At 38.8% G+C, this 72,089-nt stretch overlaps 1 long non-coding RNA gene across 1 annotated transcript; it reads right to left on the bottom strand.

The window, feature by feature from the left end:
* Positions 1 to 39,487: 39,487 nt before the first annotated feature.
* LOC114465499 (uncharacterized) lies at positions 39,488 to 60,677 on the bottom strand. The gene is made up of 3 exons (XR_003674311.1): positions 59,462 to 60,677; positions 55,184 to 55,260; positions 39,488 to 40,350 (listed from the first exon to the last, which is right to left on the bottom strand). It is a non-coding gene; the product is annotated as an uncharacterized LOC114465499 (long non-coding RNA).
* Positions 60,678 to 72,089: the final 11,412 nt, after the last annotated feature.

The raw sequence follows: 72,089 nt of genomic DNA, 5'->3' as shown, positions 1-72,089 counted from the left end.
TGCACCCGTTTTCTTTGCCTTCTGGAAAAGGTTCGTGATGGAAGGGTGAATAAATTTAAAACAAATAAGAAAAAGAGGATGGAATAAAATAAGTTAAGTATTATTTTACAAATTGAAGTATTACAACTATAAATAATTAACAACACTAACATGTTAACTTTGTCGGGCAAGAGCCGAGCCCGCTTCACATCCACACTAACTGTGAGCATTTTAAAATCACTAACAGCTTTTTTAAATGAAAAGAAAATAACATAAATACAGCCATCGTTCCTGTGTTCTACAATAGCTGTGATGTAGCAATGATTAACTAGTTAACCCATTTTTTCAGCCCACTAATGAACTAGTGTGTGTTTTTGACATTCTTGATATTAAGGGTGCAAAATAAATACTCAGTTAGCAGTCCATACGTACACAAGAATGCACGAGGCTGCTGACATTGCCTTCTCTTCCACTGCCTCATAGTCACAAGGATGCGTTTGGGTATCAAAACATGGTACTGTGAAATGTAATTTTGCTGCTCTGTAACATGTACATTGACTACCTAAAGCTAATTTTTATTCTGATTCTTATTTTAACAACAATATATTGGGTTTATTCATTTTAATTGTATTGCAGAGAGTAGGGTCATCAGTTGTAGATCACAACACAATATGTACATTAGCCATTAATTTAGGCCTAGTAATCAATGAATAAAATAAATATAAATCTACTTACTTGCAGTAAATCTCAGAGTGGTACTTAGAACAGCTTCGTACAGAGGATTCCATCATGTTCATCTGCACATTCTGCTGAGTTCACAGACAACATTCTGAAAATGAAGGATTCCTGAAGATAATCTCCGCTTTCAATTCAATCCAAAGGCACTTTTTCTTTCTTTAAAGAAGCAGCTACCAGTGCAGTTATGTTAAGTCTGCCAATAAAAACATTTATCTGAAGAGGAATTGAATTTGTTTTTCATTTAACCGACTTATTAATTTGTATTACTTTTAAAATAAGTGAAAATAATTTATTGAAAAAAAAAATTATTTGTCCGATTACTCGATTAATTGATACAGGGTATATGCAGGAATCCTGAAGTTAATTTCAATACCTTTTTAAGACTTATTTAAAAACCTTTAAAAAAAAAAAAATTAAGACCTCATCCTCACTTTAAGCTGTTGTTAACAACACATCCCTAACAGTTGTAGTTTGCTATTTAACAAAAATGATGTAAGCTGAGAAGGAATAAAACTTGAAAGAATAAATTAAACTAAAGGCAGGTTTATAGATGTTACCCTCAGGTCAAAACAAGCAACAACAGATATTCAAGGTCAACTGGCAGAAAACAAGAATTTAATACAACATGAAAAAAATGTAGGACATGTGCCTGAGATTGAGTGATTTGCTTTCCATCAGCTTCTCTGTGTCCATCAGCTCTTTGACAAATTTGGCAAATTAACTTTGGGACCATTCATACTGACAAAGACAAGCTGCCTCACATTCAGTTTTGCAACACACTCCTGAGTTGACACGGCAGTCTGTTCATTTATGACATTATGCCTTGAAATTCTTTTTGTTCTTGAAATACACAGGCATTCAAATCAAATGTATCTATGTAGCAGGTTTCAAACATAAAATTACACCATAAATGCTAGTTAAATTTTAAAACCAACTCTCCCTCGCACTCACACACACTCTCTCTCCCTCGCCCTCACACACACAGAGAAGGCGAAGCAGCAGTGTTACCTGTGTGTACTTAGCTCCTAGCTCCTTTAGCGTTAGCTCCTTTAGCGTTAGCTCCTTCAGCGTTAGCTCCTTCAGCGTTAGCTCCTTCAGCGTTAGCTCCTTCAGCGTTAGCTCCTTCAGCGTTAGCTCCTTCAGCGTTAGCATGTCCCGTGTCCTAGGGGCTGGAGGTCTTCCATGTTTCCCCGCTAACGGAGCCTCCATCCTGCGTTGCTGGTGGTTCCTGCTTAAAGTACGGTGCTAACCCGAATATCATGACGAATCCAGTTTTGTCCTTGCCACAGGTGAACGTCAGCAATGCCCAAATCCGGAACGGAAACATTGACTTAAAAATATCAGAAATGCCTTTGTTTGAGTTCAATGAGACCAGATAACCAGATAACCTCAGCATTGGCGTTGGCGTGCCGCCCATAGCCACCCTTATGTCAGCCGATGAAGAAGCAGAGGTCGCGGTCGTAGCTGTGTTGACAAGCTCACTTGTCACATTACCAGGTGGTCGTAATGCTGATGGACCACAGAAACATGCTATCGACAGCTGCTGTCTGCGGCCAACAGCAGCCTTCCTCCCATTTTTGTTTTCTGTTTTAGCGCCAGATAGGGATGTAACGATTAATCGTAAAAGGCAGTTAAAAATCGATTCATAGGTCTCACGGTTCACATCGATACTGTGAAAATTGAATCGCAGTACTTTTTTTGAACAGAAGAGGGCGCTATATATCCTCTTGTCCAGTAGTGTTGGCGGTGGGACGGAATCTGCTACTACTTTCTTTCTAGCCGCCTTCTACTCTTTAACATGTTTATTAATGATTCCTTACCCCTTTAGCACCGAAAGAATATCTGTAATATTACGTGAATATCTGTAAGAGTCACGTCTTTCTATTAGCTCTGTCTGCTAGCGCATAGCATCTCTTCTTCACTGCAAGAATTTCTTCATACCAACCGACCACTGGGTTACCAGCGCCCTCTGCTGGTCCAAACAAATATCTGATGTAAATGAAATTATATTTTTTTTAAAAGTCCAATTGTCCTGAGATGACTTTTGAAGTACAGCATTGGCTTCCATGTTGTCTGTAGTAATGGGATTGCCAAGTGGGGCTAAAAACTCAGACAAACTACCCGAGCATGAGCAGTTTTCTTTAGCACTTGAGTGGCCGTTGGTTTGAATACCACATTAAGACAAGTAACTTAGTTAATAAAACAACTTAATATTCATCTTCTCAGGAAGCCAACATTACCGGAAGTCTGTCCTGAAGTAACTTTTACGTTTATGAAAATTTGACACCAGGTTTCACGTTGTATAAGCCAAATCAGCATTATCAGTACGCATGCGCGATTCCCGGGTCAATATATCCGGGTCAGAGTTCACGACTGCCCAGCGTGTCAACAAAGCCCCTGTCTAGCGGAACAACCGGCTACTTATACGGACTTTTAGGCATTTACTTTGCTTAAGGTCGTTTTAAGGCAATATTGCCAGGGTCCCATTGTTCAGTGCGTGGCTGTTCCAACGGTACACATGGGCTTAATTTTATTTAGCATAAAATGCTAAATATTGGTCGATCCGTTTTAGCCGATCAGATCGGTGTAAAGCCTACTGCAGACTACTATGGGAAGCTTTGTTATGAAACTTCCAACATGTCCAATTCAACAGACAACTGAGTTTACAGAGAACATATTGAACATGATCGTCACACATGCTCCCACTGCTCATGGTAGAAGATGAAAGCATCCAGAGAATCTCCATCTATAATTCCAAATTACGGGCTTCCTTCTAAAAACCCTATGATAAAACTGATGGAGCAGAAATACAGGGAGATAAAAGGATAAAGTTGACAAATGCCCCAAAAGAAGCTGGTCAATTTCAGCCTCTTTATTCATCCCACTGTGAACGTAGTGGCAGGTAACCCTAAACTAGGCTTCATCAGCTACACGTGTCCATATATCAGCAGTGACAGACAGTTTTGCTGTTGGTTTTAATTTCAGTCTTCATTTCCTTGAAAGTCTCTAAATATTTTCTCTCCATGAGCTTTGTAAAATGTGTCGTTGAGGGCAGAGTGTGACCTCGGTTAAAGGTGTGGATCATTGGAGTAAAGTGTCAAGTACCTTAAAAAAACTAATTTGAGTAGATAAGTGAGAAGTTACTTTAACCCCTGTCTAAATGCAAGTAATCCAGCCTCACTCCATTACACTCCTCATTCACACTTTAGGTCAAAACATTAAAACTTGAGGCTTTGTCTTTAAAATATTCCCACTATTATTTACAAGTTAAGTTTATACATAAAGCTAATTTATAAGCTGTTTAAGATGATTTCACTGAAAACACACACAAACACTCATGGACATCACAAATACTGTACATCGGTGACCCAGATGTATTGTTTAGAATGTGTTAGCACGTGCTAATTTACAACACTTGTCCACAGGAGGCTTTTAAAACACAGGCACTTGTGTGGGCACACACACAAATGCTGCATTCACATTGAATGCGTCTTCTGCGGCACCGGACGCATCTGCCGCACGAAACGTACCACAGGATCAAAAAATGTCTCCATTTGCATCATATACGCGCCTGAAGCACCATCCACCAGCGACACATCCAACTCGGTAAGTTTCACTGCCTGCTGAAGCGAGGAGCTGCACTCCTTTTTCTCCTCTCACAAACATAAACCACCAGTGAAAAAAGCTCGTCTGATTAGCGGCTAATGCTATCCTAGCTCAGTGCCAACTTTCAAAGATGAAAACTACAGAAATAACTTTTACCTGCTACTACCACCTCCTCGCTAATTCTCCTCCTCGCCAAATCCTTCCTAGTCCAGTCCTGGTTATAAAGGCAGTGTCATACAGCTCCAGGTGGTCACACACAGCTTCTACTCCATGGTTGAATGGGTGAACAGAGCGGTGTCTGTGTTGACGGCCTGACTTCATTGTCAACAAAGACTCTGATTGACTTTCGTCATGTGAAACGGTCGCAGGAGTTCAATATTTTCAACTCTTGCAAATGTGCGGATATGCGTAGAATCGGGAGCGCGCTCGCACGGCCAACGCACTTGACGTGCAGGTCAGACCGCACCACCGCACAGGAAAGATTTTGCATCCAGGACGCATCTATTCATTGACTTTGTATGTAAACTGGACGTACGGACATTTCGTGATGCATCCGGTGTGAACGCAGCAAAACACTCGTGCGTACACAAACAAACACTCATGGACATCACAATTACATTGGTAACCTTGATCCATTGTTTTGAGAGTGTCAGCACATGTGCTAAATTACAACACCTGTCCACAGGAGGCTTTTAAAATACAGACACTCGTGCCCGCACACAAACATTCGTCAGCACACACAAACACTCGTGCGCACACACACAGCTCTGCAGGTGAAGCAGACTTTGCGTCACGGCCAGTGACATAAAATCGCACGACACAACGAATCAATAATGAAATTCGTTGCCAAAGCTTTTAATAGTCGATTTTTATCGATTCGTTGTTGCAGCCTTAGTTCTCATTATTAAGACCAAGAGTATGAAGGTAGCTTGTAAAATGTGATGTGAGCGCTTGTAGAATGTGAGTTGAGCTTGTGTATAAAAAAATCTACACACGTGAAATAAATGTAATGTCAAATTGTTGGGAAAAAATTTATAGACTGATATTTACACATAAAATTACAGCTGCAAACTTGTAATCCAACATTTATTCACGTTTTTTATTTACTTGCATAAATGATCGTTTACAACCACAACTCTCTGGTTACAACTTCTCCAATCTGCCGCTACAGATGCACAAACTACTTTTCTCGTGTGAATCTGCACTGCTTGAGTTTTGCAACACATTTAGCGAGACGTCTGTATAAGCGGATTCTGCATCTCGCTGCGCGCAAAGCATGCTGGTCCGGGTCAAAGGTCAGGACTACCCAGCTCCCGCCTAGCTCGTATCATAAAACGTAAACATGGCCGAGTCTGACAAAGATATTGAATATTTTGAGCGTTGTAAAGTGGATGTTTTAAAAGAATATTGTAAGAGACGTGGACACGTTGTTACTGGGAAGAGGAAGAAAGAACTGGTGGCCCTCGCTTGGGCATTGTCATTTCAAAAAGCGCCTATAGTTTTGACAAAACAGCAGAAACGAGAGGCTGTCAACCTTGATTATAAATCTCTGCTCGAGATCGATGTTGACAGTTGATCCTGGGGGGATCGGGCATATTGTGGCGAGAAAGAAAAAAACGCCAACAAACCCCCGAAACCTGCTGGGTGAGAGACACCTCTCTAACATGTACACCACAATATAATATTTATATACTAGTTTACTAGTTAGCTTTAATGTAGTACAGTATATGTCAAACTTACTGATTTAATCCATTCGGCACGACATTCTGGATCTTTTCTTTCAGTAGGAAATGGGATGAGTACGTATGGCGGGTCGCATATACATCGTGAGGTTCCTTTATTGCACTCGTGAACGGGGCAAAACTCTTTCATTCACGTATTAAGCCCACGTGTACCGTTGGAACAGCCACGCACTGAACAATGGGACCCTGGCATATTGCCTTAAAACGACCTTAAGCAAAGTAAATGCCTAAAAGTCCGTATAAGTAGCCGGTTGTTCCGCTAGACAGGGGCTTTGTTGACACGCTGGGCAGTCGTGAACTCTGACCCGGATATATTGACCCGGGAATCGCGCATGCGTACTGATAATGCTGATTTGGCTTATTAAAACTGATTCATGCTCGTAGAAATGGCTCCTCCCCTCCCCGCTCCCCCATGTGTGGTATTGACCAATCAGAAGAGAGGGTTTGGAGACAGTGGGCTGTGTCTTTCTAGAGCAGCAGCCAGTGATGTGACCGAAACAAAGTCATTTATGAACAAAAACAGTCATGGAGAGTGATTCTCCTTAAAACGCTCTGTGGAGATGACAATAAAGAGCTGACAGCTGATGCAGTGGCCATGCTGTTAATGTATTCTACAAAATCTGTATAATGTGACAATGAACATGTATGTGAACTGTCTCATAAAAAGGAAGATTTTGTAAAATTCCTCATCATTTGTGACATTAAAATTATTTCACGTGTGTGGATTTTTTATACACAAGCTCACATCACATTTTACAACTTCACATCGCATTCTACAAGTTCTCACATTTTGCAACATATCTACCTTCATACAAGAGAGTTGAGAGAAGCCTTGTAAGCTGTATAAGTCTATCTCTAGCATACGATCAAACAGTATGGATATCGAATGGATCAAAGATTTTCAGCCTGAAAGTTCGACCCCAAGGTGGAAAAAAAGACTGTACGGGAGGTAGTGGTAAGCAATGCTAGCTCACAGATACAAGGTGATGTGTTTGGACTCGGATTTTGTTTGCACATTTGAGAATGCAATTTTTACCCCGTTTTGTGGTAGTTTTAAGAGAAAAATTGGTGTGAGTCCCAAAAATGAAAAAAAAACAAAACAAAAAACAAAACTCAAACTGTTCAGGCCAGTGGAGTCCAACATGCTGGATGGACACTTCACATGCTGAAGGTAAAAATGAGGGTACAATGTAAAACCAAATCCAAAGCATATTTGGTAAACAGGCAAAAATTGACTGCACAGAAAAACACATTAGTTGGTATTTTTGCTGAATTTGTTGAAAATATGTCAGCAGTGTTTCCAAGGTAACCCTTTGGACTAGATGCCCAAACAAACATGTCAGTAAAACTTTGCAATGAGGACCAAAAACTAAATGCAGTTTCAACCAAAAAGTCTAGATACTTCCACACCCTGAGTTTTTTTTCCTCCAAATGCTGAAGGCCAGAGTCCAGACCTATAGGATGCATACAATGTACCATTATATATATCACAGACAATCACTCCACAAACACCCAGAAGAACCAGAAAAACGGTAGGCTTTGTGCAAACTGCATGACCAGCTTACAGCACTGGGACATTCTGCTCACTGACGTGTGCGCGGGCATGTATTCACACACACACGCACGCACACAAACAGAGACACACACACAGCCGTGGACGGACACCATAACCAGGGAAACTCACATATGTCCCCTAATCGTGAACGTGTAGCAGGGGTTCTTGCAGCCATCTCCGTACACGGAGCACATTCCCACACGTACCTTAACGAAGACTCTGCAGGACGACATCACGTCACTGCGTGTGCGTGCGCTAGGACGCTGGTACAGGGCAGCAGCAGAGATAGTCCAGCTTGTTTGTCTGTCAAAAATTTGCCTGCACGTCCATACAATGCTGCAGATCCACGGTGCTGTTCACACCCACCGGACGTGACGTCATAACTGACAGCTCGCGAGGTCTCTCCACCCCCTTCAGACACACCTTTGTTTCCAACCAATAGCGAGTGAGTTCAGCGAACTACCAATCCCCCCGACCGTGTAGCGTGCACGTGCACAGCTGTGTGTGTGTGTGGATAAATGACGGCTCAGTGCGTAAAGACGCACGGTTTGATCTCAGTACGCGCACACACCGAGTTGGAGACGTGAGTGAGGACAAGTCATTAACTGTGTGTGTGTGTGTGTGTGTGTGTGTGTGTGTGTGTGTGTGTGTGTGTGTGTGTGTTAAACACAAATATCCAGCACACGCACACACACAATACTATTTAAATCGCAATAAATTGTTAAAAAAAATGTATGAAATACAATTAATTTCATTATTTTAAAACTTGCAAACTTGTAATTTAAGTACAGATATCAAAAACAAGTGGTGAGTTTATCAAACTGTCAAATACATTTTTGCTTCAAAATCAAATTCTGATTCCATAAGTTTTTTTTTTATTTTTTTTTTTTAACACAATATAAAAGTGCCCAGTATGTTTAATGCAATCCACTTCCAACATTGATTAGTGAGGTAGTTTAACAACTCTGATGTGGTTCACTGACACCTAATGACCAGGCGTTTATGTGCTGTACATTATAGAGGGTTTTCACAGCGCATCATCAACCAGGAAGTCGCCATTTTGGAGATAAGCAGCCGGTTTACAAACAGCACACAAATGAGCAAATCCCGAATTTTGAGAGGAAATAGTGAATTAATTGAATCGGTCAGAATGTGAAATACATGTGGAGTTTTATAGACTGCCAAAAGTTACAACAGGGAAGAACAATGTCTGCATTTTATAGTCAGTAGTTCTACATCAGGAGAGCAGTGACATGAGACTAGCTCATCGTTGTTGCACCTGTTGTTATTGATGTTTATGCAAAAACCGCCACCCTCATCTCCCGTCTTGCATTTAAATCCAGCTTCAGGTACTCCAGTTTGTTCTCCATTATGGTTTGAAGCTCTGCTGCTCCACAGGTCGCTGGATGTAGCTGGTGTAGAAGTCTGAGGCTCGAGGTGCAGAGATGTCGCATCTAAGATTGCCTGGTGGTTGTTTACTATTTTACGGTAACTACGCTGCAGGTTTACTGTGAAATTATTAGAACTGACTGAGTTATCTGCTGATAAATATCCGTTGCTAACGTGAGCTTCTGCAGCCGCAGCCGACCTCCAAACTTCTATAAGATTTAAGGTGTTCCGCTGTGTATGGGCTTGGTGAAATCCAGGTAGTTGATGATATCAGGATACATAATAGTCCAGATTTTTGCCTCGTAGATCCTGGTTTAGCTTTGCTAGCCACAAGCTGCTCCTTTCCTCTGATAACTTGTGAGATCGTTCTCCCTGATTTATGATGATTTTTGGCAATCTATAAAATTCCAAATGTGTCTCACTGTTTGATTGATTGGTACAGACAAAAGCATGGCAATTGTTCACCATTCTGTCTCGAAATTTGGGATTTTCTTGTCTGCAGCTTTATCTCCAAAATGGCGACTTCCGGGTTGATGATGCGGTTGATGACACACCGTGAAAACCCTCTATATGTTCGGAGCACAATTAATTAGATTTTTTCATTTAAAAAACATGATTAAAAAAATTGATTTAGACATTTTTCTGAACGATAAGATAATTGCAAACATCTTGATATATCGCAGAATCCAATTTTTCTTACACCCTCATGCCCTATGCCTGCTAGGACAGGCTCCAGGATCCCTTGTGATCCTAGAGCCAAAAGCAGGTAGGTCTACAGATAGATAGACAAACCAGCAAGGTTCTCCTAATTTGTGCAGAGTATGAGCAGAATATACAACATCCAACTCTGAGATACCAAATCAGCTACTAAAACCTTTAGTCATCTAGCTTTTGGTAAAAGCAGAGAACTAATTGCTGAACCAGAGAAAAAAAACAATGAGAAGGAGAGCAATGATGATAGCATTGATTAGGGGTGCCGGACTCCAGTCCTCGAGGGCCGAATTCCTGAGACTTTTAGATGTGTCCCTCCTCCAACACACCTTGTTGAAACCAAGGTGTTGTCATCAAACTCTGCAGAAGCATGATAACAAGCCATTCAGTTGATTCAATGACTTAGGATGATGATGTGGATGGTGAAAAGAATGCTCAGTGCTTTAAATATGTAGTTTGGATATTATGAAAATTGTGGATTTAAAAAAACAGTGAGCACCAGTGACGTGCCGACAGGGTAAGCAAGGTAGGCAGTGCCTACCCAAGGGTGAATTGACATTTTGATTATTTAATTATAATTTTTTTTTAATTATAAATTATTTATATTCCCATTTCCAATAGCCTACAGTACCTATAAGTTTGAAAGTGTCCGCATTTTGTGCGTTTCATAGCCCAAATTACTAAACAGGGCTATTTCCTGAAACAGCTGCACAGTCTTTTTTTTTTTTTTTTCGCTCCGCTGTTAGGCAGAGGGAGGCCACGCCCCCTCCCAAAGGTACGTCGCTCTTCTGCCTCCGTTCCCATTGCGTAATTTTACTTGTTTGCGCATGCGCAGTCAGGTCCCCAATATGACATCCTTTTACGCGTAAAGGCAGCGTAGAGAGCTGCCTTTGCACGGAACTGCGCTATGCTAAATGCTATACGTAAGTTCACAGCACATTAGTGAATTGATATCACGTGACCGCTGCTGCTACGTTCTCTAGCTAGTGGGCGGGATAACACTACAGTCAGGATGACAGCGCTAGAGATGATGGAGAAACTTTTTTTTGAGGAAAAACGACAGCTTTTAAAAGATGGAGACCAACACCTGAGTTACCAGAGCTTCAGCAAAGGTAAGGTCAGAAAATGTTTCATAATTTTCACAGTGAATGGAACAAAAGGAAGGATTGGCTTTGTGGATGCTACTCACTGAGGCTGTTCTGAGTTGTCATTTTCTCCATGTTTCTGCGTTTCCAACACAAACAATGGATGTGCTGTCGTGTCATGAGATATATGTTGTTGGGAGAGTATGGAGGCTATATTAAATAATTGTTTATGTTTCTTTAATGGTGTTTATGATGTTGATTTTGTTAGATGGCTAAATGCTTGTTCATGTGGATCTTATTGGGTTTTTTTTTTCTTATTATGAATTTTATATTTTGATAAGCGCATTGAGATGACTTGGTTGGAAATTGCTTTATACAAATAAAATTGATTTGAATTGAATTAACACTTGACAGCAGAAACATATGAAATTGTCATTGGTGGTCTCGATTTGCCAACGTGCCTACCCAGCCCTAGTGGTCACGACACGTCACTGGTGAGCACCATGCAACAACAATAAGTGCTCCTCTGAACACCAGATTAAAAATGTTATGTATACCCCACAGGCCCACATATCAGTGATGTTTGTGATTGTGCATGGCATATGTATACAGTCTGTATCGCTAAGTAAAGTTGTTTATTCCTCCTGAAAAGTTGTTTGGAGTAACACTTCACTGAGTATAATATTATCTTGGAACATGACTGAAACTTGCAATGAGTGCCTTGAGTTGAGTGCTGTATAACTAACAGGTTGAACTCATGTTAACTTGCCCTTTGAGCAAAACTGTGTTGAGGGCCTAATTGGATGTTTTATTGAGCTAAATTTGGCCCGCTTGGTTTTACATTTGGCTGATTTTTTATTTAACATGAAATTGTTGTTCATTGTTGTCATAGTTTTACCTATCCTGTCTTTATTTGCCTTTAGTCTAAATAAAAATGTGTAATTAAATAAAACTATAAAGGATGTTTTTAGTTGATCACAAATAAAGGAAGTGACATTGTGTTTAAAATGAAGAAGGTGGTTTTCTCCACATTCAGAGTATAAGAAAAATGTTTTCATAAACACTGGAAACAGTTTAGTAATGGTGAGAGAAGTCACAAACAGAAGTGTAACAAAGGATTATGGGGGCAGGAAACAGTGGTTAACCAAAGATGATAAAACAATAGGCTGTTTAGAGCGTACTTGGCCTGCCTAAATCAATGGTACAAAACTCATTGACAAATCTCTGAAATTAGATAACAATAGAACATCAAAAGTTCACATTTGTATTTTACTTTATATTATTATTTTTACTGATAATTTACAGTTGTGGTTTAGTAGAGTTATCTGGAAAAAGCCAAGCCTTAAAATTCTAGCCTCATTTGATTTTTCTGGCTTTTTTGGGCAGCTCCTTATGTTGTGAGTGCGTTTTGGCATTTGTGGGTGAAATCTGTGCCCCATTGAATGGTTTACTGTGGAGGTTCAGCAGCAGGAATGTCTCTGCTGCTCCCTACTGGTGACACAATAACATAGACAAGACGTTGTTGGTCCCTTAATCTGGATCCAGTTTTTAGACACACAACTCAAGTTTTCGATCAAGTTAATAGGTAACATGAAAAAAAAAACAAAAAAAAAAAAACACAAAAACAATGTTTTAATATATGCACTTTATTTAAAAGCAATTTTTCATCTAAATAACGTGACAATTCTTCACTAACATTTTGAGGAATTGCAAAATCCCCCATGACCCTGAAATAGAAGCAAGTGGGTCTGAAAATGGATGGATAGATGGAATTGCAAAGTCAGTACAGTAAAAAGGAATGATTTTTGATTCATAAAAAATAAATCAATTTCAAATATTTTAGGTGTTACTTCAAATGTGGGCTGAGGTCAAGTGAGTTGTAATATCTATTTAATCAGGTGAATATTTAATCATTGAACATCATGATTATGAAGAGAAAAGTATGACAAATGTAGTGATTTATATAGACGCACTGTTTTGTGCCCTACTTAATGTAGTGTTTATCAATTTCAATTTCTTTCAAGTTCAATTTATTTGCCATTTGCTGTAAAAAAAAAAAAAAAAAAAAAAAAAAAAAAACATATTGGGATGTTATATATGCAAAAATACACCAGTATGGACCAAAGACAGCAACAACAAACACCAAAATAGACAAATAAATTAACACAGTAAAAGTTCAAAGGGAAACATTTCACACTATGAAGCAAGGTGATAAAAACACACATATAGCCTTTTAAAACAATACAACAATAAAGCAATACAACAATAAAAGTGAAAGAACAGCCTTCAAAGTGCTTTGTTCAGCCGAATAACAGCTTGTGGGAAGAAACTGTTAACGTGGCGAGATGTCCTGCATCTCAATGAACGATATCTTCTCCCGGAGGGAAGGAGCTGGAACATGACTTATCCAGGGTGGCCAGTACCAGAAGAGTCATTGATGATTCTCAGAGCTCGATTTAAGAGTCTGCAAACATAAAGAGCCTCCAGAACAGGCAGTTCACCGCTCACAGCCCTTTTTGCAGAGCGAACCACCTTGTTCAGAGCTCTCCTTTCTTTGGCTATGATGTTACCAAACCACACAGTCATAAGTTTCCGCAGAAAAAAGAGACGCTAACGAGCTTTCTTGACAATGCAGTTCGTGTCTCAAGTCATTAGACAAAGTTAAACCCAGAAACTTGCACTCCTCAACAATTTGTACTTGGGAGTTATCAATGACAACAAGCGTGTGAGAGTTACCACGATTAAAATCAAAAACAAGTTCACATTTTTTAGACGTGTTCAGCAGGAGGTTGTTTTCTTTACACCACTGAACAACATTTTAAATTTCTGCTCTGTAAGATGAATCATCATTCTCAGTGATGAGACCAATAATGGTGCTTTCGTCAGCATATTTAATGATCCAATTGGAGTGAGAAGAAGCCACACAATCACGAGTGTACAGAGTAAAAAGCATGGGACTCAAATTGCACCCCTGAGGAGATCCAGTACTCACACTTAGTCATAAAGACAGTCTTAGATTTTTACTCTGTTATCTACCAGTTAGAAAGCTAAAAATCCACTTACACATAGCATCACTCAGACCAAGAGACGTGAGTTTTCCACCGGTTTACCTGGGACAAGAGAAATAAATGCAGAGCTGTAATCAATGAACAACATTCTAGCGAGATATTTAGCATTGTCCAAATGCTAATTCTTTTTGGGCCCTTTGAAGTCAAACAGTGCCGGTGCAAAATTAAAAGGTATGGCGTCTTTATGGCATAAAAGCACATAAAACTGTCATCGTGCACAGTTAGACCACTTTCTGCACACGTGCAGTGCCTTTCACTTCTACTTTGAATTGTATTTGATTTGTTTGAAAAGTGCAATATAAATTAAAGTTTGATTAATTTATGTCATGTTTGATTAAACCAATGTAGTTGATTGCAGCCTTTGTGTATTTTAAATGACACAACTGATTAGCTGTCCTAACATGGAAAACCACAGGTAACTGGTCCATTTAAATATTTTGATATTAAATAGACAAGTTGTCAAAAAATTGTGTCACCTGAAATAGTTTGTTTGTTATGTCACACCTTTCCTCCATAGCTACAGTGAGGACACATAGCAGCCACCAAAGTAGCTGAAGTAACAGAGAGCGCACAGACCGAGACAGCGAGCGTGCAGGAAGGCACCGCGCTAGTGCAGAAAGTGGTCTAACTGTGCACGATAACAGTTTCTATGGGCTTGGGTTTTTGGGACTAAATTGCCACCATAAAGATGCCATTCTCTTGCAGACTGAATAAAGTTTCCCCCAGGATTTTAGGGTGTACTCACACTGGCAACCAGGGCCGTTCCTAACCAGCTCTGTACATGTGTGAAACCATGGGGGGCCATTGTCTGGCCTGCGTAGGTGTGAACTGCACTGCAGGGGGGTTAATGACCTGATGGTCCTGCTGGAAGAGGTTGTCCAAACACCGTGCCAGACTGGCCGCGCATGCACACGCACAACTCGACTCGACCCGCGCGCAAAATGTGATGACGTTGGTACCGCGCGACGCTTTACGGCACATAAACATCCGCATTCCGCAATGATAGCGGTGTCAGAAGTGCTCGTTAGCCGATGAAAAGTTCAGAGTTGGCGTTATCTGATATATATATGAACAACACCACAGAGAACTCATGGAGGAAGAGGACAACATGACCGTCTGGACTTCTCTTTGTTCAGCCGACAGCGGGACAGTAACGGAGTGTAGCAGCTCATCATCAGGTCCGGGTATTTCCGAGGGTATAAATATACATATAAACACATATTACTGGTATATTAACCCATATAAACCAGAAAATATGGAAATGGAACATTTTACTGCTGCAAATGTGTAACATGTTACTGGTATTTTGTGGACAGGACCCTCAGAAAATCAGCTGGTCACATTGTTTAGACCTGTAATTATCTGTGATCACCTTTTAAAAAATCTGTGGATCCAAATAACAAAGTCTCAATGGGAATGATTCTTTCATTGTCAATTAACTAGTGATTTATGGTTTTGTCAGCAGCCATTTTCCTGCTGTTTTGCTCGAGGGAACGAGGCTCCGCCCCCCCTCCTATGTTGTCTTCCTTAGTTCAGCCTAGAGCCGTAAATAGAGAGAGTTGCGACAACTCCGTTCACTCCAATTATTCAGTTTTTTTACAGCAATGGCGGCTCATGGAGCCTCACAATAGTTCCTGGAAGTGATCAGCTTACTATTGTTGCCAATGGAGCTAGAGCGGATTAGACGGTTTGTGATGCCCTTTTGAACGATAAAACGTCATTATTAGTATTATCAGCGTATCTAAACCCATTAACGTGTGCATTATGGCATGTTAGTGGATTATCCCCCGCTAAACTAGTACATTTGTATTTTTATTTTCACTTTTTGTATTTTTTCAAAAGAAAAATGAAAAAATTCTAAGTTCTTCTTAGAAAATTATCAGATCATTAGCAGATACACAACGTTTTCTTCACCCACTTTTATCTACCCACATAGGCTACATATCTTCTTTTTTTAATTTTTTTTTTTTTTTATCAAACTGTGTTATTTATGGAAAAAGTGCAAATGAAGTGTTTTCAATTCAATTCAATTCAACTTTATTTGCATAGCGCAATTTACAACAAAGTCATCTCAATGAGCTTATCAAAATATAAAATTCATATTAAGAAAGAAAAAACCCAACAAGATCCACATGAACAAACATTTAGCGACAGTAGGAAGAAACAACTCTCTTTTAACAGGAAGAAATCTCCAGCAGAACCAGGTTCAGAGGTGGCAGCCATCTGCTTCGACTGGTTGGGGTTAGTGGACAGAAGGACTATCAGAACAGGATAGAGAGATAGAACATCAGAGTGTCCCAGACTAGTTGAGCCGTGAACCACAGATCAGGAACTGCCATCATCAGCTTCACAACACCTGAAACAGAGCAGAGAGAGAAGGTCAGGGAGAAGGCACTGACTGCAGAAAAACATGATACAGTATTATCAATCAATCAATCAATCAATCAATCAATCAATCAATCAATCAATCAATCTTTATTTGTATAGCGCCAAATCATAACCAATGGTATCTCAAGGCACTTTACAGTAGAGCAGTCTTAAGGACGGACTCTTCATTTTATGGATACACACATATGCATATATACGTATATACCCATACATATGTATCCCACACCCAACATGAATTCATCATGGCGGCAAGGAAAACCTTCTGTTAAGCAGCAGGAACCTTGTGTGGATCCCATTCCTATGATGAACAGCCATCCACGTTATGCTGTGTTGGGTGTGTGCAGAGGAGAGGGTGGAGACAGAGCCGCTGAGACTCTGTAACTCCACACTAAGGATCCCACGGACCTGCAAGACAAAAGCCAGAAGGAGTACAGGAGCAAACACACAAGGGAAGAAGCAGACATAGAGGGAGTGTTTGAGAGAGGAATGGGACCCTCTCCGGTCCCTCTCTAGCCTAAATGACCTCTCTCTTAACGCCCTCTCCAACCTCTCTCCAACCGAGCATGCCAGACCCCCCCCCCCGGCAGTCTATGCCTATTGCATCTTAATTATGAGCTATGAGCTGGTTCCTAATTAAAAGCTTTACCAAAGAGGAATGTTTTGAGCCTAACCTTAAAGGTAGAGAGGGTGTCTGCCCCCCGAACCGTGGTTGGTAGATGGTTCCAGAGAAGTGGGGCCTGATAACTGAAAGCTCTTCCTCCTATACTACTTTTAGAGACAAATGGAACAACGAGTAGTCCAGCATTTTGAGAGCGTAGTGTTCTGGGGGGATTGTATGGCACTACAAGCTCCTTGAGATAGACTGGTGCCTGTCCATTTAGGGCTTTATAAGTGAGAAGAAGAATCTTGAATTCTATTCTATATTTTATGGGAAGCCAATGCAGAGAGGCTAATACAGGAGTAATGTGATCTCTTCTCCTAGTTTTAGTCAGTACACGTGCTGCAGCATTTTGAACCAGCTGAAGTGTCTTAAGCGACTTGCTTGGGCAGCCTGCTAAAAGAGAATTACAATAATCCAGTCTAGAGGTAACAAAAGCATGGACTAGTTTTTCGGCGTCGCCCTGAGACAGGATAGATCTGATTTTAGCAATGTTACGGAGATGAAAGAAGGCAGTTCTTGAAGTTTGTTTTATGTGAGAGTTGAAGGATAAATCCTGATCAAATAGAACCCCAAGGTTTCTAACAGTTGTGCTTCGTGCCAGAGTAATGCCATCTAGGGCAGTTAGGCTAGCATAGGTTTCTCTAAGGTGTCGTGGGCCCAGTACAATGACCTCAGTCTTGTCTGAGTTGAGAAGAAGAAAATTTTGGTCCATCCAGGCCCTAATGTCCTTTAGACAGGCCTCAAGTTTAGATAGCTGATTTGTCTCACCTGGCTTCATTGATACATACAGTTGGGTATCGTCAGCATAGCAGTGAAAGTTAACAGAGTATTTTCTCATAACATTACCAAGGGGGAGCATATAGATACAGAAGAGGATTGGACCTAGCACAGAGCCCTGAGGAACCCCGTAGCTTACTTTAGTGTACACAGAAGACCTATTATTCACGTGTACAAACTGGTACCTATCAGATAGGTAGGACTTAAACCAGTTTAGGGCAGTCCCTGTGATTCCAAGTAATTTCTCTAATCTCTCTAGTAGAATATAGTGATCTATAGTGTCAAAAGCTGCACTAAGATCTAATAAAACCAGCACTGAGAGTCGTCCTTCATCTGAAGCCCAGAGTAGATCATTAGTTACTTTAACTAAAGCAGTCTCTGTGCTGTGTTGAGCTCTAAAACCTGACTGGAAGTCCTCGAACAGGCTGTTGTTTTGAAGAAATTCACAGAGCTGAGCTGCCACAACTTTCTCAAGAATCTTTGAAATAAAAGGAAGATTAGATATAGGCCTGTAGTTTGCTAAAGTGCTGGAATCAAGAGTAGGTTTTTTGAGAAGGGGTTTGATTACAGCTACTTTAAAGGACTGTGGCACGTCAGTCTGTATTGGCCTTGGGCCTCACTGTCAGTGGTCTAGTCAATACTTATTATAAAGGTGACAAATCTCTTCCCATTTATTGGTAAGCTAACAGTGACTCCAAGGTCTGTAAATGCGACCATTCTTACTCCTCTCTGGTTTGGTTGGGAAGCCATACATTTTCACTCCTTTTTCGGAACAAGTGGAGCATCCCCATACAGCACAGCAAACTGAATGACAAGTTATTAATGTTTCTGAATTTGTTGGACATTTATTTAATGAATTTATCTTGGTAAATAAGTGCATAGCAAAAATTGTAATGTCTATTTTCATATATGCATGAACATAATAAATATGATTTCAATGTGTCCTGTCTGGATGAGGTGTTTTTTAATGACCCCCCCCCTTTTTTTTTTTTTTTTAAAAAAAAAAACAAACTTAAGAAAATTCTAAGTAATACATCCTGTAGACAATACGTATTAATAAATGTTTTAACCAAATTAATGTTGGCTTTAACTATGTCAAAAAAAAAAAGCAGGTAAGCTGTTTACACATTATTAATACAAATTTTCATTAGGAAAAAAAATATTTATGGAACTAAATAAACATATATTGCATATATACATACATATGATTGTGTACTGTCTACATATTGTCAATCAATGCAGTTATTGATGACAAATTACCGAAAATCCCAGTTATGTCACAAGGAATCAATAGATTCGAAGGGCCCATAACTTCCGAGAGCAAATTTATCTTACATGAATCACGTGACGGTCAAGCATTTTGGTCTTCTGTTGTCGCAACTCTCTCTCTAAAGGGCTTTGGTTCAGCCCACAGCACCCGCCTCTGCAGAAATAGCTTTTAATGTACTTATTTTAAATACTTTTACAAGAAACCCCTGACTTATGTTGTCTGTACTAATTTATGTACAGACTAATAATAATAAAAATAAGAAAATGTCTAGAGATACGTTAAACGAAGTCATAGTCCTACCGATGACATTGCCGGACCTTTTCCGGACCTTTACCATGTAAATGTAATGTGCCTGTGATCTCACCGTGCCAGGATGACCGAGTGGTCTAAGGCACCTGACTCAAGGATTCTTCCTTCCGCTGCCATGGGTTTGAAACCAACTTTTGCCATATATATTTTTTCATTTTAACATATTTGGCAAGGCAAATTCCACCTTTAAAAATAAATATACAACAAAAATAAACAATTTAGGGTATTTCCTGGGTTAGGGTTAGCGTTCGGGTTAGGGCAAGGGCTGAAATAAAAGGGTTAGTGGGTTAGCTAATAATAAATATGAGCTAAAGTACAAGTGACAGAACTTTAACTCACGTGGTGCACTTATCACGTGACCTAAACTGGCCAATGAGGGACGCTGCTTATGCATAGACCCTGATTAAGAAATATGCCTTGAATATCAGTTTTAGTTCTTCAATTTGAACATGAAAATCAAATAACCAATTGTTTCTTGTCTTTCAATTTCCTTTTCTAAACAGAAAATTAATTGACCAAAACATACACTGACCGGTGTCACGGTCTGAGTTTACCTCCATACTGAGATTCTCTTACAATCTCAGTATGTGGCCGCTACGTACTGAGATGTACCCGTGCTGGATTAGCCATGCACGGAGATTGCTGTACCGATGTTAAAAAAAGGCTGAAAACATCACATCAGTCGACCATCGATAAAAAATTTACCAATGATAAAAAAAAAAATGATTGTCATGATCAGATTTTACAGATTTTTTGTACAAACACATTACAAGTAATAATAAAAAAAACTGCATCTATTTTTATTATAATTTCAGGAAGGTCTGTGTGTGTTGTGTTGTGTGTGTGTGTGTGTGTGTGCGTGTGTGTGGAGCGAATATCTCCCCGACACGGTGCGAGTTCGACCTGAAACTTTGTCAATGGGTTCCAAATACCTCGAGTGTGTGGATCTGTTATTTTGGAGTATTTTGGTCATTTCAAAATGTTTATTTTAATTTTATTTCACTTCTGGATGGCCCCGAAATGAAACCCATTCAGCTATTCATTGTATTATTAGCATTGCTATATTATCATTTTTTTCATCATTGTATTATTGCATTGCTATAGTATCATCATATTTATTCTCATTGTATTATTAGCATTGCTATATTGTCATCATATCACCATATCATTATTTAATATTGTTTATTATTGTTTTTTATCGTATTATTTTTATGAGATTCTTATATTACTTTGTTATTGCTATTATTACTATTATTATTATTATTATTATTATTATTATTATTATTATTATTATTATAATCATTACTATTATTACTATTTTCACTAATATTATATCCATAGCATTACCTTTGTTATTATCAGGGCTCCACACAGTGGTGGCACTGGTGTGACCAACTTTCTCTGTTAGTCGAGGGAGCGTACAGCATAGACATGCATGCTGATGAATAGTTGACTGGTGTGCTGTAGTTTTGTATGAAGTAAAGATTGACAGTGACTCGAGATATATTTGTAAAATGTTTTAGTGTCAATGTTAAGTTTTTCTGTAACAAGCAGTGGCTGCAGTAATTGTAATAATGCATATATAATTTTAAAAGACATAACAAAGACTTTTTATTAACAGCAAAGCATAACAACAGGCCTATTTTTAGGTCTCATAACATTGGTTCTGTCCGGCCTGTCACTGTTGTTTTCATTATAGCTATAACAACCTTCTTATCCCTTACATGTCCATGCACACCTGCCTCCACCAGCACCATTGCAAGATGGCTGCGCTGTGCGTCCCTCCACAGTATGCGTCTACGTATGTTATGTTTATAGTTAAGAAAGCTATGCTAAAGCTAATCCAACCTTCAAACACATACTCATTTGATCATAATTGACAACTCTACTTAAGCTCCTTCCACTATATGAATACATACTTCCGACGGGCATTGTACTAGTGGAATAAATTAAAAAAAAACATTGTTTTTTATACAAACACAATACATGTAATAATAATAATAAAAAAGCTCTATAGAACAAATTCTAAAACATATTCTTTTTATACAAACACATTGCTTTGAAATTTAATTTTCAAGCTCAGCATGGCGGATGTAGCAAAACTCACAAATTAATTTTCCGGTAGTGGGCATGCTCATAATCGATCTCAGTACGAGGTAAGACCGTGATACCGGCATGGCTAATAGCTACATGGCATCTATGTTGTGTATACTTTTGAGGCGCACATGTTTGTACAACATAATTGTTTGGGTCAATGATGGCCAATGTTATATTTTCCTATTCCATGTTGCACAGGTATTGGAATGTACCGCCGAGGGACTCAGATCAAGGCAGTGACTAATTTACAAACCATCAGGGTATATATATATATATTTTAAAGCAAAATTTTAAATAGCTAAAAATAGGTATTTATAGTAAGCTCTTTTATTCTCATTTTAAGTTGTAGACTGAGTTGTTGTTTGGATTTTTGGCAAAATTGTTCAACTGTTTATCATCTTTTCCATCCACCTACCAGCTTGTAGGCATGGACCTCATAGGCAAATTAGTAGAAACTATTCAAGAAAACCAGTATATCTGCATAATCATAGATTACTGCACAAGATGGGTGCAAGCCTATACCATAAAAAGTAAAAGTGCAAGTGAGGTGACAACATGCATTCTCATCTCAAATTCATCTACCAGTTCATGGTTCCACAAAGGATACTCACTGACCAGGGAAGGGAGTTTGTGAACAATGCAAGTCTTTTCATGTCATTCATTTATTGTAACAGTTACCGTATGCATACAGTAGAATATGAAAAGTGCATATACAGTAAATGCTAATATTTACAATGGCTTTTAAAAGTGCGCTTGACAAAGAAACACCTGTACCTCTACTTTTTTCACATATCAACCATGAAGTGTGCAACATTTTGGGCATGAAACAGCCTCTGTGCCCCATATCACCCTGGATTGGTTGAGCGGCTCAATGCAACTATTCAGAGGTAATTAAAAAAGTATTTGAAGAGCATTAATTAATTTTGTCTTTTTATTTGTTTTCTTTTGTAATATTTTTCTTACGCTTTTTTTTATCTTGTGTTTATTTGTAATTAATTCATACTGATTTACAAATCTTCAATAATTAATTGTTAAAATCTTTTTACAGAACATTGTCAAAAATAGTCCAACAAACGACTAATAAATGGGATGAGTATCTTGATGCTGTTATGTTCGGCCTCAGAATAAAGAAACAAATAACAAGGTTCTCTCCATTTCACTCGCTGTTTGGAATGGAAGTCCGCTATCCATTCGAAGTTCAGGAAAACTTCCAGATTTATTGGGCCCAAGCACCATGAGCCTTCGAAGGGCCTCTTGCTTTTGTAGTGGCCACACTACGAGGGAAGGGGTGGAGCCTATGAGAACAACACGTGCTCGTCAGTGACCAGGGACCCATGTCATGTTGAAGGCATGCCCCTGCGCTTTCCGAAAATGTATATTTCATGGTACTCAAAAAGAGGGAAACATTGTAATTGGGTTGTTCTTTCATTCTTTCTTATAATCAGTTGGTCTGTAGCTGTCTTTACTGGACCTGTGTTCATTTAAACTGATAATCAATAATTGGTGATAGAAGCTGTAAAGGTCCCAGAATAGATTAAATATGAGACGTGATGTGATGTGATGTATAGGTACAAAGCTGCTTTGTAATCAATCTGACACTGCCTTCATGTGTTCAACTGCTTTATATTTGTGTGTGTTTGGTACAAAATGTAAATTTTAATTTTTTAAGTGTAGAGATGCATATTATTAAGAAAAGCTGTATTTTCCAAAGGTGTTATTACTGTCACATTGGATTTGTGTTAGAAAATAACAAACAAATCTATATTGTTCAGTGTTTAAGATGCTTTTCAAAAGAGAATGTTGTTGGAAACACTTCCTCACCTTGACCAGTGGAAAAAAACATTCAAAAAATCTGCTCCAACACTTGTTTGTCATCATCAATATATAAAAAATAGTTCCCTTTAATGATCCATACCCACACAGATATTTACACAATTCACGACCCTGTCATATGTCATTATTAAGTCCTGAAGGTGGTTGAACACAGACATGAACATTGAAGAACAGTCATGTGGAGAGAGGGTCATCTATAAGGGGGAATAAAAGGGAAAGCTTTTTGGGGTCCATCCATAAAGTAAAAATAAGCAAAAATTGGCTCAAACTGTATCTGGCGAGTCCCTCTCAGTGTCTCACGACCCCAAATGGGCTCCTGACCACAAAATTGAGAACCCCTATTCAAAAACAGAGAAGCCCAACATGTATTTACAACAAGCTAAATATATATATATATATATGAGAGCTTTAACAGAATGAAAACAAAGATCACAAATTACAAAAACAAAAAACAGTAGAGATCAATTCAATTTAACCTTTTTATGATAAAATAATTGTACAACATACAGCAAAGTTACAAAATATCAACAATTTTTTTCATGTGGGAGCACCCGGAGATCACTCACTCACATGTAAAAATGATAGAGAAGAAAGAAAGAAAAAAGTGATAGAGAAAGGAAGGAAGTGAAGTGAGTAGAAACAGAGATAGATTAAAGTGAAGACAGTAATAGAATGAAGTGTCTATTGACCAATCGAAAGTAAACCTAAAGCTGACGACTTATTCTACGCTTTTGTCTGCGCTTTCCTGTCTTTGGTTCTTCCTGGACTTCATTCTCCTTCTGTTCTGAGGAGATATTATCCATATGCTTCTTGTCTTTGACAGAGGATGTATCGTCCTGGTCCTCCGTTTCACTCACTTCTACTACTTTCCTCCAATCTTTCTGTCTTATCTGACATATCTTTCTTTCTCCCTTTGAGACCAGCAAACTGCCCTTGGTCCTGGTCTTGGTCCTGGTCCATATTCTGACCCAGTTCCTTGGAGAGTTCTTGGTCCTGGTCCATCTCCTCTGAAGAAGGTTGGGAGCATTCAGAGACTGGGTACTGGAAGTCTGGGTTCACGGTGCGGAACTGTCCATCTGGGGTGGACTCGTAGTGGTAAACAACACCAGTATTGGGGTCTGGGTACATTGGGTAAAGGGGCTGACCATAGTGACCATATGGGCCCACTACCAGTATGGGCCCACTACCATACTGGTGGCAAACTGGTATTAGCTGTTGATCACACACATTGTTGTCCACACCTGGTAACATGTTCTCCTGGTCATTGGGCTCCATGTGGTTTGAGAAAGACAGACTAGGTTGGTTCTTATAGAACTCCAGTTGTGCAGACAGCATGGTGGACTGGTTCTTGCTCTCCATAAGCTTTGAGGAGAGGGTTCTGCACTGGTTGTGAGAAAGCTGCAGTTCATCAGAGAGCCAGCTGCACTTTTCCTGAGCCTCGTTGAATTTACCTTCATAGTTTTCCTGCATTTCCTGGATCTTCACTCTGTTTAGACTCAGTTGGACTTCTTGCTCTTTGATCTTGGCCTTTAAAGAACTTTCTTTAGTCTCTGATTCCTTCAGTATTTCAGATCGTTGCTTGATTACATACTTCTTCAGATCGTCTATTTCATCCATCAGACGCTGAAAGAAATCCAGGTGTTGTTTGGATAAGGATGTGGGAGGAGCCTGACTTTCAAATTATGAATAAAAAAATGTTCCATAATCATCCAGAACAGTTGAATTAGTTGACATTGTAAAATAAGTGCAGTATATTGTCTTCAGTTGTTTTGCAAAAATCCTCAAATATTACTTATGTCAACAAACTTTTAAATGTTGAAATTAGTGGGATAGATTTTAATTATCTAATCTAATTCATATAATTGACTTTCTAATTGTAATTACCAAGAAAATTCTAAATATAATTTATTGCTAAACTGGTAAACCATGTCACAGATCTATGTACAGTTCTACACATATGTAGTTAACAATTATTAAAATATGTTTCACATCAAGCTTTGCCACATTTTACCATTTAAAAAAAGAATAAATCTAGGTGTATACTGACACAAAAAATGCTCAGACGCCCACACCATAAATATTAAAACCTATATTTTCAAGGTAACCAATAGATAATAAAGAAATTAAATGATAGATATTAGTTTTTAGTGTATTTTACAGCTGATTTAGAAACTCGTTAGCATTATAAATGCTAAAAGAAACTAACACAAGAGGAAGGTAAACTTTTATTTGGTTATTGATTTCAGGCTCAGTAATTGTGATTAATTGTAATTGAATTTTAGTAATTGAGAACGTAATTCTAATTTACCTTCAAGAAGATAAAAAATAATAATAATTTAATTGTAATTGGAGAAAATGCTGGGTACTGTAATCATAATTGAATTGTAATTTAACACGGATATGTAAAGATGTAATTGTAATTGAAAAATGTAATTGAGCCCAACCCTAATCCAAAGGGGGATAACAGTGTCTGACAACCTCTGGTTGATGTCAAACTCAGGGTTGGGAGTAGTGCAGTGAAGGCTGCACGGCAAAGGTGGCACAGATTGCCAAAGACGGTGCAAATGGGTGAAGGCAGCGTAGCAAAGGCAGCGCGGCAAAGGCGGCACAACAAAGGCGAGGGCTGTTTATCGCCGCTTGCAGCTATATTCTTTCTTTCTTTCTTCTTTGCTTCCCAGTGTTGGAACCAACTCACCTACTTTTCACCCACTAAACCATTATGTAGAGTCTCAAAAATTCAAACAAAATTCAATCGTGCACTTCTCTAATTTCTGCATTTTTGGCGTACTTGGGGATGCCAAAAAAGCATTACGAGATTAATTCATTGTAGAATTATGAAAATTGACACAAAAGTAGACCATGACAAGACAAGTAAAAAATATTATTCAGACCCCGCCAAAAAACACAGGAAGTCCAGAATCTTGAATTGAAAATTGTAAAATTGCTATTTTCGCTCATGTTGTATTTTAACACATTTCTCCGAGGGCGTTTCACTGACGAGGTTCAAAATCACTGGAAATCATTTAGAGAAGTGGAACACCGAAAGTTATCCATGGATTTTGATAACTTTTTTGGTGTTTGCAGGGCGGAGCCGTGAATTTCGGGCAAAAATGACAAGATATGAAATTTTTGGAAAATGCTCCTATTTGCACATACAAACTCCAATTTGCTTCAACTGTGAATCAGTTGTTAAACCCCCGGCCCTAAACCAGCTCAATGTGCACCCTACAGAGTGAAGATAATTTAATATGAGACAAATGTCCTATTTTAGCACACTTTTCCTCGGGGCGTTTCACCGATAGGGCTCAAAGTTGCTGGAGATCATCTAGAGAAGTGGGACACCAATAGTTAGCCATGGATTTTTTTATCACTATTACGCTGTTTGCAGGGCGAAGCCGTGAATCTTGGCCTATTTTTTTTTCCTTTTTTTTTAAAATGGTCCTATATGCACACACAAAGTTGGATTTGCGTCAAATGTGACTCAGTTGTTAAACACCCGGCCCTAAACCAGCTCAATGTGGAAAAACGGACATTGGCGTGTTAGCGCCCTCTACAGAGTGAAGACAATTTAATATGGGGAACAAAAAAAGTAAAAAATGTTTGGAATTTTTCACAAACTTCTGTTTTGCCTCTTGATCAAAAAACTCAATGCGACGCATGATTTTTATCGTGTTATTTTGTATCAAGATACTCTCCATTTTGTGTTAATAGGAAATTGGCCGCTCAAACTTTAACACACTCCTCCTGGAGCTACTACTACTACTACTACTACTACTACTACTACTACTACTACTACTACTACGACTGCAACTTCAGCAATGTTCTTGGATGTGTTAGTACAACAACAAAAATCATAAATATGTCTAAGTTTATATTTCAATGGTACATTTCTGTCTAAACAAATCAATAATAATGCATTGATAGTATAAAATTCACTGTTATATTATGTCTTTGTATGAACTTGAGGCAGTGCATCGAGGGCAGGTGCAGCAAAGGCGGCACAGATTCCTGAAGGCGGTGCAATTTGGTGAAGGCAGCATGGCAAAGGCAGCGTGGCGAAGTGGCACGACAAAGGTGATGCGGCAAAGGCGGCGCGGCAAAGGCGAGGGCCGTTTATTGCCGCTTGCGGCTATATTTTTAAGAATTGTTTTTAGGTATAGAATTTATCTCTGTAATATGAAATGTGTGCATACAAAGTAGTAAATTAAAATATAATTATTTTTGTGTAGTTGTATATTGCAATATCAATGTATGTGTCAAATGACTTTATAACGTCATGGCTTCCCACACTTGAAAAATGAAGGACTTGACCAGACTCAGGGTTTCACTCATTCTTATTTTTATTCTTTCAAGTGGCAAGAAAGGTGCGTCGCGCAGCACACACGGAGCAGTGTGCACGGCTGCACGCACATGGAGCAGTATGAGCACGCGCCAGCATGCACTTGGAGCGGCAAAAACTTCAAAAGTGTCAGGTGCAGTACTTTCACAATATATGATTGACATGCTCCTAGGAAGCGTCGAGAGGTTTTGAAGCTTTTTCGCCGCGCGTTTTGAGATTACAAGCTTTTGACATGACTCCCGGCCCTAAACCAGCTCAATTACAAGCTTTTGACATGTGTCCGGCACCTCCAACACAACTGACCCTGGAATTGGGATTGTTGAACTTTTGGGGGAAAACGCGGCTTGTCAATCAATCAGGAGCTTTCCCAAATCGTGACAATTCAGAATAATGAATAAAAACATTAACCGGAGACAGATGGACAGGCGCTCTTCTGCTGGCATAGTTCCTGTAGTTGGTGTCCTGGTAGGAGATGCGCGCGCAGATGCGGGTCAGCAGGTTGTCAAATTTGGCCCGGGAGAGATCGAAGTAGCGCTGAAAGCAACTCTCGTCCGAGCGCAGCTCTGGTGAATCCAGAAACGGCACCGAGGCACCCTTTGACGACGTTGTCTGGCTTTATTTATCTCTCAATAATGTAGAGTTGATGAACGGGGGTCGGAGGTGGCATGTTCAGCAAGGAATTCTAAACTTTATTGTCCATTCACCCACACTTCTCTACAGCCCTCTAACATCACAGTCACACCAAAATACATCCGACCGGAAACACAGCCTTCTCAACACAATGTTGTGATTTATGAACGTAACTGATTGCCCCAATATCATCCATTTGCTTTAACACTAATCGGCAACAGAGAAGCCCCTCCCCAAAACGCTCAACGTGTTCTCTTCCCAACTTGTCTGGACGTGCATCCAGAGCATCTTTGACGCTGGTGACAAGCGTCTGATTCATTGAGCACAAGCGTCCAACTAGGGGCATGAGGCACAATTTTGACCCTCAAAACGCGTTTGGTGTGAATGTACCATTAAAGCCTTGTTTATGTTTGACGGTCATGGGATGTCGCAAGATGTGCGCACCGAAAATGATGTCACCGCGCTCGGAGCACTCAGGCACATCGTCGCAATGTTATGGTTGTCACAAAATCCCACGGCACACCTGGAGCATTTCTCCAACTGTGTACTTGTGCGGATTTGTGTGTTCGTGGACTCGTGAAATGTCATCACACGTGGCCCAAGTTCTGTTCCAATAAGCCTTTTCATACTCTGGAAGTGCGCATGCGCAACCAGCGGGGGTCATAGCTCAAGAGGGATATATATGTGTAACATGATGCTGCTTGTGCTATTCGCTGAGATTTTCAGCTGACTTTTTGTGCGATAAAGACCTAATCTATCTGACATTCCAAAATATTGCAAGTGCAACACTCAGACTACAGTCACTAACTTTTACCGGCTTTCAACGAACACGTTTCAATCAGTATTTGTGCTTTTATTTGTAATGGACGCAAAAAAAAAAATGGAGTCGCAAAAAAAAGAAAAGTGCCTGGCATAATTTATGGTTAGCTGAATGTGTAAATAAAATTGATAAATATAAATTCCATATTATATTGTTAAATATTATAAATTATAACTAAACCTATTAATGGTAGTGTTACTGTGAGATGGTAAAAATACACAGAGAAGAACAGAATATACTGTATCGCATATTTCTAATCACTTGGTCTAATCTTCATGCATCCATGACTAACAACAATTGATCCATATCAGACATGTACTGTAGATGTATAATAACTAGCCATTATTGGACACCAGGGATGTGGACCAGGCAGGTATTACAGTATGAGTTCTCATTTTGAAAAGGTACATTTATGAGGTACACCATTCATTAACCAGGTTCATATGATTATTTTTTATGAAGCTATTATATTATTGAAATTTGAAGGAAGTGCACAAGATGGACAGGTAATTTCATTTCCACATTTATTTTTGTGTAGTCTTGCTCCTTTCACGGCACGCCAGTGTTCCACGACACAACGTTTGGGAACCACTGATGTACGGCATCCAAAGTCCAATTTCGTTTGTTTGATCGGAGGATGCAGGCCCTCTTCTTGTCCATGTTCAGGTATACTGGGCTGCTCATTCATCTCAAGCTGATGATCAGTTGCTTCGTTGGTCAAAAGCAGTTGACTTCAATGTTTCCTTTAGAAAATACATGGGGTTAAATTATTAATCAATTTACTCATTAATTGTGAACAATTCAGTTGAATCATTGACCTAGAATAGTTCTATAGTAATAGCAACTACAGTTATTTACACAACATAGTAACCAGGGCTGGGTATATCACCTTTCTGAGAAAAAAGGCGATATACCCACTCTGGCTGCCACCTCTGAACCTGGTTCTGCTGGAGAATTCTTCCTGTTAAAAGAGAGTTGTTTTTTCCCACTGTCGCTAATGATTGTTCATGTGGATTTGTTGTGTTTTTTCCTTTTTATTACAAATTTCATATTTTAATAGCACTTTGAGATGACTTTTGTTGTAATTTGCGCTATATGAATAAAGTTGAATTGCATTGAAATGAATAATGAAGCCCATGCTTTGACGTCTTGGTTGACATAGTATGAATGCTATCCTATCCTACGTAAAGTGCCAAACAACTCTACCCGTCTTTATTGGAGTCACAGGAATCTGTGACATCATTTGGAAAGAAGGTAATTATCAATGGTGTTTTATTTCTTAACAATCATACCTGTCAAGTTTTGGATTTAAAAATAAGGGAAATTTTCTGGCGCCCACTACGAGCCGTCCCACCCACCCAGACAAGCTCCAGTATCCCTTATATTTTAAGATAGGTGTACAAGAAATCTAAAATACCCACTTGTCAACCACTTACTAAATACAATTATGTGATTAGAATCCGGTAGGTCGACCTTAATTAACATTGAAATGCTGTGAACGTTCCTACTAGAGCTGGGTGATATGAACCAAAACTCATATATCAATATACTTTCTCAAAATGATGATGTACGATATAAATCTAGATAATTTTATCAAATGAAGTCTGACCAGAAAGATAATTCTGGGTTAAATTTGCCACAAAACGCCACATAGGGACATTTATTAACAGCTGCACAATATGAGCACTCAGAAATTAATCTAACTGAGCTTTACATGTTGTTCTGAGAAGTAAAAGCAGTGACTCCTAAAACTAGTATTTTAATACATAATAAGCTATTATATATATATATATATATATTTATATATGAAATATTATTCTTTTCTATATCACCAAAATAGAAAACTCGATACATCTTGAATCTCGATATATCGCCCAGCCCTAATTCCTAATTATAAAACAGCCTAAATAAAAACATAAATGTGTATTGAAGCACATGTGTTTATTTAATATACTTGCAGTTTATATACGAGTCAACACGTTCAATATTTACTGTTAATTTCATGTTGCTTGTCTTTAAGTTAGATATTTACATTTTATTTTCATTATATATTTTATTATAATTTTTCATGCTCACTCATGTGGTTCTCTGGTATTCACTAATGACTTATTAAACACATTTATTACAGACTTTACATTCTTTAACACTTTATAAAGCAGTGTATATTTCTGGAGCTTGTGATTGGCTGATTTTTCATGGTGACTTACGTGGTTCCTTCCCCCGTGGTAGACGCTAAAATCTCAGTTATTAATCTTATAGAACGTGTAACTGTGTCCCATCCTGCTGCTCTTTAGGAAGATAAACTCTGTCACATTTCACAACGTATTTACACGAGTTCTTTGTTTTTTTCGCCGGAACGTCTTCATTCATCATCTCTGTTCTGAGTTGTTTCCGGGTTTTTTGCCGCTGTCAGCACCAATCTCGCGAGAACTGCCACTCAGGACATTTCGGATGCAGTTCTCGCGAGGGTTGTGACGGCGTTCAGTTTAGTAAGGCGTCTTTTAATTATTATTACATTAAAATACAGGATATTTACGGGAATATACTAACACGGGAAGATGGTGGGAAAGAGGGGTAAAATACGGGAGTTTCCCAGGCAAAACGGGATACTTGACAGGTATGAACAATGACCGTGTAAATATTAGCCTTTGCTAATCTACTTAGCTTTGACAACGCTTGCGTAAGAACAGCAGATGAAAGCAATACGTTGATTTTGATGTTTATCATTATAGATGCTGTTAGGGCTCACTGTCTGTGCTTATCTGTGACCATGCTGCTGGTGGGACTTATAGTTGAGTAGTATTATTACATGGGCCAGGAAATTTTAAAGCATTGTTATTGTTTCCTAGCTTACCAGTTGCTAACTGGCTAGCCTGCACCACGTTAGACGTAACGTTCATAATGTTGATGAGGGAATATTGTAGCAAACGTATTGTAGCAGGCTAACAACAGGGTCAAATAACACTTACCAGAATCAGTAACAGAGTTCTGCAGGACGGGCTCCACCGTGGCTGCACTGCCTTAGCTTCTCTGCCGTTTTTTCCATTTCCGGAGTGAACGTCTCTTCCGCCATAATGATGGATTTGGTGTGTCTGGGAGGTCAATGTCACATTGTTCCTCTTCTTCTGTGTCGGTGGAATCAGACATGGATGCTGAGATTGTGTTTTCATTCAGCTTCTCCACTTTCTGCTGGAAGTTCTGCTGCTTCTTGGCAATCTCCTCCATCATTGTTAGACCAGCCGTCTTTTCCGTGTAAGCCTTGTTCGGATTTTGCAGCTGACACTGCAGGACCTGACTCTCATGCTGGCTGTTAAGCTCTGTATGAGAAGACGCCATTTCTTCAGGCAAAATTTTGTTATTCACTTCTTTTTTTAGCTGTTCCAGTTTAGTGATGTAGGCTCCCTTATGTTCCTTGTATTCCTTGGGAAGGTTCTTCCTTTTGTTTTTCCTTCGGGTGTCAAGGGTCTGCTTGGCTATCTTGCTGGTGCTGAGAGTTTTTGGGTTGATGTGTTTCTTTATCTGTTCCAGCTCTTGCTTTGCCTTCTTCTCGTTTTTCATTAAGAATTCATTCAGGGATTTCTCTCCATCAAGCTCTGCTCTTGTTTGCTGCAGTTTCTTAGACAGCTCCTCCAATTGACGCTGTGTATTCCAGAAATTGTTCTTTTCTTTCTTGACTACTGCATTCAGTCGCTGTATTTCGACTTCATAGTCCTGGTCAGTCCAGCGGCCATGCTTTCTAACGTTGTATGGCACGGCAGAAAACTTGTTATTGAAGCTTCTATTGTAGCTTGACATGTTACTTTCAGAGTTTGAAAAGATTGTTGATGAAGTATCACACAGATCAGTTGTTTACTTTGTGAAAGATTCAGTGCAAATCACTCTGTGTAAACTGAGCTGACATGAAAGCCACTGACATGAAAGCCACTGACATGACAGTTGCAGTTTTTGACAGTTGACAATTTTTGAAATATAAAGCCTGAAGTGGCCCTAACCACACAATTTTTCAGGCTCATATGAATGGGAGAAAAAATATAGTTTTTTTCCTCTCACGTCATTGTGGTCACAATTTTTTTGTTTCTTACAAACATGAAATTACATACGTTTATAGAGACGTTCATCAGGACTCATACATTGTGTTAGTTTTTTTGAAAACTGTTACGATTTAGCCACAATTGATTCACAATTTATGAAACTTACTGGCAGAATGAACACTGATTGTACAGCTTATAGGGCTGGATTTTAATATTTATACTGGGTTTGTACTCATTCTGCTTTCCTTACTGGGTTTTTGCTACTGGTGCTATTGTTTTTAATGCAGTTTTCAATAATTCTACTGTTAATGGTGGGGTTCTTACTGGTTTATCTGGTTATATCTCTGGTTTATACACATTTGTGTGTGTGTGTGTGTGTAAAGCATCAGCAAAGTATTTGCCGATGTCAATTTTTTGTGGGACTGAACATAATTTATAATGAAGGAAATAGCTCCGTATTTGATTTTCCTCCAAGCTAACCAAACACTAACTGCACAAATTTTTTTTTATTTTATTTTTGTTCAAGTTATGTCAGGAGAACAAAGAGTCAAATTACCATAAAAAACCAACAAGTTGTTTTATGTCACCCATCAGTATGTCTGAGTGACCACACAAGAAAAATGTGTCAGGAAATATAACATCCAGTTGCCACAGTTTGTCTGAGTTTCATGTAGTCATTAAAGAGAAGTAAAAATCCCAAAGCCGTGCAACTTTTAAGAATGCATATTTGGGGATGCAGGATTGTGTAATTGGATGTGTATGTCCATATTTTTCAGCAAGCTCCACGATCTTTTGATCATTTTTTTGGGAAAGACGCAAGGCCCTTTGCATTCCTCAGATTTTGTGTTTACCCCAACTTCTTTTGGTCTGAACATAAATGATTCAAGGATGATGTAGGAGCCGCTCACTGTAGTCAAAGGTAGCATAGGGGCGTAAAGTAAAGCTTTTTTTTTTAAATGTCAATTTTTATTAAAGCTTACACTTTCAATTACACTACTGAAATTGACTAGGTTTTTTTCCCTCTCTTTGGACAAATGGTATACAGAGTGAGGCATCACAATTGTGCCACAAAATCAAAGCTTTGTTTAACATTGCTTTTGTGGTGCACTACATATCGGACATTGTGCTAAACAAATGAAATGATGAGTAAAAAGCTTCAATAACACTAAAGCTGTAGTCCTATTTTCTGTTTGAATCTGCAGTTTGAAAATAGTTACAATTACAATTACACCAATCAAAAAACATTAAAAAATTATTGGATATTAAGAGTTAACCATCTCAACATTTGGTCCATACAGTGAGCATAATAATTAGTAATGATTTAAGAGAGGTGTGAAAGAAGTCACCTTTGTGTAGTGAGGTGAGTTGCACATTTCCTTGTGTCAATGAAAGCACTGTTGCTGCCACTCCCTGACACTCTTAGTTAGGTCATTTAGACCAGTGGTTCCCAAACTTTTTGTGCCCAAGGCACACCAAAGGACAAGTAAAAATCTGAAGACACACTTATTGTGCAAAATAGCCTTTATAACACGTGTTATCACTCATATCATGTACATTATCACATGGGATCGTACAAGAAAGCGTTCCATTTATAAACACTGCTAGTAGCTGAATTGCACTTGTGGGTTATATCAGCATAAATACATAGTAAATGAAACAAATGCCTGGTCTAATGTGATTTTAATTTGAACTGCTCTTATCTGATTATTTTTGTATGTAATAGTGTATTTCTATGGACCTTGAGTCTGCTGCTAAGACATTCATTCAATCAAAAAACACTTGATATTTTAATGTTTTCTACATGTTTTGCTTTTTAATGACCTCCTTTCTGGAGAGCTGAGGTAAAGGTAGCACTGCCTTGGCCACAGTGTTTTAAATGGGAGCCTCCTGCCTCTGTCATCAAGGCATCAACATCTGTGACAAACACCTACAACATGAGACATGTCCCCAGCTAAATGATGGAGAGTTGGTTGAAATGAAATATTTACAAATAAATGTATTTTGTCAAAAGCGATGCTCTAGCAAAACCAAGTGAATGGGATAGTTTACAGGAACAGTTCGGTTTCCAGACTGACAAACAAACTGTTGGCTAACCATATAGACATAGTGGTGGTTGACAAACACCAGCAGAGGGCAGTAATCATAGATGTGGCGATACCAGCTGACTGCGACGTCAGCAAAAAGAAAGAACTGCAGCAAATGTGGAAGGTGTTTGCTGTGGTAGCAGGAGTACGCAGGCAGTGACCTCATGTAGTAACCTTTATTTATCAGGTTTACAAAATGCTATGTAATGATAAAAGGTGGTTACAATAAGGTATATACAATTAACACAAAAATTATTGGATTTAGCAGGACTTGAAAAAAACTAAAAGGATTATGCCAACAAAATTCCAAAAACGTAGGTCTTTAGACATCATCAAAGGAAGTTGTTCTGGTAGCTGGAGAGGTGCCAGGGCACCAAAGTGAAGTTCATCACATTAAAGAATAATTCTGTGACATTTAACTTTATTCAAGACTTGATGCATGACAGTAAATGTAAGACAAGTGTCTTTTAGTAGCATTTACATTATTAAAGTGCAATCTTTATTTTATATATCGCAAAACAGACCAGCTTCCATCCATGCCTCAAACCACTCATCAGTTCATTTTTAGGGACATGCACTGCCACACATATGCTTCAGCTCTCTCCACTTACACTAAACCAACAGCACTATCTCATGTATACAACCCAGTCATAATGCAAGCTTAGCAGTGCTTTTAAAGTCCCTTCATCTTTGGTTAAAATAACTAGATTATTATATACCTCCAAAGAATTTAGAATTTTGTTCAATGAGCAAGAAAAATGTCTCCAGGGGTGGATGTTGGGTTGGTTGCAGTTTGAAATGAGTTGGAAAAGAAAGCATAACTTTTAACGAAGAAACCCCAGAAACAGGATGCACACAGAGTCATTGTCTCATCAGGCTTAGTATTCTGCTCCATTTGCTCTATTCCAATGCCAAGGCTCCAATCAATTCAGTATTGTGGCTGGCAGTTGGACATTTACACAGCTGGTCCATACTTGCAGGAAGGAGAGCAAACATCTTCCCACGCTGCTATGCTGAAGTCTCACCACACTCATTAACTCTTTTGGTAAATATGTGTTTTCAATGTTGGCATGTGTATCCAAAAGTACTACATAACTTGAATATAATTATTTTTATATTGTCAATGTAAGTCGATATAGTCATAATTGTGTACATAAAGTTAGCTGTGCACATGTGTATATAGATCTGTAAATACGTACAGGGGAAATACATCTAAGGCACTGTAAGACATTAATGCATCTATACACATTTATGTATGCAGATATGTATTTAGGTATGTAGGTAGATTTCTGGTCGGGGATACTGGAGCCTAGAGCTGTAATCAAGCCTCAAAAATTCGGCCCAAACCCATCTTAAAGATACAGTCCAAACTAGAGCTGCAACTAATGATTATTTTTTGTAGTCGACTAATCTATTATTTTTTCGATTAGTCAACTAGTTTTCGATTATTTTTCTGTTTCGAAGCATGTGTTCTGGGCTACTTTTTTAGCACACCTGCCTAAATCTCTCCAGTTAGTCTGCTAGTTATATTTAGGACATAAAATATAATTAAAATCACAATAAAATAATGAATAAAAGAAATGTGTAAGTTGTCTTGAACAAAGTAGTTATAGTAAACAATGAGAGTAAATGAGTAATTTTAAAAAGCTGGAGCAAACCTGCAGGTTGTGGAGGAGAGAATGTGGTTTAAATCATTCACAGAATTCATTTTATAAATCCTTAAAACAAAATAATAATAACATTTCGTTTGAAATAATCCTTACAAGTTAAGAAATGTCTAATTAATGTTACCCAACTCACATAGTTGATAATAAATTAAAGAGGTTTACTGTTCAGAATAAAATAAACTGTTTGACTTGGAGATGTACTCAGGGAAATATACAACGTAAATATAGGTTCGCTTCATTGGACAAAACTAACCTGTTGAGAATCATTATAAAGATCTGATGATCTTTGAGATGATTATGAAGTCTTGTCTTCACTTGAGTTTGAATAGATCTCACCTCTTTGGTAATACTGAAGCTTACTATCAGCAATCGTTTAGCACCATTCGCTTAGTGAACATTGTAGACACGGGCACCTATTTTGAGCGGTGCAGCCCGCATGGTGCACCGAGAAGCTGAGTTCAAGGTGCACTCCCATGTAAACGTGGCCAATTATTCAAGCTATGGACAGAAAGTGTGTTTCTTAAAGGCTCAGGATTGCACCCAGCTTATTGAGCTGGATCAAACTCCTCCATTATTCAGGGCTGTGGTTATAAAGTTAGATAGGAGAGTGGGAAAGGTACGTGGCGGTGATCTTCAGTAACAGCTCATTCACCCACCTTGGGAGAACCATTGCATCAGCTGTGCCCAGGGGGCGCGGTTTGCACCCCTCTCACTGTGCTCTGCTCCGCAGCTCTGTGTTTGTGTCCTTGTTGGAAAGAAGGAAGACACTGGGCTGTCACTCTTGTTTGACAGGCAGGTTAAGGGTCTCAACATGGACCCATAGAGGGGGTGATCTGCTTATTCTATGCTGAATGCAATCCTGCACCCAACAGTTTTCCAGCTCATTAAGTCTTATGCTGTTATGTATGTGTTGAGTGGTGAAAGGACTGTGAGCTGACCTTGATATAAGATACAGACTGCAGGCTCAGACAGTGAGGCACGTCTGATGGCCATATGTAGGCCTAATGCTGGCTGGCACTCACCTTCATATCTCTCTGTGTGTGTGTGTGTGTGTGTGTGTGTGTGTGTGTGTGTGTGTGTGTGTGTGTGTGTGTGTGTGTGTGTGTGTGTGTGTGTGTGTGTGTGTGTGTGTGTGTGTGTGTGTGTGTGTGTGTGTGTGTGTGTGTGTGTGTGTGTGGGTGTGCGTGTGTGTGTGTGTGTGTTTGGTTGGCTGCTGACACACAGAATACTATAACCATCATTTGGCACCATGTCAGTCACATTGAGCAGGAGGTCAGACAGTGCAGAGGCTCTGGTTCTTCCTTCCTTCAGTCGGCTCAGCTCTGGTGTCCGAGGTGTTGTCTGTGCTTCTGATGAAGACACTAAACCTGAATACGTTTGGGCCAAACTTGGTGCCAAGTAAAGGCCAGTTTATATCATTGAATTTATGCATAATTACATGCACACAAAAAAGATATACATGAAAAACCACCAAAGTCTGACAAATTCATTGAGTTTTTTTATTTCTTGGAGCAAAATCCTGAAGACTTTACCTGCTCTGTAGCTGTCATTCAACTGGCTTTTCAACCACTTTGGCGACTGTTCGAACTTTTTGAAACGGGAAGCTGGCTGTTGTCTCTGTGGTGCAGTAATGCTGTCCTTCAGGGAAGGCAGTAGGTTGTATAGTTATCTCCTGATTGGGTAAAATCACTACCCTGAAACCACACAACCTACTACCTCACTCCGTGCGAACTTCAGAAAGGCAGCTCAGCAGCATTTTGGCAAAGTGACAAAGATTCACACCACATTTAAAGGCTGAAAATCATGCACAAACTAAATTCGAACCATTTTTAAAAAATAAAATAAAAAATTCAGTAAAACATTCACAAATAAAATCTATCATTTCTAAATGACTTAGAATAAAAGGAGGGAGAGCTTAATTTCTTTGCGGTTCATCTGCATCCAGTTGCTCCAACAACCGTCGACATTACAGCCACTTCAGGAAAGACAGTAAGTTGTATAGTTATCTTCAGAAGGGTACAACCCTAAAACTATACAACCTACTACCTCACCCCAAAGGACAGTCAATGCAGACCAGAAGTCAAACCAGGTTCCCGCACATGCACGTGATCCGACAGGATGCACCTTTTTAAATGCAAAGACAGAGGTTATAGATCACAGAAAAGGCAAATACAAACACCACTTCTGTGTGTGTGTGTGTGTGTGTGTGTGTGTGTGTGAAACAGAATGAGCGTGACGACCTGGTCGCGCAGGTCAAAGCTAAAGCTGAGTGGAATTCAAATGATGCTGCCAGCAGCATGTGGTACAAATAAATAAGGCCACAACATTTTTCTGTCAAAGTGACTCACGCACACGGTGACATGAACTTTAATAAAGATGATGTCCTCTAATGCTGCAGTTTATGTTGGTCATAGTTTGATTCAACTTGAGAATGTAGAGTGCATCATATCAAATAATTCACTAATGAATAGTAAGATTTATATATATATATATATATATATATATATATATATATATATATATATATATATATTTATATATATATATTCATATGTCATTTGAATGATGTTCCAAATGGCAGTCAAACACATCTCAGGGCCTTTATAAGTTTAATGAACAAGTGCATGATTCTCATTGGTATCTTTGGAACAGGCGGCGGTCAGAAAAGCGTTACTTTTAACATCAATCAATGTTCAACCCTCCTATTATCCTTGTGGTCAGTTTGACCCCAATCAATGTTTATGATTCAAAAAATAATAGCAATTTCTTTTTTCTTCATATTTCTTGAGTTTTCTTAATTTGATGGATACAATTTATTAAACATAAAATTATCATGATGATATTTTTTTAATGTGCTGAACACATATTGCACACATTTGTGTTCATCTGTGGTCAATTTAACCCCAAGCAGTTTTAGCTGTGTAAAACTTATTTGTGTAGTCCATGTATGACGTTACATCTCCACACCTGCAGGTGCAGAGTTGACATGGGGGACGAGGGGGGACAAATATATTCTCATAAGAGCTTTGCCACATCATGGGCATTAATGTGTGTGTGTATCTGTGTTTGTGTGACCTACTACTCACACCTGCCAAAGTAGAACTGATGTTTTCTGCGCCACCACAACCAATAGGGTTCATACTCTTGAGGTCATTAACGTTGTCAGTACATTTGAGAAGATTTGGATGAAAACTATTCAACATAAATTCATTCTAAATTTAAATGTGGCCTGATGGTGGCGCTACAGAACAGGTCAAGGTTTCATTATAAAGGGGTTATTCATGTATTCAACAAATAAACAAAGCGACTGACACTAAAACTAGGTCAACAATTTTCTGAAAATAATTTTCTGTAGCCAAATGTCCATGTGGTCAGATTGTCCGCAAGGGTAAAAGGTATTATTTGAGGGTTAAATGCATCTTTAACAGACATTTTGACCCATATGTGCAAAGCAGAGGGTTGATGCAGCCACCATTAATGTTTCTCACCTACTCTGTAACAGGCAGCAGAGCAAAAGATCCTGGGGTCAGTGCTGAGGGGGGTTCACCGGAGCCTATCAGGTAACCACTGTCTGAAAGAAATGAAACAGGTGAGAGGTTGGTAAGTTAAGTGACAAATTGAGAAATGTATGTAATACTGGGTGACAATCTGTGTAAAGAACATAAGGCTTTCTGTTTTCACATACAGTTCTGCAGCTCCATAACTGCACACCTATGTGAGGGCGTACCCATGCATGAATACGCTGAGACACATGCACACGCACACACAAGACAAAACACTGTCTGGCGCAGGGAGGCCCCATTGTGTCTGAGTCTCTGCATTATTCAGCACTGCCTTACTCACAGCAAGACACTGTGGACTGCAAGTATGCACACACACACACACTACACAACTCGTGTGTATGTGTGTGCATGTAGAGAAACACAGAGTTGCACATAGACACTTGCTGCAAGGTGACCAAATTTGAAAACTTAAGGTAGTGTGCATATGAAGGCTACTGTAATGTTTCACTTATGGAGAAATGTGACATTTTAGACATGATTAAGAAAACATACAATTCCAATTACAAAAACAAAATGAGTTTAAAGAAAAACTACAAATGTGTATTATTTGCATTAAGTCTTCTGAATGCTGTTATTTCAGGTGAGAATGGACAAGGACTTCATCAGCACAGAGATGAAGGCGACTGTCCTGTAGTCTGTCAGTCCACTGAGCCTTGGCTTTTTAAGGACAGGGATGATGGTGGAAGTCTTGAAGCAGATTGGCATGTCTCTAGTGATGAATTTAATAAACCGTGATGTTGATAAAGCTGATGTGAAGTTTCACAGTGCAGATATGCTGAGTGCTGATGGGACTCATTTATTCTAATAAGGTTTGGTGGCTTCGGGGTCCTGACTACATGTTCTCATATCTACTGCTATAACTCACACCATCAGAGATGCATTTACAGCATCACACAGACACATTCTCCTGTGAACCAATATGCAATGCGTTTGCCTAATGGCTCTTGGTTGTTTACTGAGTGATTAAAAACCCTATCATTAGGATTTTATTGGGATAAAAACTCTTCCTCCTGAGAAGCACTCATTCCTTCACAGAAAGTACATGTAACTGATCCCCAGCCTCACACCTCTGGTAGCTGTTTACAGTGGCTGTAGTGCAAAGTCCTTCTTTCTGCACCCCCTTCGTGTCACGATGGCACTCAAACACATGCTCACCCATAAACAAACACACATCAATGAAGGTAATCATGTAAAACTGCTCATTCATTCAATTTATCTGCTGTTTACACGCAGCGCTCACTGAAAAAGTCCCTTATACTTCAATCACACTGGAGCCTAAGTGCTACACCATCTATCAATCAATGCTGGAGCTGAGCTCAGCTTCAGTGATGGAGCGGTGGAGGGCTGTAACCTTGTAACTGAATCTTTAGGGTTCCTGTGGTCTGTGGTCAGTCATTGGGCGGATAATTCAGGAAAAAGAGGCTTTTAGTCAACATCCAACCTGGAAACTTTGCTATTCCTTAAACTTCTACTCATCCATCACACCATAAATCCATTTCAGTACCGCGTAGAGACCTCAGGCAGGTGGTCAATGAATGAAGCAGAGACATTTTCTGCTTATTTCTCTCTTTTTAGAAAAGCACTATGCATACATTTACCACATTACAGTTGGGTTAACTCTTAGTGGTGGTGTTTTAAAACATTTGAATCTAATTTTAAAAATAGTACATAGCAGATTAAGAGACAGCTTAACTCTACAAAATTAGTGTCAAGAAAAAAAAATGGTGTTTAATCCTAGAAGTTGTGTTTGTTTGTCAGAGTGTCTTGGCTTCAGCATCTTCTCTGAAGTTTAAGAAAGTGTGGATGTTCTCTTGACATACTCTAAAGCTCACTATTTCCTACAGGCACATGTTAAGGTGATTTTCACCTCGCAATAGTGTTAGTATTACATTATTAAGTAAGTGGTCCTGGAATTTCCATGCTATCTTTATTTATTCCAGTAGTTGGACATAAATATCACAAAGTGGTGATTTCAAGGAAATCCATATAGTGATACAAATATTTTAGTCAGGTGATCATTTTTACCTTTTTGTTCCACTCTCCTTAATTGGTTCATGTGTCAAGGAGACGATACCTTCACCAGGAGAGCCTCAAATGGGTGGACCAAAGACCAAGGTTCCAGTTTTATTATTTTTTTCCCTAAGAATTTTTTGTTCTTACATTGCTAATTTTTCAATCCACCCATGGTAGTCATGTTTTCATTTTGTTAGGCATGGCTTAGTTAAAAATAAAAGAACACAACTGTAATTTGTCATGTATTGTCATATTTTGATTCAAATTTCTTTTTATAGAGTGTATAATACTTTGGGTAAAAATCAGTGATACTGTTACTAACTTTAGCAATAGTATTCTAGGTTTAATATGAAGAACAATCACAATCAGTTTGTGGCATTAATAAAATACCTGAACATGGAACATGTACTGTCTTCTGTTGATGCAGGTGTGATAAACATAAGACATTTGAGTCAAATTTCTCCTGCAAAAGCATCAAATTTAGCCCGCTAAGTAAAAATGTCAGGAAAATCTTTAATAATTATGTGTTAATCTGTACGGTAATGCTTGACTATTTACCGTTGCAAAATTCTCACTGTGAACTGGCAAATGAGATTTAGCTTAACACAGCTTTATGTCCTTGTCATGTCATATTGGTCTATTGGTTCAACTGGAGTCAATTTTATCTGGGGCTAGGACATCAACAATCTCCTACACATTAAAAAATCTATATGAACATCAGACAAACTGAGTTAAAATTCTGATTCTTTATTTTTTTTTTTAAAGCTTAATAGAGTCAAAATCAATGTCCTCCGTGTCCAGATCAGACGATGTCGTACTGTTACAATCCCGGCCTTTCATAAGAAGCAAATTCCATCCATCCAGTTAGAACTTGACAACCCATGTCTTGAAAAGTCTCAGCCTATCCTCTTTAATGACAGGTGGACTGCAGTCCTCATTGTCTTCTATATCACGAGATGGGCTAGGTGGTTCTGCAGCAGAGTTTGGTGATTTTTCAGTGACAGGTAGACTAGACACCTCAAATTCGTCCGTATCCACTCCAATCCAACTTACTTTGTTAACACTTTAAAACAACCACAGCTGACCAAAGTGCTATACAGATGAAACTAAAATACTAAACAGCTTACATGAGATAAAAGGCATAAAACATCAAATACAAAACATCAAATACAAAATAAATTAAGAGGCATAAAACAGGAGTCAAGGTATCATTAGACGGACTTTGTGATCTGTCCAAAGATCCATACGGTGGATATTTTCCACTTCTGCCTGGCCTTTTCAGTAACAGGTGGACCTTAATTCCTCCAAAATCATTTGATGGATTTTGTGGTTCTGCGGCAGAGTTTGGTGGCTCAACATCCTGTCCAATGATCCATGTGTTGGACCTAATCAGCCGTGGCTGGGCCTCTTCAGTAAACGGTAGACTGGACACCTCAATTCCTCCCAAATCATTATATTGACTTTGTGGTTCTGCAGTAGAATTTGGTGGTTCAACAGCCTGTCCAACAATCCGTGACTTGACTTCATCAACCACGATTGAACTGTGTAGCTTTGATGTGAAGAGCATCTACTGGAGCAGTTGAGAACTGGAGCTGGTTCTTCTGCTGTGTTATTTTGTGTTCTCTGCTTTTAACTGGCAGTCCATCTGGTAAAGTGGCTCCCTGCGTTTGGTGGCCTTATCCTCTAAAGATTTCTTCTTAACTTGCTCACCTGTTGAAGGGCTTGAGTGATCTTGACTAGTTTGCTCTTCTCCCCTCTGGATGTCTTTGCCTCGTCTTTAAGCTGTTTGGTCAGTGTCACAAATTTCTGTCTGTGTTTTGCCAGCTCTTCTTTTAGATTGTCCAGCCAGTTACTGTATATGTAAGACTTGTACAGGTAGTCTTTAAGTAGTCTTTCAAATCTTAGTTGAAACGTTAAAAGACTGGTTAATTCCTTTGGCATTTAAAATCAGATTTGGGCGTACAAATTGCCTCCACTGTAAGGGGTCCCTGGATCTAAAAAGTTTGAGAAACTCTGCTTGAGGATATAACGGCAATGCATATTGAACATAACTTATAATGACAACAGTGTGTGCTTGTGCATGCATGTATTTGAGCATTATTAATTTGGTGTTCTCCATTTAAAGTTTAAATGCCAGAAAAGACAGACAGTCTGTGTGTGTGTGCCCAGTGACAGCGGCAAACAGACTACCATGACCCTGAAGAAGGAGCAAGAAGATGATGTCTCTTATAAAAAAGTTCTACAAAGTTAGTATTTCTTTAAAGAAGAAAAAAGAGTGTAAAGCTCAAACAGCTCTGAGAAACACACATGCATGTTAAAATGACACTGTGTGTGAACTTGATGCCGCCAGTAGCAACCATGTCTTCTGGATAAGCATTTGGTAGATATTCTGTCCACTGCATTTGATTAGTTACTTGTTAAGACTTTGATTTCCAAACGCCCAAAGCAGTTTCGTTATGTGGGAGAAAACCGGAGTACCCCGATGAAATCCACGCAACTACAAGAACATGCAAACTCCACACAGACAGGATCCAAGTGTCCACCCCAGGGCTTGAATCCAGGACTTTCTTGCTGTGAGCCAGAGAAATATTGTCTATCAAATACAAAATAAGTCTGTGCTTATTAGTAAAAGAAAATGGCATGTAAAATGTCAAAAAAATTATATTTGGTATTTTCACGATTTGGGTCTACACACTACTCTATGTCATTTAAAACTACAATTGCACTACAATTGAAACTGAATGTGGGACGATATATTGCATGTAAAATGTATCGGCGAGGATATGAGTGGTATCGCGAGAGAGTGGGTGGGGGCTTTGTCTATCTTTAAAAAAAGAAAAATAATCCACATGATTTATACTACACATGAGATTGTTGTGGTTTGTTTTTATTTTTTTATATTACTGATGAGTTGAAAGGTCATACCCACAGTTAGTTTGTAAATATGCCCAGAGTTAATTCCTTATTTGTTATTTGCCTGAGTTGAGAATAAAACTCCAACCCTTTATATACGATACAAGTGTGTGCTGAGTCATTGCACAAATACAAGTATTTGTTTTTGAACTTCGGGAAGAAACCAATCCATGCAAATTGTGAAGCAAACCAGTACCTTGAAGTTGAAAGGATGAAAACTGTATTAATCTCTTTCATTAATGGTTTTAGATTTCAATTTTTGAAAAGTCTTGAGTTCAGTGTTTTTCTTCTCTTTTATGTTCTCTTGATGTGTTCAGGAATGGAGGATGGATATGAGGGGAGTGTAAACCACTTTGTGTTCTAACACGTTTGTATGAAGTGCTATAGAACTGAAGTCTGACTGATTGTTTGATTGAGCAGGAATGTGGTATCTGGGTGCTGACAGGAATCTACAGGGACCGTTCAGTATTTGTAAGGAGAATCATGGCTGCTGTTCCCCTTCATCGCCCCCTCAGGGCAGCACAGCTAGCATGATCTGTCTATTTATACCATGAACGAGGGAAGAGTCCTGTTACATATGCCAGGGGGAAAAGGCTGGGGTGAGCCATGAGGGGATTCTGCCCACATTCAGACAGCCTGACCTCCTCCTCACCTTTTAGTAAGCCAGATAGCAGGTCCTGCGTGACTGAGTGTGAACCTGTGTGTGTGCATCAAGTCCAGTGTCTGTGGTGCTGTACAGGCACCTGTGCGAGTCTGGCTTTGTGTCCACAAATCGGCATATGCATACATGTGTGATGGACAGTTCATGTGGTCACGCCTGTGTGCACAATGTGTGTGTGTGTGTGTGTGTGTCTGCCTGTCAGGCTGCAGTGACTTACACCCTCAACCTCTCTGTCCGCCAGCAGGGCCATAAACATGCCAGCTGAGGAGAGCTGGATTGTGCAGACTGGGCTAATCCCAGTGCAGCCATGTGGCCCCATGTTTAGAGGGAGAAACCCTCCGACCCCGAGCTCCGTAACGGCAGGGGGTGTCCAGACCACTCAGCCCAACCTTCCCAGCTGCTTCTCATCTCAGTCACACCATGTTTACAGTATGTAGGGAACTACACACACACACACACACACACACACACACACACACACACACACACACACACACACACACACACACACACACACACACACACACTTACAGAGGCGGCATGTTGCAAATCTGTGCAGACGATGCTTTTTAAAGTGTTTGCTCACTGAACATTTGTACTCATCTCTGAACAAGACCTTCAACAACAATTAAAGGCAAGTTACAAAACAAGATAAATAGTCCAACATGTGGTTTTTAAAAACTAAGTGACTGCAAGTTCTGTAGGTTAGTCGTTCTCAACCTTTTCAGCCAGCGAGCCCCAAATTAAAGGTTCCAGAGACCGGGGACCCCCCATAAGGGGGAATAAAGGGGAGAGGTTTTTTGGGGATAATGTCATTTAAAAAGTAAGAACAATTAGTTAACACTCATTGAGTGCCAGCCATTTTCAGAATTTGTACCCCCTCAGTGCCAGCCATTTTAGAGCATTTTGACTGATTTTTAAAGACCCACAGAACATCTTGTACTATGACAATATGACACCAGATTCTGAAAGATTGAAGTCTCTACTTTCATCAGAAAAACACAATTTGTTTTTAGCTTGTTTAGTTCTTCCGTAATCATTGAATAGAGTCCATTATACACAAATCATCAGTTTCAGAGCAAAAAGCTAAGAAAAATGGCTTTTTCCCAAAAAAATCTGTCAGTGACTTTGAAGCAATTTTTTTTTTTTTTTACTTTATTGAAAACTATAACATCTGAACATTGGCTTCCTCCTAAAAAAATAACAACTCTGAGATAAGGCTTTTGATAGCAAAATTATTATTATTTTGCTGTCTGGTTCACAGTTGAATGTTTTACTTACTGTATTTTGTATTTGCCCCCACCCCCGTCAATCACATAGACGTAACTTCCTCTTTGTTCCAGCACGCAGTGATGACCCGTTTGGCCCGGTTTGTTGATGGTTTTATCTCATGATCGCAACATTATCAATAAATCACTCAGGTCCACACATGTTCTGTGTTAGTATGTGGTGCTGTGAGCTGCTGGATACGTCACAATATCACTCCGTAGCGCCATAATCTGCCTCGTTCCTGTTTTTTCCTCCTTAGCTAATGGTAGCATCAGTGGCTAATCGCACATCTAAAGATGCACTGCTGCCACCTTCAAGGCACAGTTGGTCCCTACATCATACTACAGCTTAGATATTGATGAGGGACCTCCACCAGGGTGTTTTCTAGTAATCTCCGTGAAAACGTAATTGACGAGTTTTCTCGTCAATGGCACCGAGCGTATGGATTTGAAATGACAAATTATTTGACACTAAGTGAGTTAATGGGCATGACAAATAGTGAATATGGTTAAATAGGCAAATATAAGCATGAATTATGGTGAAAAGGGGTTAAAAGTGTCAATAATGGGACAACATATGCAGGTGGGAAAAGTGGTGGAAATGGTTTATAAGTGCAAACCATGTCTTAAAGTAGAATAAATATGCAGAAAAGGCATTGAAATTTGATGGAGAAGTGGCAGAAATGGAAGTAATGTAGCAAAAATTTATTAAAAGGAGCAGAAATATGGCAAGAAAAAGTGATGAAAACAAGTATATGGCAAGTTTGGCGTAGTTGCAGAAAAAGGGTAAAAATAAGCAAAAATGGACAGAAATTGTATATTCTTAGTTTCTTTTAGGCATCTGGCGACCCCCTCCCAGTGTCTCGGAACCCCAAATAGGGCCCTGACCACAAGGTTGAGAACCCCTTCTGTAGGTGATTCATTTCCAATCTCATGGTGCATAAATGGAAAGCCTTATGCTTCACTTCAGGATTTGACCCAATAGCACCAACATTACTGTTTTCTTATCCTTCAAGTTTGTGTGTTGAGTAGATGATCAAAATGGTTTAAGAAGTCTAATACATGAATAAAGACTGCTGATCCACATTGTCCTGAAGTTCTTACCAGTGTGAGGACAACTCTACCCTTCGTTTGAGAAGTTTTATATGATACGTCAGATGTCTTATATTGTAAAATTTGCATACAAATTGAAAAATGTACAAATAAAGATTTGGAAGAGGATCGCATAGCTATGACCAGATGTTTCTCCCACCAATAATAGTAGAAAATGTTTCTTTCCAAAATAATTTCCAGAACAGAATCAGAACTGCTGCTAATTATGATGCAGAAACCACACACATGCCTAAAAACCAGGTTCCAAACTGTTAAACCAACAGCAAAGATAGAGAACCATGCAGTCATTCAGCTGGGACTAAGGCAATTTTATCCCATAAACTTCCACTGAGTGCATAGATACTAGGGCTGTGCATTGCCATGAATCTGACATTACCACACGATTCACGATTTGCATGTCACAATACAATATATTCTAATACTAAGTAGGGGTGTTGAAAAATGATATATCGAGATATTTTACGTCACGCAATTCTCGGATTGATTCTAAATGCATCCATATTGATTTTTTTTAATTAAAAAAAATAAATAAATTAACCTTTCTTTAACCAGGAAAGTGTTTTCCACTGCAGGAGACATTGTAACTGCACAAAGAAGTGCACTGAAACCTGGACATGTGGACCAGCTTGTGTTTTTTCAATAAAATCTAAAAAAAAGTAATAACTTTCTGCATTTATTTGTTGTTCTAGGTAAATACCTCAGTTAAGTTGCACTAAAGTCAAAGTTGCACTAAAGTCAAAGTTGGTTAAAAGTCACAGGCAGATTATATGTTATGTTTTTATTTTAAGTTGTTGGCACATGGCATTTTAAAGCCAATGTTTTGAGTGTAAAATACGCCAATAAAATATATTTCATACATAATGTTCTCATGAAGGTGTACACATTTACAGATAAGTTATTTCATAAGTCATATATAAAAATTGCAATAATCGCCTTATACTTTAATATCGGGATATATCGTGGCGTATTGTGACCTATGTATCAGGATACGAATCGTATCGCCAGATGCCAGGCAATACACACCTCTAATACTAAGCAATATGATAGACATCGCGATATATCGTGATATCAATAATGAGAAATTTCACCTTTTCATGGTTATATAGTTCTATATTCATACTGTTTATTTGTGTACATAATTAGTCTTTTCTCTAGTTTAGTTGTCTTTATGTATATATTATGATGGCTATATATTATGGTTCCTTTTACTTTATTCATTGCTGTGCAGACAGGACTACAAACGCCTCCTCCTGCTTCTGAATTACATCTCCCTAGTAAAGGTGCATGTGACTGCTTGCCTTTATTATATAAGCCTGTTCATTGTGACCATGCTCTTTGTGGCCCTGATGAAGGTCCTCTGACCGAAAGCTTGGAAATTATTTATTTTTTTTACTTGCGTTGATCCAAGTGTGCAGATCTCCTTTTTGCATCTTTACAAGTACAAAATGGTATGAAATACAATTTATTGATTTTTTTTTTTTAAACTTGCGAGAACAAGTAGATGGTAACTAACTGTAATTCAAGAACCAATATCAAAAGTATGTTTATCAAACTGTCAAGTTGCATTTTTCAAAAAAGTTTCACTTTTGCTTCTACAAGAGATTCTACAGTTATTTGAAAAAAAGTAACCAAATCCATCTATAAAAGTGCCCAGTAGGTTTTATGAAAACAAAGTGCTTCCAAGCTAAAATGCATTGAGGGGTGAGGTAGTTTAACAAGGTCTGATGTGGTTCACTGACACCTAGTGACCGGATGAAAAATTATTTTGATCGATACAATAATCATACGGTGAAATATTGTGATATATTTCCAAATCGTTTTTTCTTACACCCTTAATAGATACTCTCTCCTATGTTTTGTGAAATTAAAATGTTTAAATTCAAAAAGTAAAAGTGTGATCAGATTTTCCTAATATCTAACTGATTTTGGGTTTGAATATTTTGATTTCAGTGAGAAGTGATTAAAAAAAAAAAAATATGATTACAGTAAACATCTATGGTTTTACAGATCATTACATTGTGAATGCGACTCCATATTACATTGCAGCCCAGACACATCTGCAAGCTCTGCTCTGCTCTATAGCTCGGGCCAAATCAACTGTCACCAGCTATATTTAGAGGGTGGGACCAATACCTTTCTGCCTGGGTTTGAACTTAAGCTGACAGACTGAGCCTCTCGGTTTGTAACCTTTAAGAGAGTTTTAGCCTCGAGCTACAGCTCAGTGCAGTAGACTCACTGCTGGGAGTCTGTGCCACTGACTACAGCAGGGGTCAGACACTTATGTCTGGGGCCGATGGCAGCACTGGGCTCCTAATGAAGGCCCAAACAGTGTTTTAACGGTAGGTAGGTAGGTAGGTTAGGGTGACCAGACGTCCGGTTTTACCCAGACATGATCTGTCACATCTTGTTCAGATTGTTCGGCCTGATTTTAAAAACTAATGAAAATGTCTGAGTTTCTCAAGGACCTTTTTATGATTTTTAAACCTTATTGATAATAACAAGTTATTTATCTACTATATTGTACTTTGCCGATGCAAGGTAGATTCAAGGAAAGGAAAGTACGTTTTGAGTATGCCATGGTCGACCTCTTTTTTAAAAATCCAAATATGGTCACCATAAGGTAGTTAGATAGATGGATAGAGTGATCGATTTAATTCAGTTAAATCAATCTATTTAATCATGTGATACCTTCTCTTTTAGTGAGTTAGAAAAATAAAAAAAAACATAAATTTTAATTATTATTGAATAGTCCTGCTTTTCTGCCTAAAAGCCGTGTCTGTGTGTGTGTGTGTGTGTGTGTGTGTCTGTGTGTGCGTGTGGCAGCCACAGTGTGATATGTGGCCATGTTGCATGGCCATCTGCTCTAAACATCCATAAACAAATGCAGGCAGGCCAGCCTCCCCATATCATTTCCAAGAGCTCCCGCCTCAGGAAATGTATTCAAGCTTCGCTCTCCTGGTAGATGTTGTGGAGATATGCCCTAGAAAGAGGCTGCGCTTATGCAATAACATTCATAATTCATACCACAAACACACTATAGAGGCTGCTCTGGCCCATATGCAACACATGGTCAGATTAAGGAGCGACTGGACAAAGGGGACTGAGTGCAATAAATGGGACAAGCTCTTCTATGATGGGCCTCCACTCTGCAGGACACACTGCTGTAATTTACACCTACCCTCAAAGATCAGTCATGTGTTTGTGCACTTAGATGAAATGTATAAAACATTTCCTTCCTTCCTTCCAGCAGGATAACACTCCCTGTACAAAACAGGAATGGTTGAGGAATATTTTGAGTAACATAAACAGCCTGAAGTGTTAACTTGGTGTCTACTGTAAATTTCCACATCTCATTTCAATCCAACATTTTTGGGCTGGTCTGGACAAACAGATCCAATGATAAAGGAAAAACCTCACAACTACCAGGACTTTACGAATCGGCCGCAAAAACCACAGCACACCTTCAGGAGTACGTGCTGTCATATGTAGACCTTTTTTCTCTAAGGAAGCTTGTTATTTTTAGCCTGCGACTAGAAAACACAAACTCACATGATACCCCAACGGAAAGAATATAGAAAATATTTTTTTTCTAAAATCAAATATGATTATAAAAATAACAATTTTATGTAACAAACGGGGAAGCTCGACTCATGGTTACTTAGTTACCTCTTTATGTGATCAGAACTGGTTTTCTTGTGTCTCTGCCTAGTGATAATGAGTGTTCTCATAGCCAATCAGAGACAAGAGTTATTGTCAGTCTTTAAGAACCAAATGTCACTGATTCAAACTCAAACTACTGAGAAAGGCTTGATTTGCAACATGTGAAATAAAAAAAATTAAAAATTTTAAATTTCTTTTAGACTAGACAAATGTTTAATTATTAAAATTACTAAAAGGGAAATGTGCAGTTAACTATTTATTTATTTATTTATTTTTTTAATAATAGAGAAATGAACAATAACATAATTTTAATCATGCTTTATTCTTATTAATGCACTTAAGTGCTTTAGCTTTAATTTAAAAAATATGGTCATATCTGGTGATCTCTGTCATATGGAATTAATGTATGTCTGTTGTACTGCTTGGATGCTTAAATCTGCTTCTGTTGATATGATCCTGTTGTGTTTTAATGTGCGTGTCAGCGAGGAAACTCAGAATGGAAATTGGTAATTGTTACTATCCTGAACATTTACACATTTTATGTTCATTAATGTGTATTGTCTGCTTTTATAACTAAATAAGTCTGAATTATTTTTAAGCATCTTTATTGTTTGCTGAGTACGTAAAAAGTATTTATTTTCAATATATGGTGCTATAAATGTGAAACATTTTATTTTTTAAAGCTGCTAAGGGAACCTCAACCATCAGTGGAAAAGAATCTCATTGTGAGCTCAATGTTGGGAAATCATTTCCTTTCAGATTTAGCTCAAAACTTTTTTAAACAGTTGCCAGAGAGAGGGAGTAATACCCCGATACTGTAGGACTGTGAGCAAGGCATTATACCCCAAAAGCTCCCCAGTTTTAAAATATGTATGTTACTTAAATTAGATAGAAGATCTTTTTTAACTCAAAGACTAACTAAAATATGATGCTGTGGTGTCTGTTTTTGAGTCTTCATCTACATTACCAACAAGTTCTAAGCAAACACGTGCAGATAATCAACTGTCAACTCACCATAAAGAATATAAAAGCAGCAACAGACACCTCCTGAAATCTAAATATAGCCTCTGCGGTTGCAGGGTCAGTAAGTGGAGGACTTTAAAACATCTGCACATGTAATCAAACGCCGAGCGCACAGGCTTCCAGAGCCACAGACAGCTACTTACTGTAGCAGGAGGTCTGAGGGTGGGGCCGGGGTTACCAAGTGCATATGTTACAGCCTCAGAGCACTCAGTGTGCGTCAGGGTGGAGGCAGGTACAAAAGAGCTTTGGCTGTGCACGGTAAAGAGCCACAGGCTGGCAGGCCGTGCGGAGAAAGGCAGAAGGCGGACGTAAAAAAGGAAGTTTACACCACAGTGGGAGCTGAAGGGAAGTCCATAGCAACCATTCAGACTCGTCTCTGTTAGAAAAAGACAAGCTGCCGTTCCACGCCGGCTCATTTTCTCTCCCACTTTGTCTCTCCCTCTCATCTTGCTACCTGACTACTTTGGCAGAGATGCACAAAATGGTGGCGAGGAGCTGGAAGACACAGCGTGGAAGCCATTTTCTGCTCTTAGAATCCTGAATTTGTCAAGTGTTAATACTAAACTGGACAGCGTGTGTGCGCTGACAGTCTCATTGGATCTAATAGAGATTCAGAAAGAAGTAGTAGTAGTAAATTACCCATCCTTCTTATGTACATAAACTAAAACACGCTCATCGGTGCAATTTATCTGTCCAGAGAATTGAAACAAATGTTTATGTTATGTAATGTTTTCCCTTTAAATTCTGTCTATGAACATTTTGAGTAAAATGCACTGATATGTACTAGGGTGCACATCCACTTTTTTTGGTCTGGTTCTTTGGGGAGCACCTTGACTTTTTTCATAACCACCACCCAGGATGAATGAATTAGGGGATTTGTGGATAATGTGATTTTTTTCTTAAAACTTAAAAATAAGCAGAACAACATGCTTGTTCTTTAAATCATCACAGAACATTATGCTTTCTAATTAAATTACTAAATGAACTGAATGAACAGCTTTTTAAGCACTTGCATCACTTTCTATTTTAAAGGATAGACATATTCTGTGTTCATCAGTTGTCGGAAGCCAGCTGACCTCTGGAACGCGCTTGTTCATGTGGAATTATCGGGTTTTTCCTTAACAATTTCATATTTTGTAATGAGCGCTAGGAGATTACTTATTTTTGTAATTAGCGTTATATAAAAAAAAGTTGAACTGAATTGAATAGGAACTGTTCATGTCCTTAAAATATGTCAAAACATTAATTTATTTCACACGTTTCACTCACCTTTCACCACGTATTCCTGAATAACAAATAATAATAATAATAATAATAATAATAATAATAATGTATACTTTTGTAATCGCTAGCTGTGTTTTTCGCAAAATAAAAGCGTTTTTTTTCGGACATTTCCACAGAGTATAATGGCACTCTATGTGTTTCCATTGAAGGTTGTTTAGGGCAGCAGCCTCATAACTGTAAAAAGTGTATCCATAACGCTTTTGCAACACATTTCAATATCAAAATGTCTGAAAAACCTCCTCATAATACGTACAAACTGATTTGCGATATTTTAGTGTCTTTTTGAAATTCGGGTGTTTCCATAATCAGTTTGTATAACACTTTTTCATTTTTGTGCATTTCCAAGGGTAATGGGCATGCAGCTACTGGTGTGAAATTTGTCTTTGTATTTGACCCATAGCAGTGGACTGTCATTTGGTGAGATGCCCGGTGAGCATTTGGGGTTAAGGGCCAAACCAGTGAGGCTCTGGTTATTTTGACTCAGCAGCTCAGTGTACGGCAGGGCTCCCTTTTGTTTGGCTCTGCGGCCCTCTCCCTCTTCTCACTCTCGTCTCTCCCTTCCTCCTCTTAGGTGAGCAGCACTGAACGCACTATGCAGCTGTGTGTGTAGCCCCGCGCCTCTTCACTCCTCATTGGATCCACACCAATAGAATCACATGTGGCTAAAAGAAAATAGACTCCACTCATTCACTTCTATAAATCCTCCTAATTCTATTTGTGCAAATGAGCGTTACATCGTTTGATACGATGCACATTCGATGTTTTGGCTCACCTGCACAACACCTATGTGTACCCCTCACTGTATATTATTATATTACATATCACTATACTTTTATTATTAATAATAATAATAAATACATCAGTAAAAAAGAACAAATTGGCTCTGCAGTGCATTGTGGTACTTACAATTCCCATTGTGAATGTCATTCTGTCCATGATTTCACTTGTTGGCGAAATCGTTTTTAGGTCAAACAGCGTCTAAACTGCCAACAAAAAAGAGAGGAAGAGAAAAACTGAGTTGATGTGGGAAGCATCTCACTTTGATAGAGGAAAAGCAAACAATGTCAGAGCGATCAGCAGGTTCTTCAATCCCTCGCCTGTTCTCTAATAAGCTCACCCTACGTGTTAGCCAGGCCGAGGAAACTCATTAGTGCAACGTGTAACACGCCTCACACTCACTCACATCACACCAGCACAGCAGCTCGGCCTTGGCCTTGCCCAGTCGCACCCACTCGCTGCATACGTGCACACTTTGGCAGAGCACGCTGCTGAAAGCTCACAGTGTCATGTGCGTAGGAGAGGTGGCGCATCTGCGTGTGCTGGTGAGGACAATGGGTGATTTTCCTGCACAATATGTTCAGTTCACAAATCAGGGCATATGCAGGTCTTAAACATGGCCTCGTGTTAGTCCTGCACCGACTCAACCAAGATTTCTAGAAAAGTGTGATCATGGAAAAAGAGTGATGTATGGTATAAAGGAAGACACTGCCTGTTAAAGGTCTGCAATCTCTGTGATGGCAGCAGCTGAGGGATGATAATTCTGTGCATGGATACTAATTGCGGTGGGGGGACCCCGCCTTGCTGCTGTAGGATCTTTTATATAATGTTTCTAATATTTGTAATTGCAGTGCAGATCCTTGGACTGCTTCCAGCACATGTTTATGGGCTCATGAGTAACCCAACTCCTCCTGCACTGCACATGGAGAGAGATTCATGTCCGAGCTGTGCACTCACTGCACTCTGTGTGTGTGTGTGTGTGTGTGTGTGTTGATGACACATGCAGCCTGTGCAGCTCTGACAAAAAGAGTAAGAACACACAGGGTAGCAAGGATTTAGGAAAACACAACAGCAGTGAATGTTCACAGTGATATTTAGAAAATTGCACTTAGATTTAGTAGAAAAATGCTAATATGTATATAGTTACAGTAAAAAAATATGCAAATTAGTGTAGTGGTATACTTTATTGTCCAAAGTAAAATAAATAAATAAATAAATAAATATATTAAAAAAGGAAACCTGCTTTTCAGGAAATACAGACACTGTAACTCTGCACTGGGGATTCTGCGTGGGAATGATGAGGTGTAGGTGAGCCGAGGGAAGGATTAGCAGCATTTTTAAAGTTTTAGAAAGTTTCAGGCGAGGCCTTTCAAAACATCTCGGCGCATCAGCGTTGCTGACTTTGCACTTTCTCTACCTCTAAATCATCTTGGCAAAAGCAGAGGCCAAAAGCAGAAGAAATATATGAGTGTTGGAAAAGAAAATGGGACGCAGTGGGTGCAGCTCAGTATCTGGAATATCGCTTTGCCTGGCAAAGACATGCACGGATGCTGCAGATCGAAGAGGATCCTGGCCATGATTGCGATTTATTGAAATGAATCAAAGGTTGTCTGTCAAACCTTAAATGAGCTGTACAGTGTAGCAGAAAATCTGAAATACTGACGCGATTCCTCTAAAGTTGCAAAGCCCTCGTTTCTGGCTGAAGGAAATTGAGGCTGTGATCAGGGGAGTAAAATCAACATCATCCTTCACCAACTTAAAGTCTCCCGAGTCCAATATTATTTCATCACAACTGTGCTCAGCCTCTCTATGGAGTTGCTGTGGTCTGGCGGACGCTCCAAGCTGACATCCTGATTAACACAAGGGAGAATAAAACACACGGTCTTCACTTGTTCACAAGGCAATCTACTAATGGGCTCCATGTATGGTGAGGAAAAGCAGGTGTGTGTGTGCACGAAGGAGTGATTTATGTGCCAGGACCTTAGCATATGTAGCAGTCATTACCTCGGGAAAGTGAAAACCTTGATTATTCACCTTTTTCAAATCAAGAATCCTAAAGCAGGAGTGGATGAATGTGGGCATCCAATAAAGCAGATTTTGGCCTGCAGCAAAATCTGCAGTGACAACTTTCAGTCCACATATATCTGAACCTTCTGCTTGAAAAAGATACAGCAAACAAACTTAGATCTCCCAGACACACTTACTATTAAAGTCTCATTTTTAAAGATATTTGTCAAAGAAAATAAATAAATAAAATAAAAAATTAGGCTGCAAATCAGTGTAATAAGAAATGATAAAACACGTATGGATTTGAGCTATCTTTGTTAGAAATAAAATACTTCTAATATCGCATATATATGTCATATATATATATATATATATATATATATATATATATAAAATCTATGTATAATTAAAAAAACATCCAACCTTAGGGGCCAAACTGATCTTAATCAACACTTTCAAAGTGGCTGACTATAATGTTTTACATGACTAATATTAGACTATGCATAACATTTTATTCAAAAGAGAAAAAATAGTCTTAAAAAATTAATTTAATCAGAGCTAATTTTTAATAAATAATAGTGGCGGGTTTTGAGTTAGGGGTAAAAACTGGGATGTGAAAAAGTAGGAGATAATGTTAAATAAGCCAATCAGACACAATGTCTCATAACTAAAATGATTGTCTCCAAAAAGCATGTTTAAATTTTAAAAACAAAGGTGCAGAATTACAAATTTTACATTTATTCTAAAAAAAAAAAATTCTGATATTTTTAAAATATTTTCCCCATTCACAAAGAAGAATTGGAAGAAAACCCCAATATTTCACACAAATCTAATTTCACATACAAATGAAACAAACCACAAAAGAACACCAAACCCTGTAAAACACAACCTTGCACTTGGGCCACGTTGTTTCTACTTTCATTTAAATGCAATTTAGAGTTTTCTCATTCAAGTTCAAGTTCACTGCCAAGTTCAAGCGTCTGAACCTGTTGACTTCTCTGCGGCTTCAGGATTGATTCTGCTTTGGAGGAATACACTTAGTAAAAATGATAACCAACAAACTGTAATTAGGCAAATAAAAGTGTTGCTCTAGAACAAATGTATTCATAAGTTACAAATCCCATAGACTAAAAATAAACTTTAATGTGTGCATTGCATTTGGTTGTGTGTTTGATTCTACGTGAGAGTGGCTGAAGTTTGCTCTTGTTCACAGATGGTTCTGCTCAGGTACACAGAGAACCCCCCGACATGCACCCTTCATCAGGATCAGTGCGCACTGCCAATAGGACCGTAGCCTTCAGCCGCTTCCACGTGTGCACGAGCCACGTAGGAAGAGCTTATTTCCCCATATAAATTAAGTTTATGTGTGGCAAAGCTGAACCTGAATCACCTGAAGGCCTTTAAACAAATCACCTTTGGTTAATTCTTACAAAAAAAGCCTTAATATTGTCACCAAACCAAAGGTCGAGTGTGAACCATACATACATTTTTCTGCTTATTTAAAACATCAATATTTAATATTAATTTAAAATCTTCATTAGTGAAAAAACAAAGTGAACTGGTCAGCAAAAAAGTGCATCTTACCGAGCAGAACATTAGTGAACCGTGAACTCCTAAATAATTAAAACAACGCTTCGGTAATAGTTTTATTAGAGTATTTTTTTCAGTTTTTTTGCTAGACTTGGTTTGTTCTAATAAAACTTTTCAGATTTTATGTGCTGATCATGTGACGAATTGCACTAAAGTTTAATTATATTTTTAGTGTGTAATCAAGAAAAACACAAGCATACAGATAAAGAAAAGCATAGAACTAAGGACATCGATTTGAATGAGAATATAATACGTAAATAGAAAATGCAAGCTTTATTTATTTTTTATTGGTTTACCAATTTGCCGTCACATATATACAAACTTGGCTTTTAACAAAACTTATAACTTTACCATACATAACATACACGTCCAACACGCCACGTCCTACTTGTCCAACAGTCTACACTAAGCCCGAACCGCATCACTGCTGTAAAATACCTCCACGACTGTGGCCTTCCACTCATTTACTGATCACTTTGAATCAGGACCAATCAAAGCTAAATGTGTTTACAGGTTCCCACTTCGTAAAAAAAAAAGAAAAAGAAAACATAAAAGAGGAAAAGATTAAGTTTGGCATTAAATTACTCTCAAATTGAATGAAAAAATGCTTTAGCGTTGACATGCGCTCTCGTGCACGTTGCTAAGCTTCTTGCAGGCTCTTGGATGCAGTTGTATTAATGCGCGCTCACGTGAAAAAAGCAAAAAAAGCAAGAAAAGCAAAAAACTTCAGTGAAACAAATGTTATGGATGATTTATCTTGATAAAGAGAGAAACACATTACAAACTGAAGTGGAAGTAAATATTACTCACCGATTTAGGCAACTAATGTCCAGCCAGTGTGGGAGCTTTCACATATTTTTCAGCCACGCAGAGAAAGCCCAAAACGTCACGTTTGGCGGTTCTTGTAAAGACCTGTCGGAGCGTCCCGTTCTGTGCCGTCCACAGCACTGCCTGAGCACTAGGTCGCCTACAGGCTCAGTCCTTCTTACAACTCTGAGCTGCAGACTGCACGGCTTGTCTGCCACCAGCTGGGTCCAAGTCCGCTTAGGCCTGAAACAATAGGAGGCCATGAGGCTGTCTGCAAGGCTCCATCTAAGCCCGATTGCTTGATAACAAGTCTTTGAGTGTGGAATGTTAGCAAACACACAAACAGCATGTCTGATGCATGCAAACGGCACAGGCAGTCCACTCACAGCTTTGGCTGAGCACATGCATAATTCAGTAGTCTATATGCTGCTCTCCTAAACCTTTCCAAATACCTTTAGTGGGATATGTGTGGAGAAGGCATTCCAAGCAACAGTTTTGGATACAAAACCAGTTTTTATTGCCAAACCACAGCAACGGTGATCCACAGAATGTAGGGGGACTTTACCGCAGCCGCTTCAAATGTTGCCTTTGTAACTTTCCAAATGTCTTTTTGCCTTTAAATGTCTTTTGTTCTCAGTTGGCACCTGTCCCAGACAGAGAAGAGCTCTGGCTCAACACACCCCTCTCTCCTCTGAGAGGAGTAAGAGAGGGAACAAGAGACAGCGAAGCAAAGAGAAGACATACCAGGAGATGGCAAACCAAGTCATCATCACTAAAATTATCTCAGAAGTCAGTTAGTACCAAACTACAAGTCTCATTCTAACATCCCGAACCACGAGTCCAGCACAGACATCAGAAATGGCGCCGTGGCACTCCAAGTGGAACGAGGCCCATCACGTGGTGAAACATCACCTGGAAAAATTTCAATCCAAAGGCAAGAAACAAAATGTGTACTCTTGTTAAGCCATCAGCAGAAGAAAAAACTAAACTAAGGGGTATATTTAAAAGAAAAAAGTCACAAAAGAGGGGGCGAAAAAATCACCCAAATCCAAAGAGATACAAAAACCCAAGTGCCGAAAGTGCAGAAAGGCCTGTGAGAAGCAACTTGTTGCCAGGTTTTATAGAGCGCAGTGCAGCTAGTAGGAAGCAGAGGGTTAAAATCCAGCTCGTAGTGAGTGAAAAAAAAAAACGCTCAGACTGTAGAAGGGCGGGCTGTGGGAGGCCCTGACTGTAGGAATAGCAGCAGACTTTTCTTTTTTTTGCCCTCCCTCACACAGCATAATTCTCCCCCTTGCATGTGGCGAGAGCAGAAAGAGGGGAGCAACCTGAATACGGAGGGAGAAAAAAGAGGGGGAGACGGTGAGCTTGGAGTGAAGGCGAGAGCAGTACGGATGATGATGAAATAGGAGGTGCAGCGGAGCGCGCCAACTCGTCACTTTTTCATCACATGTCCACACAGCAAGGAACTGTGGGTGGGAGACGGAGCAGGAGAGAGAGAGGGAGAGAGAGAGAGAGAGAGAGAGAGAGAGAGTAGGAGGGTGGAAGCACTAAATGTGGGAGGGGTGGAGGAAGAGGAATGACAGAGAAGTCCACTGGTAGTGCGCAGACGCAGTACACGCCATACTGGGATCCTGCACACAGCACAGGGAACAACTCATGAAAAGAAACGCTGGGATAAAGAGGAGATCCACATCTTGCCCTGCTGAAGGACCGCTAAAATATGCAACACCTTTTGATTATTGAGCTTCATCTCACTGTGGTGGAGCTCCACGTTGCTTTAACACACACACACACACACACACACACACACACACACACACACACACACACACACACACACACACACACACACACACACTTAGCACGCCACACTGAACACACTATGTATGTGTAACTATGTCCAAACACCCCCTTCCTTCTTCTCCTGCTCAGTCACACAGCCAGCTAAACACCGAGGCTGAACCCTCTCAGCTATTTTGGCACGCAGTCAAAAGACTGATAAGCCTTTTTGGGTGAGACTTGAAGCTTTTCCTCGAGGAAAAACAGCTGCTACTTGCCCGCTGTTCCACATTCAACAGCTCAGGAAAAATGGTGTGCAATCCCCCACCCAGCTATACACACGCCTCCAGCCAAGAGATGCAGATTTGTTTGATAAAAAAAGGGGAAAAGAAACTACATTATTAATGACTTAGTGAGTCTGATAAGGAACTGAACAACTGAAAAAACATGTTCTTTCTTCGCTTGAATTGATTATTCATTGCTCCCACACATGTTATAGCTCTCTATCTTTCTGCCTCTTTGCCACCTTCTCCCACTTGGTGATCACTATTTAGTGTGTTACTATGCTGCTGTTGTACACAGACTTCCTGCTTCATTTGGCTTTGATTTTGAGAAGAACAATAAAGGCAGAAACTCAGAGCTTTCCCTCTTCCTCCCACGGCCTTGAACTCCAGGAGAATCTCAGAGGGAAGGAAAAGCTAATCTGTTAGTGAGGAGCCATGTCTCATCACTGCTCTGTGAATGGCTGTGAATTTAAGAGGGGAAGTGAGCCTGGGAAAAGACAATGAAGGAAAAAAAAAAAAAGGTGGGGGTTAAACTTTTATGATATGTTGTACACCGTGAGGAGGCTTGCGTTGGTTTTTGGAGCGTGCTGCAGTATCAGAGCTCACACGGTCTAACATGGCTGCTGCACACTCACTCATTCCTCGTTACAAAAACTCTGCTCTGGTGTTCATTCAAACGCTTTCAGGCAGGCCGAGATGAGACGGACGGTGAGAGGAAAACCTCATGCACATCAAACAAAGTGCTGGAGACATCCTTCCTCTGCTTTGCCTGAATGAGACGTTAGCGTTAACCCTGGCACGAGCTAAGGATTCCTATTAGTGTGTGTGCGTCACATCTCGCCACAAACTTTGAACCAATTGAGAAACTGATAAAAGTGGGCTGAATTTAATGCATTGAGATGTTGCACACTTTAATGTTTCGAGAAATGGAGTAAAAAAAAAAAACAACGAACTCACATTTTTGCTAAGTGTTTAAAATAAAACGAGGAAATATTTTTATTAATGCCAAACTTTAAAAACAAAGGACATTTTAAGGAAACTCAATGTTTATTCCTAATCATACATGTAGTGTTGAAATATGCGATTGCATATATAGTACAACTTTATCTAATTGAAAATAATTATTTTATTCTAAAATATGAAAAATTTAAACATTAAATCAGAACTGCTGACAAAAAACGTTCTTTTTGTTGCATTTCTTAAGAAAGGACATTAAAGCTGTGGCTTTATCTGTGCAATACTGACACGAAAAATATTAACTATGCAGACCAGAGTTACACAAACTTAAATTACACTTTTTGGACCAAAGATAACAGGTAAAAAATATTTTTTAAGATTAAAACGTACACTCGAGTGATACGTTTAGTGGTAACTTGTTACCAAAAGATTTATAATTACTAGTGTTGCTCTCATTGTCAGTACTTAAAGCCAATATCTGAGTTTCTGAGAAACGTCTCAATGTCCCGCCCTCAACAGCTCCACTTCCTCCCACTGCCTCTGCCAATCTACCAGAAGCCATGGTAGATTCTGCAAGTGCATCGTGGAACATAACAAAGTTGCATTAATATATGTCTATGGGTCACGTAAGAGCCAAAATATCATATTTACCTGTTTGCTGTTGTGATGTGTGGCCTTGTTTCTGTGCACAGTTCCGCATTCACTTTGACTGACAGACTCAAAAACAGGAAGTCGAAGCCTATTGGCTGGGCGCGATCGTTTCCATTTGTATAGGGGTCTACAGGACGAAGGAGGCACTTATATACATTAATGTATATGAATGACCACCGGCAGTAGACCATAGTAAAAGACTAGTTAGGTATTTTTTCGCATTTCAAAAGAATCATACATAAACATAGATTTCTCAGAAACTCCGATATCAGCTTTAAGTGACTTTAAAGTCACTTTTCAGTCTGAAGTGAATACAAAAAGAGAGAAGATGGGAGTGTGAACCTTATAAAGACTTCTTTGGATTTTTCCACTAAGCCATTCACAAAGGTCACGATCATCACAACATCCTGTTTTGGCCAGGTGGTTTCGACGAAAATTTCCTGGCCTGGTTTGTAACTTTAAGTTTTCGACTATCTGTGTTTCGTGTGATTGGTGGTGTTGTATCTGCTACAAAGCATCAAAGTGTGCAGTATAAACATACATCACACAAAGACAGACGAGAAGGGTTAGAGAAGCATGCTCAGACAGCAACAACTTCTATGTCCACATGAAATGACAATTAGGGAGCCAGAGATACACTAATGGACTTATTCAAAGGCATAAACACTGACCACAAACTTCACCTTCAGGCTGACGGAGGACTTCATGCTCTCCAGGAGCAGCAGCAGTATATTGCCTAAGCCATGCACGTGTCTAAACAACTTCTCTATTACACCCGAGACCTCTGAGGTCACTCCCCATCAAGCAGGGAACAAAGGCTGTGACCTTGGGGTCAAACGTGTTACATGGGAGGCCAAGCAGCCCATTGACTCCTCGGCTGCTGTTTGCTTTAAGAAGGTAAAGATTACCAACACAGTAACTAATGCAGATTAGGGGTTGTCCCTCATGGGAGTGAGGTCCAGGACACCATATCACATTTTATTAACATGACCTGACCTTTGACCTCCTTAGTCACCTAAGCAGCAGACTGTGACCAGCGCTCTCTGTTTGAAACATACACACACAATGCAGACAGACCAACGCAAGGTGCAGTTCAGAGTCCCTACTAGTACAACCTCTGGATCCAACAGGAACAGATGAATTAGATCAGTTTGGACTAAAACTGCTGAATGCTGTTAAAGCTCCTGAAGGGTTGTCACTTCCAATAAAACTTTATTTTCAAAATGGTGGTTAAACAAGTCATGCACACTGGTCAGGTTCCACACCGTCACATCACAGATGATTTAAACCAAAAAGAAGATGGTTTCATCTTTGCTTGGAATCTGATGAATTGGAGATTTATTTTATTTTATTTTTTTTTATTTTGATTTTATAGTTGCCAAAAAAAATCTACAGAATCAAAAACATGCAATGTTGCCCTCATATCCCTCCCTCTCCCCCTCTACAATCAAAAGTGTTAATGAAATGAACATATATTTTAACATAATACATAAAAAACAGAAATAAAAGAAAGAGTAAAATGAATGCAAATTATATTAATACAAATACAAATATTGCAAATTAGGTAAATGTAATTATAATAACCATAGTCATAATAGGGATGTTTATACAAGTTTACCATCATAGCCAAGGATTCCCAGGCCCTCGCCTGCTCTCTGGAGCAACATATCTTATTATCTTGTTATATTGTCCTATTTAGTTTTGCACATATTAGTCTTTAACTACTGTTTATAGATTTTTTTTTTCTAGTTGGATGTTATTATTTCATGTTTACATTGTTAGAGAGAGCACAGTTCACTTCCTCGTGTGTATAACATACATGGCCATTAAAGTTGATTCTGATTACATTTTAGAGAAAACTTCTATAATTGAAAGTATTGGGTTCCATAGATCATGAAAACTTTGACCCCGTCTATATTTATCAAAAGCGTGAATGTGCGTACGGCGTCTAGGGCAAATTAAGCACGCCAATTCAACTGCAGCGCAAGTAAAAGGAAACACCATATAACATTAAAAACCTCTCACATGCAGAGGGAAAGCATGAATTCATGTTGGGTGTGGGATACATATGTATGTGTATATACGTATATATGCATATGTGTGTATCCATAAAATGAAGAGTCCATCCTTAAGACTGCTCTACTGTAAAGTGCCTTGAGATACCATTGGTTATGATTTGGCGCTATACAAATAAAAGATTGATTGATTGATTGAAAGCTGTGGAAAGGGACAGGCTTGTGTAGAAGTTTGAGAAAAGATGTTTAGGGCAGACAATGCACCTCATTTTTGCCGGGACAACAGGCTGTGACACACATACACATATATATGTATATACTGTATATTGCACCATTATTTATGTCTTCTCTCCTTTGTGTAATTATTGTTCTTGTAAATGTCTAAGCAGCTGTGATACCTAATTTCCTTTTGACAATCAATAAAATATATGTTCATTTAACAGGTGTCAATATTTATAAATGTTTGAGATTAATACTTATTAGGTCAAGATTTATTATCTTAGACCTCAACAAAAAACACAAGATAAAAAACAATACAAATAAATACAAACATTTAGTATACAGTGTGATACAATTTCATAATAATATATTTTCACTTAAGTGCAAAAATCAGGCAGCAATGAAATTTTAGTTACAAGCGTAAGTAAAATGTTGTTAATTACAATCAGTTTAAAACTTAATAATGTTTGATGCTAAAGTCTTATTTGAAACACAAGGTAAAAGTCAGCACATGAATCACAGCGCTAACTAAGGTGTGAGAGCAAATTCTTCAAAGTCAATGACTCGTGATTAAAAAAGTAAATTCCCCTTTTTTTCATGCACTTGGCTGAGTGCGTCACGCTTCCACATACCTGCTCACTCCCTCTGCAGTTTAACCCTGAGGGCTGCACAAACCTCCTGACCAGTTTGTTTCCTTCCTCATCACTAATCCAGTCGAGCAACTTTGTGCCTTTTACTGTCCTTTACACACAAACTATACTTATGTTGCTTCATTTTAATCCTACATTTGATGACAACTGCAAAAAAAGCAAATTTGGCAAATGCTTAGGTTGCCAAAACAGTATTTGTTATGCGAGATGTTATTAGCCACAGAAAGCCCGCCATGCTCCATGGAAACAATTAATACAAAATGTTTCTTTTTTCTATTAAATTGCATGAATAGAAATATTTCATTAAATCACTAGCTACATATGAGGTAAGAGCAAGTTGGGACAAAGGGTCGTTACATAATATAAAACAGGTCAATCATACTTAATGAAGATAAATGTGCCAATAACAGTTTTTTTTTAGTTTTGATGACTGAAACATCTTCTAAAATAAAGATGAGACTGAAGGTAAAACTGAATGGATATTTGCTTTCCAAAATAACTTATCTTGCCTAATGAGGTGCTTTCTGTTTTTACACGTAATGCCTCGCTTTTCAAAAAAAAGCACAACAAAGTTTTTTCATTTATAATAGCCCTTCAAAACAAAACATGCATTCCAAAAAAAGTCCATGTGTCTCAGGGGCCACATGGACTTTTAAAAATTGAGAGACGGGCCGGGTCAGCACTCGATGCATACATACATTCTTCTTCTTCTTGTCTAAAGTTCAAATTTATAAAACTTCATAACAAATCAACCATATGTGTTACAGATTTGCAACTTTCACAAGAAACGTTTGTACATTTAAGGAGAGACAGGCCTGTTCATAGAGCAGTGCTTCTCAAATTTTCCATTTCATGCCAATGTTATTAAAAACCTTTTCTTCACCGACAATAAAGATCATTACTAAGCAAATTTAGAATCCTAAAATGTATCAGAAATTAAAAGAGCATTCAATTAAGACAGCATTAGATATGCGACTGGGATCAAAATGTAACGTGGAACTAAAATGAAAACATAATGATTTACGTTGGCATGTGAAGTGAAGCGGAACCAGAAACCAACTTTTATTAGCTGATTTAAAACATTCATTTACTTTTTTGTTTTCTTAAGCTTTTTGGCACAGATTGTAAACAAAGTGTTGTTTCCTGAATATTTGGACTGCTGTACTTTTACATTTGTTCTGTTATGCAGGTAAATAATTTCATTTAGTTTTTCAGCTTTGATTTATAATTGAAATATACTTGCATTATGAAACATGATGATATTTGATCCCTGTTAGTTCATTTCATACTTGTACTGAATTTCTTTCTTTCTTTTTTTTTTGTTTTTTTTACTTTACTTTTTACATTTGTTTTTTTTTATTCAGATAATGAGTTTAATTTAGTTTTTGATTTATTATGAAATATTATATTATTTGTTCCCTGTTGGTTCAACACATTTTAACATGTGTTATTTGTCAGGATTATTTGGGGGGCAATGGGCACGGGTGGGACTTGAAAGTTCACATAACACACACACACACGCACATATGTGTGTGTGTGTGTGTGTGTGTGTCTTTGTAAAAGTAGCTCAGTTAAATAAAAAAGTATTTGCATGAAAAAAGCCTCCAACATAATTTGTTAATAATGGTTATTAGCATAATTAGCCGCATGTTTGGAGGAAAAGTGACGGTGGATGTTGTACTGTATCCCTTTAAAACCGCAATGGTTTCTTTGCAAATAATAAGGCATACACCTTTTGACCGGACTTCAGTGAAAAGTATTTACTTGTCCATTCATTATTAAACACTCAGCACTCACTGTTGACTCTTCTTTTCTTTGGGCCACTCATTGTTGTAGATGTGTATCGCTGTGTCAGCGCCGCGGTTTTGCTCCATCAATCTCATATCGTATTCACGCGACACCACGTGATCCTGCAATAAAACATCAACAAACAGCATACTTTGATTATCCAACGTGGAAGAACTGTTTGTCTGGCCAGCTATCCAAGTTTCCGCTTCTAACATGAGTAAGTTCTAGTTCTTCTTCTTCTTCTTCTTCTTCTTCTTCTTCTTCTTCTTCTTCTTCTTATTTCTGGGTGTGTTATGGCAGCAACCAATCTAACTCTGCTTTCTTCCTCATCTTACGTTTTCTGTCCATACCGAGCAGGATATCAGGCATCACAGGACTAAGTCAAAGGAATGCAGTCATAATTATGATATTGTAACGGACTGAGTCCCAATGTAGTTTATTCAACGAGTGTTGTGGTTTCCCATGGCCATGAAGGCATCATTGTTGCATGCAGCTTTCTCTGCCAATGTTCGTCTATGTATACATGTGTTCTGGGTGTTGATTGGCTGGGAGGCTGGAAAAGGGCGGGCGTAAGCGGAGAATAGGAGAACATTTGGTTCCCACGGGTGTTGAGGATATAAATGACGGAGTAAGACGGTTCATTTTGTGTTTTAATTGTTTATTTTGGCTTCGGCGGGCTGGATTAAAAAGACCAACTGGCCGGATTTGGCCCGCGGGCCGTAGTTTGCCCACCTATGTTTTAGCCTCATTCATAGGGCCAAAGTTGAAAAAGTTCTGTTTCCTCCCTCCCTTGTTATTCCACATTTTATAAAAAGTCAGCTCCAAACGGGCGAGTTGGCAGGTGACATCACCTAACACGCCTCCTAGAATGTGAGCTCCTTCCTCTCCAACTATCTAACAGCTAAAACAAACATTGCGGTTTAATATAGAATATATATTATACTTAATTGTCATATATGTAAATACAAACTGCACAACTGGATGCACAAACTGCACTACTTTTTCTGCTGCCGATCGTGTTGGGAGTCACTGCTTGGAGCCACGGCCATCGTTGACACACATCAGCTGTTAGCACTCTGTGCTAATGCTACACCAGCATGTGCAGTGTGACCCGACAACGCTTGTGAACTGAGGAGGAATGTGTGGCTCACAGCGCTAACAACGGACTCGGCTGTGGAATTGGACGGCTTCTAACATATATGCGGTGACTGATGATGGAGAGCGGAAAGGAGAGAGTCTGGTTATGTTTGTGTGTGGAGAGGAGGAGCTGCTGCTGCTCCTGCTGCTCGAGTTCTGCCACAATGCACACACACTGACTCAAAATCACTGCACGTTGTTTGATTGCGTCATTGCATAACACACTACTTTTCAGCCTTGCTTTAAACTCACTAAACCGAAGGCCGAATGTTGCAATATTCAGCCGAATATATTCGGCCACCGAATATTCGGTGCATCCCTATTTAATAACTCAGAAAATATTGTTCAAACTGTATTTTAGTCCAGTCTGAACAGATCTCTGTATCTACTGAATAAAATCTGTGATGTGACGTTAAAAATGAAACAAAAGAAAAAGGTTAATTTCACTTCTGCCTTGCGCTTATAAGATATGCCTGAGTCAGATCAGCCAGAGAATCTATGTTAACAAAGCAGGTACCAGTCTTCGTCTGTTTTATACCTTTTCTGATTTAAAACTGAATAAAATGTGTCTAATTTGTATTATTTATACATTTTGAATAGCAAAATGGAAATGTGCAGCTTAGATTTTTTTTTTTTTTGAAGCAATCAAAAGTTAAGGCTTTCTGTTGGTATTCATCATTTATTCATTGTTTATGTTAAAGTGTTGAAATTTCTTTAAATTTCTTAAATGCTAGGATTTTTCCATTTGAAATCAAACTAGGCTACATGTGACTCCTGAGCTAAAATGAGTGTCACATGCCTGTTTTAGAGGCTCTTTGGATTCCTGTGATATATATCATTATTTTAAAAAGAGAAAATTGTGTTTTTATGGCTTTACCCAAAAATAGTGTCTTGCAAAATAAAAACACTGATGAGTTTCTTTCTCTACACTGTTTGCATGCGTAACATAAAAGTTCTAAGAATTAAAAAATAAGGGGAGGCTTTGATTAAGATATAAAACTACATAAAGATGATATAATTACAATTTATTAAACGCTGCAAACCCACATTCACCTCAAAACATGATCACAAATATAACTAGTTATCTTGCTAACACACTGACAAACAGACAAACGGAGGGTAAAACATAACCTTACCGCTTTGCACTTTGCGCTGCTACTGCGCTTCGTGCTTGGCAGAGGTAATAATTTATAACAATCTTTAATGTTATCTCCTGTTTCCCTTGCTGTCTGAATCATAAATCATTTGAATAATACATGAGTGTAAATGGAGAACAACAAAACTCAGAAATAATCTAGAACTGTTCAAAATAAGCCTGCATAAATTCAAGCTAGCAATACTTTTCTGAAGTTATTGCTAAAAACGTCAACAACTCACGCATATTGTTTGCTGTAATTGAAAAGATCACAACCCCCCCAGATCAGATAGCCCCTGAATTACTGTCAACTGGAAAATGCAATGAATTTGCTGTATATTGCAATGAAAAAATACAATTAATAAGGTCAAACATCTGTCAACTACAATGTTAGAGTTTATTACAGTGAACCCAAAAACAGTAGAGGAAACTGTTCAGCAGCTGAATCCATCAATGAGACACAATACCCTCAAACTTCTTTAAAACTATTGTAAAGTCAATTGTCACTGATTTGTGTCAGATAATTACCTGCTCATTCCAATCAGGCACCATACCAAAATCCCTGAAAGTAGCTGCTGTGAAACCTCTGTTAAAAAAGAGAACACTGGATGCCTCTATACTGGCTAACTATAGACCAATCAGCAACCTTCCATTCATGGCCAAGATCATTGAGAAAGTGGTCTTCAACTAACTGAGTCAATTCTTAACATTCAACAAAATATTTGATAAATTTCAGTCAGGATTTCGTTCTCATTTGTTCACAGAACCTGCTCTTATCAAAGTGATCAATGACAAAAGGTTGAACACTGATTCAGTAAAAGTATCTGTTCCATTCTATTGGATTTCAGAGCTGTATTTGACACTGTAGACTCTTATTCCACTGATTGAAAAACATGGGTTGGACAAAATGGAAAAATAATGCAATGGTTTAAGTCCTATTGGAGGAGCAAAATGATTTTGCCTTTTTAATCTGACAGATAACCAATATCCTGTGGGGCCAGAATCATGTACGCACTGTGCGTACAACTTTTTTTTAAGGTGTGGAATGTCTTATTTTTATTTTTTAGCATTTTGCTTGGCTGTATTAATTTATGTTTCTGTACGCTGTTACCATCCTTTCATGTAAAGCCTAACTGATCTTTAATTTTTTTTGTTGAGTAAAAATATACTTTGAGTTGTGGAATTAATTAGAATCGTTTCTTGTTGATATTGTTTTTTGTTTGTTCTCCGCGCACAATGCCGCTTCATGCTCTGGCAGCTGTTCACGATGCTGAATCAGGTGACAGCATTACTACTCTGAGCGGAGCGTTCTTGTAGCTTATTTGCAAATCGTGCGAGCCGCGCTGCTCAGGGACTGGCGGGTCGCACATCTGAGGTGTATTCCAGAAAGGAGGTTCAACAAAAAGTGAGTCTATCTATAAACTCTGGGTCAACATACCCCGCGATGGGAAACGCTGGGTATCTGATGTCATTATAGCTGGTATGAAGTGGGTCAATGAACTCTGAGTTCACGAGCGCGATAAAAAGCCATCATCAATTGAGCAAAGATCACATCTCATTTATATTGATTTTTAATGTAATGTAGTCACCAGTCCAAAAAGAAGTCATAAAAAATAGGACTGAGCTTGAATTCAAAACCCCCAACCTTACGCTCCCAAGCTCAACTTCTTACCCGCTGCGTTTATCCTGGCGGTGCCACTGCCTCAGGGCTCTGTTCTTGGACCCCTTCTCTTTGGCCTTTATATGCTACCTTTATGAAAAATTCTACAGAAATGTAAGGTTAATCTTCAGAGCTATGCGGATGACACCCAACTATATCTATCACTGAAGTGAACCCAGATGACTATGGTCCCATTGAGGTGTTGTGTGACTGCTTAGAAAAAGTAAACTGGTGGATGAGTGAAAACTTCCTTCAACTAAATCATGACAAAATGGAGGTGATTGCCTCTGGAAAAGAGGACTGCTATCTGTGAGTATCTTGAGTCTCGATCTTCAAAAGCAAAGACCAAGTCGAAA

Source organism: Gouania willdenowi, chromosome 6 (genome assembly GCF_900634775.1).
Source record: "Gouania willdenowi chromosome 6, fGouWil2.1, whole genome shotgun sequence".
NCBI classification, from domain to species: Eukaryota; Metazoa; Chordata; class Actinopteri; order Blenniiformes; family Gobiesocidae; genus Gouania; species Gouania willdenowi.
The sequence above is the reverse complement of the archived record's forward strand: the minus strand, read 5'-3'. Positions and strand labels throughout refer to the sequence as shown.